The 72,089-nt window shown below is 42.8% G+C and overlaps 1 protein-coding gene across 1 annotated transcript; it reads left to right on the plus strand.

Moving 5' to 3' along the window:
* Positions 1-22,868: 22,868 nt before the first annotated feature.
* On the plus strand, positions 22,869-42,000 carry LOC123101961 (uncharacterized). The gene is made up of 12 exons (XM_044523211.1): positions 22,869-23,225; positions 23,298-23,453; positions 23,532-23,684; positions 23,825-23,988; positions 24,385-24,663; positions 24,756-24,886; positions 25,112-25,229; positions 25,335-25,427; positions 40,861-40,938; positions 41,042-41,129; positions 41,213-41,281; positions 41,544-42,000. Exons 1-11 carry the CDS (start codon positions 22,976-22,978, stop codon positions 41,263-41,265), a joined length of 1,563 nt encoding a protein of 520 aa, XP_044379146.1. The 5' UTR covers positions 22,869-22,975; the 3' UTR covers positions 41,266-41,281; positions 41,544-42,000.
* The last annotated feature ends 30,089 nt before the right edge of the window (positions 42,001-72,089 follow it).

Here is a 72,089-nt window from a genome sequence, read left to right on the forward strand (position 1 = left end):
CTTGTTGCCGAAACTCTCCATAACGGACATCAAGCAGCGACCAAGACGGTGGAAAAGAAGGGCTACCTGCGGTCATGGCCTCGAGTAGGAGCTCGGTCTGGGAGGGAAGGGAAGGGAAGGAGAGGTGTGGGAGGAGAAGAAAAAGAGGAAGGGAAAGGGCGGTGACAGAGGCCTGCCACACCAGTGAACGGCGGTTGGTGGCGAGCATAGGCACGCACATGGCGTGGGCGAGCTCTCCCCTGGGGGCGCTGATTTAGGACAAAGGGGATTGGGGAGACGAAGGGCCTGTTCGGCCCTCCTCCGATCCACACTCTCACTCCGGAAGCTGGCGGAGCAAAGTTAAAAATCCCGGAGCGAAGGAGTAGGTGCTCTGCAAATCCTCAAATTTGACGGAGCTAGTGGATCACCGAACAGCGCCGAAGTATGAGAGAACAAGATGACTCAGTTGGGATAAGGATAGCAGTGGGGTTGGGCTTCACTGGCACACGCCTCGTGTAGAAAAAAGCGATCGACAAAAACGAAAGGATCCGCCAGTGGATTCAACGTTTCCCTTCTTCCTGGCTATGTTCAAAGCTAATTACTCATGGCTCGGGACTGTTTTTTGCTATTTCCCTAAAAAGCATGTGAGTTCATGTAACCGCATTTTTATGGGTGAAGTCAATGCACTTTTGGCTCACCTTTGCAATGTTGATTAAGAAGTAAACTTTGGAAGAACAAACATTCAACACTCAGACAACTAATACCCTGGGGCGTGCTACGCATCCGCCGACTAATCTTTTAAAAAAACCGGCCAGGTCACGAACCATCAGATCGTGTGACATCGAGTGGGCGAGCGGTGTTCTTCAATTTTGCAACAGAGGCAATGTTTCTGAAATCTTTGCACCAGAGGCTATGCTGCAGTAATCTTTGCAATAGAGGTCATGTTATAGAAAACTTTTGCAACAAAGGTCATGTTGCAGAATATTTTTGTCTTCGACTTTTTGTAACATAAATGATGTTGCGGAAGAAACTTTTGCAGCATAGATGATGTTGCAGAAAATTTTGCAATGGAGATGATGATGCAGAAATGCCGCCCACCATTGCCGATGCATATTGCAACAACACCCCCTTCGTTCGTCGTCATCGCAATTGCAACACAGAGGCGGCCCATGATGATTGGGAACTGCATGGAGGAGGTCGGCGGGGTTGTGCCAAACTCGGGTGCTTCGCTGCGGCCAATGGCCCTGCAGCGGTCGACGGTCGTGGTGAAGGCAGTCGACGAGTTGGCGAACTGCGGCACCTCACTAGTGCATGCGACCTCTCCATGTTATGCATGCGACCTCTCCATGTTCGTGAGTTCCTGATAGAGAGAGCTCAGAGAGAAAAGAGGATTTGGAAGGGATAAAGAACGAGCAACTGAAGTGAGATAAGGGAGAAAGGATTAGTGCGGTGTACGGGCCCATAGGGGACATGTGTCATGCGCTAGTGGCGGCGGACAACCCGCGCTGAACGGCTGACCATAATTATTTCCCTAATATCCCTCACAAATGAAAATTAAATGTTCATTTTTTTTCATAAAATGTTCAAAATTTTGAAATGTTGGCGAGTTTTTAAAAAATGTATATAGCTTTCATTTTTTTTAAAAAATCACTTTTAAGAATTATTATTTTGAAAAAATGTTGAAATTTCTAAAAAAAATCTTCAAAAAAGTGAATGAAAAAAATAGTAGTAATAAACCGCTGGAATAGTAACCCGAGCGGCTACAATGCCCAATAAGCTGCAGTTCAGAAAATATGCGCGCACGAATTCCTACACATCATGATAACCCACGGGACACCTTAGCAGTTGTGACTCCTATGCTTCTTTTCTCTTCTTCAAATATAATGCTAAAATAATACAGTGGTTTCTTAGGTTTGGTTTATTTCCATTTTTTGTTTTGGCCGTGTTTTCTACTGGTTTTTCCTTTTTATTATTTTTAAAACGAAATATGTATATGGCAACCGTGTGGCAGATTGCGAAATTGCCACATATTTCTTTCCTTTCCCTCACGTCCTCCCCCGATTTATTTTCTTTCCCGCACATCCTCCCCTCCCCCGATTTGATTTTATCGAGTACACCCGCTCGTGCCTTCCTAATTTTCGTAATCATCATTTATGGCCCCACATGCCTTCTTGATTTTCAGCAAAAATAATGCTTGGACTAGGATTTGATCTCTGGTCTATAAGTAATTAACAAATGGAGCTAACCACCTCACCTATGACACTCATTGTTGAACATTCTAAGGGAAATACTGTTTTTGACATGTTTTTGCCTTTAATATGTTAGCATTTTTTTTGTTTCAAGCATTGTGGTAATTTTGATCATTGGGAATAAATTTGTTGAAGCCGCCCCCAGGTAATTTCTGTAAATAGCACGATAACATTCACGCCATAGACCTGATAATTTAGATACAAATGTCGTGGTAACTTTAACCATTGGGGAAGACAAATGCGAAAAGATATCCAAATAATTTATGTGTAAATAGATGGTAATATACGCAGCACACATCTGACAACTGAGGTAGAAGCACCATGGTAACTTTGACCATAGGGAATATTTTTTTTGAAAATATACTCCGGTATCTTCTGTGTAAATAGCACATTAGTATACCTCCCTCTCCTGGCATTTTTATGTGTAAATAGTATGAAAACATATGCACTGTGATAACTAAACATCATGATAAGTTTTTGACCCGTGAGGGGGGGGGGATTTGTTGCTGAAATATATCTCTAATAAATTTTGTGTAAATAACATGATATTTTAAGCACTACGGGCTTAATAGGTTACCTAGAACCACCATGATAACTTTTTGCCCTGAGAAAAAGTTGTTCAAAACATCCCCAATATTTTTTGCGTAAAAAACATGATAATATAAGCACCGCATAACCGATAAATTGCAATATAAACATGATGGTAACTTTTTTAACAAAGGAAAATAAGTTGTTAAAAACATACGCCCGCCTCTCGTGTGGGCCTCTTGGATGAACACAACACGTGGCGTGCCACGGGAAAGCCACATAATATTTAGTGTCATGAGGGGCACACATGCTATAGGCGTGATAAGTTACGCAAAAACATCATGGTAATTTTTTACCTATGGAAAAAGGTACCGAAACACACCCAGGTTTTTAGGTGCAAGTACCATGATAATATACAAACCGTAGACCCGATAACTCATGTACAATCCCCCATGGTAACTTTGACCGGGGGGGGGGGGGGGGGGGTTGATGTACATATACCATGATAACTTATGTGTAAGTACCACGGTATTTTATACATCGAAGACCTTATAACTTGTGTACAAAACACAGTGGTAACCTTGAAGGGGTGTAGTTGTTGAAGCATAGTACCTGATACGTTCTATGTAAATAGCACGGTAAGTTATGCAACACAGGCCTGATAACTTGCATACAAATATCATGGTAACTTTGTTACCATGATATTCGTATGCAAGTTATCGCAGAGTACTTGCTCATATATTTTGTGATCTTATTTAATGGAACACATAAAAACATGAAATGCGGTTGTGCAAGAGGTTTACAACACAGAGCATTACCAAAAAGTAAAAAAAATTGTATATTGCACCTCTCTCAAACATGAGCATTACCAAATTATTAGTTGAACTCCCTAGCAATTGTACATCTTTGGCATTCTTGATGGAGTCGAAGACGTTGAATTGCTTCTGAAAAAGGTTTGCAACCACCACAACCCAATGCCTCTTGTGGACAACTCGGAAGAAAAGTTGCAATGGAACAAGCAACAAAAATAAGACAAGAGCTTTAGCTCAGAAAAATGGGGAAAATGAAACCCAACAAAATAGAAGTTGGAAAAGTTAGAAGGAAAAATGGAGGAGTAAAAAGAGAAAGCTTTCTAGATCACATTTTGAGATATTATTCTTCTCACAAGCCTTCCTGAACTCTCTTTCGCACTTTTTGGGATCAAATACATCAGGCTCAGCAGCAAGTTATACCTGAAACTTTTTTCTTGTTGGTCTTCTTCACATGACTGCGACCCCACTTTAGCTGTAGTATCTTGCACAGTCACCAAAAAGAAAAAGGAAATGTTGCATGAGTATAGTTAGTCTTTGCCATATAAAAAAAGCTTGCAACAGGAGGGATGCTTGCCAAAAAGGTTATAAAAAATGAAAAAGCAAGGGTGAGACAAACCTGGAGATCTAACACAAAAAGGGGTTGCAACAACAATTGGAGATACATCATAAATGGCCTTTTGGATGTCAGTTGGCTTGGGAAGCTTTGGATCAGTATCGAAAAGAAGCCCAAGGATCTCGGTTGGCCTTGGAAGCTTTGAGGAATTGTCATTTTTTCGGACCAAGATGTGAGTTTGCCTTGCTATCTCTGGAGTGTCATCAATGGTAGGCCCTACTGAACCCGGTTGTTGCACAACAGAGAAGGTAGCAACTGAGTTTGGAGTGTGCAAATATTTAGATGGACTCTCATGTATGCTTTTAAATCACTCGTAGTCTGCACTTCCCTTTGGAAAAAGGTTGCTAGATGGGCCATGTTTGAAGGAAATATGCCCTAGAGGCAATAATAAAGTTATTATTTATTTCCTTATATCATGATAAATGTTTATTATTCAAGCTAGAATTGTATTAACCGGAAACATAATACATGTGTGAATACATAGACAAACAGAGTGTCACTAGTATGCCTCTACTTGACTAGCTCGTTAATCAAAGATGGTTATGTTTCCTAACCATGGACAAAGAGTTGTTATTTGATTAACGGGATCACATCATTAGGTGAATGATCTGATTGACATGACCCATTCCATTAGCTTAGCACCCGATCGTTTAGTATATTGCTATTGCTTTCTTCATGACTTATACATGTTCCTATGACTATGAGATTATGCAACTCCCGTTTGCCGGAGGAACACTTTGTGTGCTACCAAACGTCACAACGTAACTGGGTGATTATAAAGGAGCTCTACAGGTGTCTCCAAAGGTACATGTTGGATTGGCGTATTTCGAGATTAGGATTTGTCACTCCGATCGTCGGAGAGGTATCTCTGGGCCCTCTCGGTAATGCACATCACTTAAGCCTTGCAAGCATTGCAGCTAATGAGTTAGTTGCGGGATGATGTATTACGGAACGAGTAAAGAGACTTGCCGGTAACGAGATTGAACTAGGTATTGGATACCGACGATCGAATCTCGGGCAAGTAACATACCAATGACAAAGGGAACAACGTATGTTATTATGCGGTCTGACCGATAAAAGATCTTCGTAAAATATGTAGGAACCAATATGGGCATCCAGGTCCCGGTATTGGTTATTGACCGGAGACGTGTCTCGGTCATGTCTATATTGTTCTCGAACCCGTAGGGTCCGCATGCTTAAGGTTTCGATGACAGTTATATTATGAGTTTATGAGTTTTGATGTACCGAAGTAGTTCGGAGTCCTGGATGAGATCGGGGACATGACGAGGAGTCTCGAAATGGTCGAGACATAAAAATCGATATATTGGACGACTATATTCGGACATCGGAAAGGTTCCGAGTGATTCGAGTATTTTTCGGAGTACCGGAGAGTTACGGGAATTCGCCGGGAGAAGTATTGGGCCTTATTGGGCCATACGGGAAAGAGAGAGGGGCTGCCTAGGGCAGGCCGCGCGCCCCCCAAGGCCTAGTCCGAATTGGACTAGGGGGAGGGGCTGCGCCCCTTCCTTGTTTCCTACTCCTACTACATGGAAGGACTCCTAGTTGGACTAGGAAAGGGGGAATCCTACTCCCGGTGGGAGTAGGACTCCCCTAGGCGCGCCATAGAGAGGGCCGGCCCTCCCCTCCTCCACTCCTTTATATACGAGGGCAGGGGGCACCCCATAGAAACACAAGTTGATCCACGTGATCATATTCTTAGCCGTGTGCGGTGCCCCCTTCCACCATAGTCCTCGATAATATTGTAGCGGTGCTTAGGCGAAGCCCTGCGACAGTAGTACATCAAGATCGTCACCACGCCGTCGTGCTGACGGAACTCTTCCCCGACACTTTGCTGGATCGGAGTCCGGGGATCGTCATCGAGCTGAACGTGTGCTAGAACTCGGAGGTGCCGTAGTTTCGGTACTTGATCGGTCGGGCCGTGAAGACGTACGACTACATCAACCGCGTTATCATAACGCTTCCGCTTTCGGTCTACGAGGGTACGTAGACAACACTCTCCCCTCTTGTTGCTATGCATCACCATGATCTTGCGTGTGCGTAGGAAATTTTTTGAAATTACTACGTTCCCCAACAGTGGCATCCGAGCAGAACACAAGTGAGTTGTGGGCGATATAAGTCATACTGCTTACTAGCATGTCATACTTTGGTTCGGCGGTATTGTTGGACGAAGCGGCTCGGACCGACATTACGCGTACGCTTACGCAAGACCGGTTCTCCCAACGTGCTTTGCACATAGGTGGCTTACGGGTGACAGTTTCTCCAACTTTAGTTAAACCGAGTGTGGCTATGCCCGGTCTTTGCGAAGGTTAAAACAGCACCAACTTGACAAACTATCGTTGTGGTTTTGATGCGTCGGTAAGATTGGTTCTTGCTTAAAGCCCGTAGCAGCCACGTAAAACTTGCAACAACAAAGTAGAGGACGTCTAACTTGTTTTTGCAGGGCATGTTGTGATGTGATATGGTCAAGACATGATGATAAATTTTATTGTATGAGATGATCATGCTTTGTAACCGAGTTATCGGCAACTGGCAGGAGCCATATGGTTGTCGCTTTATTGTATGCAATGCAATCGCGCTGTAATGCTTTACTTTATCACTAAGCGGTAGTGATAGTTGTGGAAGCATAAGATTGGCGAGACGACAACGATGCTATGATGGAGATCAAGGTGTCGCGCCGGTGACGATGGTGATCACGACGGTGCTTCGGAGATGGAGATCACAAGCACGAGATGATGATGGCCATATCATATCACTTATATTGATTGCATGTGATGTTTATCTTTTATGCATCTTATATTGCTTTGATTGACGGTAGTATTTTAAGATGATCTCTCACTAATTATCAAGAAGTGTTATCCCTGAGTATGCACCGTTGTGAAAGTTCTTCGTGCTGAGACACCACGTGATGATCGGGTGTGATAGGCTCTACGTTCAAATACAACGGGTGCAAAACAGTTGCACACGCGGAATACTCAGGTTATACTTGACGAGCCAAGCATATACAGATATGGCCTCGGAACACGGAGACCGAAAGGTCGAGCGTGAATCATATAGTAGATATGATCAACATAGTGATGTTCACCAATGAAACTGGTCCATCTCACGTGATGATCGAACATGGTTTAGTTGATTTGGATCACGTGATCACTTAGAGGATTAGAGGGATGTCTATCTAAGTGGGAGTTCTTAAGTAATATGATTAATTGAACTTAAATTTATCATGAACTTAGTTCTGGTAGTATTTTGCAAATTATGTTGTAGATCAATAGCTCGCGTTGTTGCTTCCTTGTGTTTATTTTGATATGTTCCTAGAGAAAATTGTGTTGAAAGATATTAGTAGCAATGATGCGGATTGGATCCGTGATCTGAGGTTTATCCTCATTGCTGCATAGAAAAATTATGTCCTTGATGCACCACTAGGTGACAGACCTATTGCAGGAGCAGATGCAGACGTTATGAACGTTTGGCTAGCTCAATATGATGACTACTTGATAGTTTAGTGCACCATGCTTAACGGCTTAGAATCGGGACTTCAAAGATGTTTTGAACGTCATGGACCATATGAGATGTTCCAGGAGTTGAAGTTAATATTTCAAGCAAATACCCGAGTTGAGAGATATAAAGTCTCCAACAAGTTCTATAGCTAAAAGATGGAGGGGAATCGCTCAACTAGTGAGCATGTGCTTAGATTGTCTGGGTACTACAATCGCTTGAATCAAGTGGGAGTTAATCTTCCAGATAAGATAGTGATTGACAGAATTCTCTAGTCACCATCACCAAGTTAGTAGAACTTCGTGATGAACTATAGTATGCAAGGGATGACGAAAACGACTCCCGAGCTTTTCATGATGATGAAATCAATGAAGGTAAAAATCAAGAAAGAGCATCAAGTGTTGATGGTTAACAAGATCACTAGTTTCAAGAAAAGGGCAAAAGGAAAAAGGGGAACTTCAAGAAGAACAGCAAGCAAGTTGCTGCTCAAGTGAAGAAACCAAAGTCTGGTCCTAAGCCTGAGACTAAGTGCTTCTACTGCAAAGGGACTAGTCACTGGAAGCGAAACTACCCCAAGTGATTGGCGGATAAGAAGGATGTCAAAGTGAACATAAGTATATTTGATATACATGTTATTTATGTGTACTTTAGTAGTGTTTATAGCAACCCCTCAGTATTTGATACTAGTTCAGTTGCTGATTAGTAACTCGAAACGGGAGTTGCAGAATAAACAGAGACTAGTTAAGGGTGAAGTGACGATGTGTGTTGGAAGTAGTTCCAAGATTGATATGATCATCATCGCACACTCCCTATAATTTCGGGATTAGTGTTGAACCTAAATAAGTGTTATTTGGTGTTTGCGTTGAGCATGAATATGATTTGGTCATGTTTATTGTAATACGGTTATTTATTTAAGTAAGAGAATAAATTGTTGTTCTGCTTACATGAATAAAACCTTATATGGTTACACACCCAATGAAAATAGTTCGTTGGATCTTGATCATAGTGATACACATAATCATAATATTGAAACCAAAAGATGCAAAGTTAATAATGATAGTGCAACTTATTTGTGGCACTGCCGTTTAGGTCATATTGGTGTAAAGCGCATGAAGAAACTCCATGCTGATGGGTTTTTGAAATCACTTGATTATGAAGCAGTTAATGCTTGCGATCCATGCCTCATGGGCAAGATGACTAAGACTCTGTTCTTCAGAACAATGGAGCGAGCAACAGATTTGTTAGAAATCATACATACTGATGTATGTGGTCCGATGAATATTGAGGCTCGCGATAGGTATCATTATTTTCTGATCTTCACAGATGATTTGAGCAGATATGAGTATATCTACTTGATGAAATATAAGTCTGAAACATTTGAAAAGTTCAAAGAATTTCAGAGTGAAGTGAAAAATCATCGTAACAAGAAAATAAAGTTTCTACGATTTGATCGTAGAGAAGAGTATTTGAGTTACGAGTTTGGCCTTTAGTTAAAAACAATGTGAAATAATTTCACAAATTCATGCCACCTTGAACACTACAGCATAATGGTGTGTCCGAACGTCATAACCGTACTTTATTGGATATAGTGCAATCTATGATGTTTCTTACCGATTTACCACTATCGTTTTGGGGTTATGCATTAAAGACAGCTGCATTCACGTTTAAAAGGGCAACATCTAAGTTCGTTGAGACGACACAATCCGAACTATGATTTGGCAAGAAACCAAAGTTATCGTTTCTTAAAGTTTGGGATTGTGATGCTTATATGAAAAGGTTTCATCCTGATAAGCTCAAAACCAAAACGGAGAAATATGTCTTCATAGGATACCCAAAGGAAACAGTTGGGTACACCTTCTATCACAGATCCGAAGGCAAGACATTCGTTGCTAAGAATGGATCCTTTCTAGAGAAGGAGTTTCTCTCGAAAGAAGTGAGTGGGAGGAAAGTAGAAAACCTGATAAGGTAATTGTACCTTCTCCCTTATTGGAAAATAGTTCATCACAGAAATCTGTTCCTGTGACTACTACACCAATTAGTGAGGAAGCTAATGATGATGATCATGTAACTTCAGATCAAGTTACTACCGAATCTCGTAGGTAAACCAAAGTGAGATCCGCACCAGAGTGGTACGGTAATCCTGTTCTGGAGGTCATGGTACTTAACCATGACGAACCTACGAACTATGAGGAAGCGATGATGAGCCCAGATTCCGCGAAATGGTTTGAGGCCATGAAATCGAAGATATGATCCATGTATGAGAACAAAGTATGGACTTTGATGGATTTGCCTGATGATCGGCAAGCCATAGAAAATAAATGGATCTTCAAGAGGAAGACAGACGCTGATAGTAGTGTTACTATCTACAAAGCTAGAATTGTCGCAAAAGGTTTTCGACAAGTTCAAGGTGTTGATTACGACGAGAGTTTCTCACTCGTATCTATGCTTAAGTCTGTCCGAATCATGTTAGCAATTGCCGCATTTTATGAAATCCGGCAAATGGATAAACAAAACTGCATTCCTTAATGGATTTATTAAAGAAGAGTTGTATATGATGCGACTAGAAGGTTTTGTCGATCCTAAAGGTGTTAACAAAATATGCAAGCTCCAGCGATCCATCTATGAACTGGTGCAAGCATCTCGGAGTTGGAATATACGCTTTGATAAATTGATCAAAGCATATAGTTTTATACAGACTTGCGATGAAGCCTGTATTTACAAGAAAGTGAGTGGGAGCACTACAACATTTCTGATAAGTATATGTAAATGACATATTGTTGATCGAAAATAACATAGAATTATTGTGCAAAGCATAAAGGAGTATTTGAAAGGAGTTTTTTGAAGAAGGACCTCGGTGAAGCTGCTTACATATTGAGCATCAAGATCTATAGAGATAGATCAAAACGCTTGATAAGTTTTTTCAATGAGTACATACCTTGACAAGATTTTGAAGTAGTTCAAAATGGAACAGTCAAAGAAAGAGTTCTTGCCTGTGTAACAAGGTGTGAAATTGAGTAAGACTCAAAGCCCGACCACGGCAGAAGATAGAAAGAGAATGAAAGTCATTCCCTATGCCTCAGCCATAGGTTCTATAAAGTATGCCGTGCTATGTATCAGATCTATTGTATACCCTACACTGATTTTGGCAAGGGAGTACAATAATGATCTAGGAGTAGATCACTGGACAGCGGTCAAAATTATCCTTAGTGGAATAAGGATATGTTTCTCGATTATGGAGGTGACAAAAGGTTCATCGCAAAGGGTTACGTCGATGCAAGTTTTGACACTGATCCAGATGATTCTAAGTCTCAATCTGGATACATATTGAAAGTGGGAGCAATTAGCTAGAGTAGTTCCATGCAGAGCATTGTTGACATAGAAATTTGCAAAATACATGCGGATCTGAATGTGACAGACCCGTTGACTAAACTTCTCTCACAAGCAAAACATGATCACTTTTTGGGTCTTAATCACATAGCGATGTGAACTAGATTATTAAATCTAGTAAACCTTTTGGGTGTTAGTCACATAGAGATGTGAACCAATCACATAAAGATGTGAACTATTGATGTTAAATCACATGGCGATGTGATCTAGATTATTGACTCTAGTGCAAGTGGGAGACTGAAGGAAATATGCCCTAGAGGCAATAATAAAGTTATTATTTATTTCCTTATATCATGATAAATGTTTATTATTCATGCTAGAATTGTATTAACCGGAAACATAATACATGTGTGAATACATAGACAAACAGAGTGTCACTAGTATGCGTCTACTTGACTAGCTCGTTAATCAAAGATGGTTATGTTTCCTAACCATGGACAAAGAGTTGTTATTTGATTAACGGGATCACATCATTAGGTGAATGATCTGATTGACATGACCCATTCCATTAGCTTAGCACCCGATCGTTTAGTATGTTGCTATTGCTTTCTTCATGACTTATACATGTTCCTATGACTATGAGATTATGCAACTCCTGTTTGCCCGAGGAACACTTTGTGTGCTACCAAACGTCACAACGTAACTGGGTGATTATAAAGGAGCTCTACAGGTGTCTCCAAAGGTACATGTTGGGTTGGCGTATTTCGAGATTAGGATTTGTCACTCCGATCGTCGGAGAGGTATCTCTGGGCCCTCTCGGTAATGCACATCACTTAAGCCTTGCAAGCATTGCAGCTAATGAGTTAGTTGCGGGATGATGTATTACGAAACGAGTAAAGAGACTTGCCGGTAACGAGATTGAACTAGGTATTGGATACCGACGATCGAATCTCGGGCAAGTAACATACCGATGACAAAGGGAACAACGCATGTTGTTATGCGGTCTGACCGATAAAAGATCTTCGTAGAATATGTAGGAACCAATATGGGCATCCAGGTCCCGCTATTGGTTATTGACCGGAGACGTGTCTCGGTCATGTCTACATTGTTCTCGAACCCGTAGGGTCCGCATGCTTAAGGTTTCGATGACAGTTATATTATGAGTTTATGAGTTTTGATGTACCGAAGGAGTTCGGAGTCCGAGATGAGATCGGGGACATGATGAGGAGTCTCGAAATGGTCGAGACGTAAAAACCGATATATTGGATGACTATATTCGGACATCGGAAAGGTTCCGAGTGATTCGAATATTTTTCGGAGTACCGGAGAGTTACGGGAATTCGCCGGGAGAAGTATTGGGCCTTATTGGGCCATACGGGAAAGAGAGAGGGGCTGCCTAGGGCAGGCCGCGCGCCCCCCCAAGGCCTAGTCCGAATTGGACTAGGGGGAGGGGCTGCGCCCCTTCCTTGTTTCCTACTCCTACTACATGGAAGGACTCCTAGTTGGACTAGGAAAGGGGGAATCCTACTCCCGGTGGGAGTAGGACTCCCCTAGGCGCGCCATAGAGAGGGCCGGCCCTCCCCTCCTCCACTCCTTTATATACGGGGGCAGGGGGCACCCCATAGAAACACAAGTTGATCCACGTGATCATATTCTTAGCCGTGTGCGGTGCCCCCTTCCACCATAGTCCTTGATAATATTGTAGCGGTGCTTAGGCGAAGCCCTGCGACAGTAGTACATCAAGATCGTCACCACGCCGTCGTGCTGACGGAACTCTTCCCCGACACTTTGCTGGATCGGAGTCCGGGGATCGTCATCGAGCTGAACGTGTGCTAGAACTCGGAGGTGTCGTAGTTTCGGTACTTGATCGGTCGGGCCGTGAAGACGTACGACTATATCAACCGCGTTATCATAACGCTTCCGCTTTCGGTCTACGAGGGTACGTAGACAACACTCTCCCCTCTCGTTGCTATGCATCACCATGATCTTGCGTGTGCGTAGGAATTTTTTTGAAATTACTACGTTCCCCAACAATGTTCCCATTCCAAGGCAGCTCCCTACATTGCTTGCACTGTGCCCTGTGATAGAATCACCTTGCCGGCCTTGGTGGTGTCCTCCGAAACCTCCTTGATGCAACCAACATTTAATATTGCCTCTGCATCCTCATGTGTCGCATCCTACTATTCCACCTCCTCTTGTTGCACATCCTCCTATTTCAACTCCACATGTTCCTTTCTTACTTGATCGCAACTATGCCCATGTTTCAAACCAGTATCCCCATCACCTTGAGCATTGTTGATATTGGAACCAGTTGCAACTTGGCTGTCGAGTCCAGCTTATTTTGCTGAGCCACTTGTATCAGGCGCAACTATTGCGTTGCCTGCGGAGACAACAAACGTAACATCTCCTTCTTCACCCTCATGCTCCTTGCTACGTGTCTTTGGTGGAGTGAGCTTCAACCGAAAGCTCTCCCATCCGCTTACAGAAGATAGCATGTATAACCTGCCCAACCGAAGCCAAAGTGTTCTTCACCTCAACAACATACAATTTCTTATGCTTCTCATAAATATGTTGCATGTGCTTTGGGATCTGCTTCGAACAAAAAACACAGTGAGGACAAGAAAGGAAGTCACAAAAATCCGATATAGGATGATAGGAAAAATATATTTAAATATAGAACATGTCTACTGACATAAAAAACAAGGCAAAAAGGTACACATGTACCTCCAAGTCTAGGCTTGAAGGCAGTGGATGCAATCACTCGTCCAGATAGCCACAAACCTCGTCGCCTATCTTATTATCATCCGGAACTTGCACACTTGGTGCATCACATATGTTTGCTTCTGCCCCGTGTTGTTGGTTCTGGCCCTCAACTTCATTGCAGGCATCATGTGTTGCATATGGCGCCTTTGACAAAGGACGAAGCTGCAAACAACCAATAACATAAGCTGGACAACAACAAACAAACAAAAACAAGTAAGAATAAAATTACATTGAGCTTTCATCTTACATTCGGTTTCCCACAATCAATCTTGTGAAGTGTGAGCTTGTTCCTATCAATTTATGCAACTAGTTTGAAATTAGCATCACAAACGCAGCACACCCTGGGAAGCGTGTAGTTCAACATGTGCTCAGTAGCCAATGTCCTAGGAACATCCAAAAAGTCCATGTATATTACCTGTATTTTATTGATGAAAACAAAGGGAAGTCGACGGTATTAACATGGCTTGTTGCAACCAGAAAAATATGAACTTGAAAAAAGAAAATGAAATGGGCATACCGCAAACATCGGTAGACAACCGCCGATCTAGAAGACAGCTAACCCAGCCTCCCTCTTTTGTTGGTACTTCTTCACCTCTCTCATAGCAACAACCAGAATATGCTCGTCCCACGCAAACTGATTGAGTTCAGCCATGTCCTTCAGGCGAGCAAGATACTCTAGTGGTATCGTGTTGCTAGTGCTAGGGTTAGCACGAGGGCGAGGCATAGTAGGACCCAATTTATCTGTATGCTCACAACATCGGTGTTGCTCACCTCCTCAAGCATACTGATACAATGCTTGATGGGGGTCCTTGACCCTACTCGGTAGATGTCACACAGCTCGTGTGGTTCATTCCTCTTTGGTAGCTCCAACGTCCTTGTTTCGGATGGGACATTGAATTTTTTTGCACCATGTCGCTCGTAAAAAGCATATATAGTCTTCTTTTTATGACTGAAAAAGAATAAGCAGTAGCAAGACACATGTCATTGACTGGAAAAAAAAGATGATGAGCTATCTGACAAGAAAAGCAATGCAACAAACATATTTGCCAAGCATGGGGTATACCTGAACATGCTTCGATCGGGGTCAATTTTCATAATCACCCGGTCCATACGATCGCCTGGTACAAAGAATGAGGCGATATTCAATATCGATCTGAAGCTGCACTGGTTTATGACTGCCCACTTAACATCATCTACTTCCAGAAGTTTGTGCACGACCATATGCAACCCAGAGGCTAAAAATCGTGATGAGAAAGACCCATCAGTAGGATCCTCATCATCCATTGTCGAGTCTTTGCAAAAACAGAAAGAACAACACTCATGACATATTATACGGCTTTGTTATGAACCTATGCAACAATAGCAGTGGAAATAATTTGAAAATGAAAACACCACTACACACCATTGCGACACCAGTGAAGAAAAGAGATCAAGCAAATCATCGCAATATAAAACCTCAAAAGCAAAAGATAGTATGTATGTCAGTATGTGCTGCACTCAGTGTTTCATGTTAGTCAACTGAAAATGCGCATTGGCCAACATGTAATTCCTAGTCCATACCTACGACTAATTACTGAAAATGGCCATGTTAAAACAAGACCTGTCAGTGTTCTACAAACTAGACAAATTCCACGACAGAACATAGCAGCCGTGCCAATGACATGACCTCTAGTGGATTCATGGGAAGATGCAAATTTTATTAAACATGTTTTCCCCGTCCTTTTCTCATTCTATTCTACTGCGCAAGCATCCCAATGAAGCCCCTCAAGAACAAGTTGAATTTCAAGAGAGGGGCATTGTCAAGCCTTAAGATGTTATATACAGAAGAGTGCAGAGCCTACCTCTTCAATTATTGTATGACTATCAATCCTCCAATCGACCGTTCAATGTTTCGCGGAAGAATTAGTTCTATTGAGTACTTTAAATCCAAAGTTACAGTTCCTACGATGTTTACTAGCCTTATGTACTCCAGCTGCGCCTGGGCTTTCCTTCATTACTCAATTTGCTTTGCTATCTGTATCAAAACACAAACCCTAGATATGCTACTTGAACACTATGTATACTAGTGGAATGCCCGTGCGTTGCAACGAGCAAAAGCCGAATGTCCATGTGTTGTCACATAATAATAAAAAACATAGAAACATTGATCAAATTATTCTTTTAATTCAGAAATATGTGTTAAGAAAGGTGGGCATCTGATTTCCATCATACATCGACAAATAAAGACTCTCTTCCACTTGTTTTTTTCTCGGTAGTCATTGTGTCTCCTTAACCAACCAAATCGTTCGCTAACTGGATATATGTCGTCAACGATTAAGTAGTATTAATATTACTCAACTTCACGCATCCATGGGTGCCACTATTATAAGGTACACAAAGCTTGACAATTCCTCAGACTTCTAGTGCGCCTCTTAATTTCAGCAATAATAGCACAAGAAGATATATCCAATTTTGTGAGATTGTTCTTCATCGATAGCATGGATGTTTCATTCTCCATAGCAATAATCAGCCTGACAATGACACTACAAATGGTTCAAGTCCGTGTCAAATATTAAGCCGAAGCTATTAACTGCGGCAATTTTTCAACCAACAACACATCACCCTTGGTAAGTATATAGTGCACCATGGCTTGTACCGCACCTGAATTCGGCTTGTACATACAAATATGTTTTTTAAACTGAGAAAAAGTCTACAAATGGGCACAACATGAACCGATAATTTTTACAAAAATCAAGTACCTTTTGAATCTCAACTAATGTCAATTACCTTTTGAATCTCAACAGATGTGCACTAAGTGGATATCTCTATCCATGTAGAACCATCTATGTGATCAATCTTACTGAAACTACAAAAAGTATGCAAATGGCACATCGATAGCATCAAATGTCAATTACCTTTCAGCAATAATAGCACAAGAAGATATATCCAATTTTGTGAGATTGTTCTTCATCGATAGCATGGATGTTTCATTCTCCATAGCAATAATCAGCCTGACAATAACACTACAAATGGTTCAAGTCCGTGTCAAATATTAAGCCGAAGCTATTAACTGCGGCAATTTTTCAACCAACAACACATCACCCTTGGTAAGTATATAGTGCACCATGGCTTGTACCGCACCTGAATTCGGCTTGTACATACAAATATGTTTTTTAAACTGAGAAAAAGTCTACAAATGGGCACAACATGAACCGATAATTTTTACAAAAATCAAGTACCTTTTGAATCTCAACTAATGTCAATTACCTTTTGAATCTCAACAGATGTGCACTAAGTGGATATCTCTATCCATGTAGAACCATCTATGTGATCAATCTTACTGAAACTACAAAAAGTATGCAAAAGACAACACGTTATATCAGTGAACACCGGAAGATTGCATTCTTAAGTAAATGAATTTTAAGAAATTTATAAGCTCCAAAACACGGCAGATTAGGATTAGACCAAATATGCTTTGACATGTAGGACATCCCCTAATTCCCAAGGAGAAGTGACACAAAAATCTAAACTATGCCAAAAGTACATGGAAGGAAGCTTTTAGATAAACACTCTTATATTTTTTTTACGGAGGGAGTAGTAAACAGCCACCCGAACGTTTCTGAGATGTGTGCAGACTATAGAACATACAGTGTGCACACATAAAAGCTAATAATTTGATGTTGCAGACTGCAGAATATATAATGTGCACACATAAAAGCTAATAATTTGATGTGTATTGGAGTAGACATGCAATTTAAATTCTAATAATTGGTGTGAGCTCCTCTACACAATCTGAAGAGAGGTGACTCTGCAGATATACACTGGCGCATATAATCCATTGGCAAGAACAGTAAAACGCATTCCTGCTCCCGATGCAATAAAATATAGCCATCAATTGCTCATGGATGCACGTTGTGCTTTGCCACGGGCCAACAAATGTGGACCATGTATAGGCCTACAGATGTGTGCTTGTGGTGCGAGATGGGTGAGACCACATACGAACCACACACATGTGTGCGCGCGCGTGCGTGCGTGTGTGCGTGTGTGTGTGTCGCATCATCCTGTTTCACACCATGAACTTATTCTAACTCCAAAATTTGTGGAATAAGGTATCTTGTGCTCCTCGTCTCAGATACCCGATTCACCTAAGTGACCTTATGCTCCACACGGTCAGTTTCCAACAAATATAACAAATTATCAAGTCGTCAATTTATGTTGTATGTTTAACTTTCATAAAATAATCATGCATAGCAATGCCTTCACTAAAGGTGGATTTCTGATAATTTAAGAATCTCAAAAATATGGAGATAGCATACTACTCCCTCTGTAAACTAATAGAAGACTTTTTAGATCACTACTTTAGTGATCTAAAAAGTCTTATATTAGTTTACAAAGGGAGTAGAATATAAGAGTAATGCATTATCTATTTTTTGCAAATGCATGTACTTCTATACTTCGGTTGGCATCACAAATAACTCTTTGTGTCGGGTTATATTCTGGATATCACAAATAACTTGGTTGGAATCCATGATGGTCTCGATAAGTTGGATGGTCGGCAATTGCTTGAACCATTTCGGCCTTCTAAATCTCTCACGGTCCACACAGGAGGAGCCTTGCCCAATAAGTTGCCTGAACCATTTCGGCCTTCTAAATCTCTCGATAAGTTGGATGGTCGACAATTGCCTGAACCATTTCGGCCTTCTAAATCTCTCGCGGTCCACACAGGAGGAGCCTTGCCCAATGCCTGAAGAAAACATGGAAAAGTGAACAACACAAGTGCATAAATTTTCTGTAATTACAGACCTAGAAATTGAAGTCCACTACTCTTTCAACCCAAGGGAAATTTCCAATAATTTAATTTCATAATATAGGTCCAAACAAAGCTTTTTACCATCCTCAATATGTGTTTAACTCCTTGTTGAGAAAGTATATACGGTTGGCATACCTTATATTATGAAAAACAATAATAGTTCAATATATTCCTTTCACCATGCTAAATCCCTTCCTATTCTCAAGTTTTCACCGCCACATAGTCAATAAACACACATCTTACCAAGTGGTCCGATCCGCTTGGTAAGCTACCAACAAAAAAAATTAAAAAATAACACACATCTTGCGAACAGTTAATCATCAGGTAGAAACAAAAATAGAATTCCCCAAACATTCATAATCATGTCAACCCTCAAAAAAATATTGTTACTATCTTGCTATTACTAAGCTTGCGGTTGCACTTGAGAAAACCATGGCGGTAAGGGCTGAGGAAACAACACATGAACTGAACACATGAACCTCGCTGCAGTATAGAAGGATCCGGCAATATCAGACAGTGTCATCCTAACTCATGGTCACTAACACATATTAATCAACACCAAACCTCCCTCCAAGGTCCTCAAGTACTAACCAAACAACTTGGAAGTAATCAATCGAGTATGTCTACTGACCCATTATCCACCACATGGGACAAACCATAACAAACTCCAAATTAAGTCCCTCGATGTAGCTATTTTTATCTCATATATTAGCCATATAATTACATCATCAATGCATCAATCAAACTGCCATACATATTTCGTTTTCTGAAATTTCAAGCGCACCAATTATTGTGGTAAGACAAGCAAATGATAAGAGTATCCATTTTTCGCGGTGAAAATATGCCATTTACCTTTATTTGTACTTGTTCAACTCATATCTTGTTATGACCCAAGGAATATCGCCCACCATTAGCAGCTCTCCCATAAGGAAACATTAGTCTGCAAGAGGTAAGAGAAGATATCAGTTAAAACGAAGAGAACAAAGTACAAACCAAAACAATTCGACACCACAGGAGAATCTGAACAGCCTAATCGCGCGTAGTGGCTTGCTTGTGAATGCAACACCTATCTACCTGTGTGAGATAGGCTGCAGGAAATGCATTGATTGTTTCAGGCTTAATAATTTACAACAAAGCAATATAATAGGTCCATGGTTGGACAGAAACAGGCATCTACCTGAGTAGAAAATATTGCTACTAAAGCGAGTTAGTACTTATAGCACTAAAATATGAGGAAAACTACAACACCAAAGTCAGTTTTACTACAAACAGATCAGGGAGATACATATATAAAGAACATGTATACATTTCTTTCTTAATCAAAACAAATTATACACTTATGTATATGAAAAGAGAAACCAGATTTGTCAATATGATGTTGGACTGTCACTACATGCAAAACTGGGCTTTCTTCTCTCTAGTAATTTCTTCCTTAAAAGATGATAAATTAACTCATGTCTGCCAAAATACAAACATGTGGATCAATAGATAATTTCTTCATGAAAAGATGTTAAACTCAGAACCTTTACTGGATGGTTGGTGCACGGGGCAGCACGAAAGAACCGGGGAGTGCGCTGGGAGCGGACGGTCGATCTGGCTCTTCATTGAGTCGTGCTACAGTCCTCTCATCCAAATAAGTACATGTTCTTGCAGGACAAGAGATTTAATTGATAGCTAACAAGTACCCGATGCTTGCAATTAGCCTGATTTACGGGTCTGATTTTATTAAAACTGGTGGGTAGGTCCAGCTCCTCATATTGATGGCCATCAAGATGCGCTTTGTGCTGGCATATGGTCTCCTCCAGCCTCTCCAACCTCTGTATCACGATTTGCATCATTGTTCAGTTCACAGTAAACAATTTTGTTTAGGTTAGAACATATGCAACAGTGCAAAACATATGTTGGTGTGTGGCCATGCATGGCTAGAGTTACCGTACATACCTTTCATAATGTTCCTCTATAGCTGAATGTTTGCCATGCTTCTTATATCCACCACCATGCCCATGTCCTCGTTCGGCCCAAGCAGGTCATTTTGCTAGGTTCAGAAGGAGTGAAAACAAGAGATGGCTTCAGTATTAGTCAAATAGGTTCAGAATTCACAAACTGCTTTCAGAAAAATATGCAGACCGACCATTGAAACTTGGCACATAGAAACTACAAAGAGAAGCTTCCTTGGCAAGTGCCCCGGAGCCCCTCAGCTCTTCCATGATGTGGAGGCTCGCCCGCCATCTTCCTTGAAAACTGGAGGTCCGGCCACATCCGACACTCCTCGGCATGGCATCCTTCTGCTGGTGTGTGGCTTGAACCCACAAATTGTTACTACTTACCAAGTTACCCCCAATGCGAAACCTAACGTTAGTGTATATTACTTCTAATCATTTTTTATCACACCCTCATGCATCATTAGAACCAAAAGAACATCAGCTAAAAAATAGAATCAGTGAACATGTACTTGTGAAAGAGAAAAAAAGCAAGATGAAACCAATATACAGTTTTTGAAGCCTTCCCAAGCCAACCAAGGCCATGCTGACGTTGATTGTTCCGTCTGCATCGCCATGGAAGTCGCATAGCCATCCTGCATTGCTACCCAACCCAATGCCTGGAACACACACAGGCCATCGTCGTGATCCTCCCAGCAGCTGGCATGTGATCTCCACACCAACCATAACTTCCGTCGTCTCCACTCCACCACATCTTGCGCCTGGTCTCTCGCCAACCAAGTTAACTTACTGACAGTCTCATCCCCTTCCAAGCGAGGGCCAGCACGCCCTTGCAAGCATCCGCACTGGAGTGTCCGACCATCCTGCGTTTCATTGGATCGAGCCCCTGGCAACCACCAGTATCGTGACTTCAGGGAGAGATAGGAGACGATGGTGCGGCGCCGGATCGGGAAGAGATGGGAAACGGGGCGGCGGTGCCGGGAGAGCTCCATGAACGGGATATGAGCCCACCCTCGCCGCAGCCACCGTGGACTGCCCTCGGATACGCCAACCCCGGCGCCGGGGGTGGCCCCTCCCCGTCGCTGATGTCACCGCCCAGCCGTCCGCCCCTAGCCCGGATTCCCGTCCTCGCACTCCTGAACATCCTCTCGATAACCGCACTGCTCCAGCATGGTCTCGAGCGTCCTCCGCCGTAGCTGCAGCTCCAGGGCCTCTGAGGCCGCCCTTCGCATATTCGCCGACGACATGGAGGCCGCAGGCTCCATCGAGAACCCTAGGCGCACGCGATGGATGGCGGCCGGCTGGCTTCAATTCGCGGCTGGGGAGGAAGAGGGACATAGGTTCGTAGGTTTCAGTCACGCTGGTTTTTCTTGCTTGTTTCTTTTGTGCGTGCAGAATCGTGGGGAATCCTCGGGGATTGTGCGATCGAGGTTTGGGAGTAGGAAGCGAAGATACCACCTACCAACTGAGTAGAGATCAGAAAAGGTAAGAATCAACGTGTTAGGAAAGTTAGGATTTGAATTGATTTCCATGAAAATGGGTTTTATTGTTTGTAACGTGATATCAATACCTGCCCGTTTGTGACATGCCTACCAACTGAGTAGAGATTAGAAAAGGTAAGAATCAATGTGTTAGGAAATTAGGATTTGAATTGATTTCCATGAAAACGGGTTTTATTGTTTGTAACATGATATCAATACCTGCCCGTTTGTGACATGCATGGTTAGGAAAGTTTGCAATTGTTAAGAAAGTTTTTAATGGGAGAGTGAAAAAAATCACCGTGAGGATATAATAATGGAAGGTGAGACAAAAATAAACCAGACGAAAAAACGACGAAAAAAAATCTACGAAGGTTAACCTACGAAAAAAACCGGACGAAAGTGGTGGGACGAAAATTGACTGGTGGAGACTACCAACTGCTTCATTAGGAATAGAGATTCGATGTTTCTTTATTAATGAACTAGTCAATGTGTACTTGCAATGCATATTAATTAGGAAGTAAATCAATTGCATGAGGTTATTAAGTACACTATTATCTGTAGGATTAAATCAAGATAACAACGCTAAACGTGTTGAATACTCGTTACTGAAACAGTTTAGGTCGTTGGATTGACTTGGTTTGACGACCGAAGGTAGTTGAATCTATATATTTGATTTTTTTTATGTCGGTATGGATATAGATGTAGATAATTAGTGTTCAATTATTATTTGTCGGGTTAGATCGAGATTAGAGAGTTTCTTAAAGAAAAAAGATCGAGATTAGAGCAGGTCCTCTTCCAGGACTGACATGGTCGCCACATATGCGCGTCCTTAAAAAAAGACTTCTTCGATCAAAAAAAGGGGAAAATAGGTGGAAAAAAGAGACGCGGACCCACACACTCGACGCGGACGCGAGTCCATCGATCCCCAAACCGTCTGCCGGCCTCCCCGGTGCAGAGGCGGCGGCGCACGAGGCGAGAAAGATGCCGAGGGCCGTCAGGATCCGCGGCGACGAGCCGGAGACGGAGCGGAGAGCGAAGAGGCGAAACGTGGCAGGGGAGGAGGAGGAGGAAGGGACAGCTCTCCGCTCCACGAGCCCTAGATCTCCCGGCGACCGCGTGGATCGGAGGAGGAGGAGGAGGAGGAGGAGGAAGGGAGCTGTTCGGACTTCCCACCCAGAGATGCTCTTCGCGGTCTTCGAGCCTGACAAAGATCAATCAGAAGGAAAACAAGGTGATTTTCCCTCCACGTTCCAACATCTTATCCTCCTCGTCACGATGCTTACTCGTTCGTTGTCTTCTGTAGATCGTGTGTACGATGTGGACGAGTCGGTGACGGAGGAATCCTCCGATCCACCCAGCCCTCCGATCTACGAACCCTACATCCCCGACGAGCTGGTTGATGATCCGGACATACTCGCTGCCTTCGACTACGCCAAGGCCAATTACGAAGCAGAAAAGTGTAAAATCCCCATCCTTTTCTCTTCTTCTCATCGCTAATTTCCAGCCTGATGTTAACTTAATTGTCTTCTTTTGGTAGCTCGTCGAGCTAACCTCTTCACTATGGATCACTACGGTTATGAAGCACCTTCTTGCTTGTTCGATGACCATCGCTTTCTACCTATTCGTGAACGGGCAACGGGTGCAGTACTTCTTGCTGCTAAATCCGTCGTTTTACTGTCATCATTTCTAGGTGTGTATGTAACATCATAATTGCTTCTAAATTAGTACTTCCTCTGTTGAGTTAGTACAAAGTTGAGACACTTATTTTGGGACGGAGGGAGTACTATATGCTAGTCGACCAAATGTGTGTGACTTTTGGTTGCTTTGCAGGGAGTCAGCCACTCAACAAGTGTTGTGGTTTGTGGTTTCAAAGGAACGACAGAAGCAAAACCGCCCATGTTTTGACGTCTGCGCATCTCATTCGTGAAAAGAATCCCTCCGTGAAGAACCATTGGAAATCGCAGTGGATAGGAAAATATCATCGTGGCGCTGAGGTGACCTTCTTAACAACATTCACTAGTTGGCGTGTAGGAGCCTTGCACTTCTATACAAGGAAAACTAATAATTCAGCAGTCTATTTATTTACCCGCACGGCTCACTATTGATTGTTTTCATTTGTTTGTTTGTTTGTTTGTTTGTTCTCTCTATGATTAAATTATTTGTAATGCATCTGTTGCTAAACCGTAGACTAGTTACAAAGTAAGTGTGTCATCATCTTCAACTTTCCCAAAAGAGAAACTGGACTAGTATTTATTTATACACTCTGTGTACTAACAAAAGATTTTATTCTGCTGCTTGACTTTCATGATAGTTGACTTCTAAAAAATATTTTCGTCAATATAAGATCTCTAAAAAATGTAGCATCATAACTTTTACCGCCGTTGTTTTAGGTCAATGTTCACTTCCTCGACAAAAGAGTTGTACCAGGCCAACTCGTCTATCTTCAGGAGCATTATGAACTTGCTCTTTATGAGGTTAAAGTGAATAAACCAGTTCACCTGCCCACTTTTAATGACTGTGTGCGTTCTGGTAAAGATGTTTTTCGACTTGGAAGAGATGAAAATCTAGATCTGAAGATAACACATGGTATGGCAGCCTATGAGGTTCCATCTTGGTATGAAAGATGCCACTACATGTATTTTTGTCGTGATGCATCTAGTCGCAAACTGGTGCGTTATATCTCAAATTTATGTTTTTCTATTTCGATCTTGCTATCTTATTACTACAATCATAATATTTTATTACTCTTACTATGCTATAGCTTGCTGATGATGGAGGACCGATCATTGACTTAGAAGGGAAGGTTGTGGGTTTAGTTAATAATCATATCAATGAGACATTCATACCTTCGTCCATATTGCATAAGTGCTTCGATTTTTGGAGAAGATTCGAGTATGTATTTTCCTCATTTTCTCATAATTCTTTGTTACTACTTTTTTGTGATATACTTCGTCCGTTCCAAAATAAGTCGTGATTTTAGTTCAAATTTGAACTAAAACCACGACACTTATTTTGGAATGAAGAAAGAAGTACTAATGTCTTGTAAGAGTAATCGTGTTATGATCTTTTTCTTAAATTTGTGTGATACTTATTTAGCCTTTGTTTTATTTCTTACAGTTGTATGCCTCGCCTTCATCTTGGAATGACGTTCACTTCAATCAAGCATTTAGATCCTATCTCTATTGAGAGAATGACTCGAGATCATAACATCGAGTCCGGTCTTATTGTTGAACAGGTATATATTGTGGTGCTTATTTTATTTTTTTCTTTCACTTTTCTAATAGTTTCTTCTAAAACCATTTCTCATATGCATATTATGTTGTAATAATGCTAAAAATAGGTGTCTAAAGGATCGCATGCTGAGAAAATTGGAATTCGTGAGGGTGATGTTATTGAAAGCTTTAATGGAAAGTACATTTCTACTACAATCGAGGTATGTGTATTGTGTATTTATTGAATTTCACTTTTTTCTGCATCTAGGCTTAGTTACACTCTAATCCACCTTAGATTAATCTCCCGTGTCCTATAATCGGTACCAAGTAATTTTGTATTCTTAATCAAATAATGACGTGCTCTTCAGAGTATCACCAAAGAACTAGAGGTCAGGGTAGACCGAATTTGACATGGGAGGAGTTCGTAAAGAGAGATCTGAAGGATTGGAGTATCACCAAAGAACTAGCTATGGACAGGGGTGCGTGGAAGCTTGCTATCCATGTGCCCGGACCATGAGTTGGTCGTGAGATCTTATGGGTTTCACCTCTAACCTATCCCAACTTGTTTGGGACTAAAGGCCTTGTAATGACGTGCTCTTTAGAGCACCTTCTTGATTCTTGGTTGGATAGGTCAACTTTCTGCACGGATGGTTGTTCTCATTAGTTGGATCAGGCCACACCCATTGGTCAACCTCAAAGTAACCTCATGGCGCTTGTCATCTTAGTATTGAGCTTTCCCGGACTAAATTCCACTACAAAGTGCAAGTAGCTTGCTGACCCAATGATGTTGAGGGATGTAGACAAGCCTTGGTCCAAGAAATACTCGTGGTTTGTTTGCACTCAAAACGCGTGCCCTAGAGATATGGGTGCCAATGGCGCACTAGATGGACGATGTGAATCAACTCTCATCCTTATGCAGCGACTTTGACGTGGCACGAGGCTATAAGGCGGCTGAAGAAGGCTGCAACTCGATCCGCCTTGGTGTAACACAAACCCCAAACTTAAGGTGTCGCGGTCAACGATGAATTGCTTTCAGAAATTCTTCATGTGTTGTACTGGTGTCATCGTGAGTGTTGCTTCAGTTTGTCAAAGTCAGTTGTCGCTTGAGCCGACGAACGATGCCCCTCTTTTTTTAAGAGCGCCATTAGGGGTTATAGCCCTGAAGTCGCAAATGAACTTGCGGTAGTAGCCCACCAGTCCAAGGAATACATGCAAGACGATAATGGTTCATGGTGCCGGTCAATCCCTCACACTCTGAACCTTGGCAGGATCCATAGCTGCCCCCTTTGCTGAGATGATGTGGCTTAACATGCCATTGTTTCATCCCAAAAAATGCACTTGGGCCGTTTAAGCGCCATCTGATGCTACTACATCAACTGGAATACATCATGCACATGGCGTAGGTGGTCAACCCAAGATTTGCTACAAATCAAGATATATTAAGAAACACGGGGACAAATCTTTGTAAGAAGGGCCAAAGGACGACATTCATCAAGTCTTGAAATGTCAATGTAGCGTTTGTCAAGCCGAAAGGCATGGCTAGAAACTCAGCCTCCCATGGGTGCAGGATGCTGTCTTGCGGGTGTCATTGACGTGCATTATGATTTGGTGGTATCCCGAGCGCAAGTCAAACTTAGTGAAATAGCAAGCGACCTTGAGTCCGTTGAGAAACTCGTCCACCAATGGGATGGGGAACTTGTCCTTGGGGGCGTGCTTATTGAGGGCTTAGTAGTTGATGCAGAAACTCCATGAGTCATCTTACTTCCTGACCAAAAGGATTGGGACTAAAATTCATAATGGCTCCTTCAAATCAATTCCTGATCTAGCATATTGGGGCATTGCTGCTCAATCTCGTCCTTTTGAGGTGTGATAGCGATATGGACGGACCACCGACGACGGTACTGAAAACCGTTAGTAGTCCCAATAGGGCAGAGCGCGTGACCGGAAGTACTAGAAGGGATCGCACATGGGGGTACCTAAGGTTCGGACCCTTGTCTTGGAGATAATACCCTACTCCTGCTTTTGCTTTGATTGATGTGGGGAAAACGCCTCGTGTGAGGGGGTTACAATATGCATGGAGATGTTGCTATTGAGACTATGACTAGATGTCAGATGGCTCAAACTACCCCTAGGAGTCGCCTTATAAAGGGAGACGAGTCCTTGAGTTACACGGTTTGCTTACCAACCTAGAGCCCCAATCGGATGGATAGTCTCTGACTTGCATCAAAGGTTCGGATCTTCTGGAAACAAGGGGGGGCGCTTGGTGAGAGCCCCATGGGGTGGGCACCACCATATCGTGCACCGTCGGGTATGAGCCATCGGTGTTGTACACCGTCAACCAGCATTGGAGCCACCCTTGTAAGGCACTACTAGGGAAAAGGCTAGCAGTAGCGCGGGTTTTAGGTATATCAGTAGCGCGGGTTTTAGGTATATCAGTAGTGCGGGGACCGGCGCTACTAATAAGGCGCTACACCTAACACGTACCAGTAGCGCGTGCTCACCAGCGCTACTGCTACACAAGTGTAGCAGCAGCGCGCTTCATGAAAGCTCGCTACTGCTAATAGCTCTAGTGCTCTTTGCCTGGACGCGCTACTGCTATCGTGGTGTTGTTGCTAACTTTTCTCCACTCGCTACTGCTAATTTTAGTAGTTTTTATTTTTTTCTGCATATTTGTTTTGTATTTGAACAGGCTTTATAGAAGAACCTTTAGCAGATACAAATGTCATCATGATACACATACCAATGGCTGCGAGACAACAAACGTAATCATAGCATAAACATACAAATAGTCTCATCATAATCATCATCCAACACAAAGTGGTATCTCGTCATCATCTCGAAAATAGCGATACATGCAAGTCTCGAATACTTGCAACTACAACGTCATCCATCTAAACAATGGTATATGCGAGAAGAGCTATCACTATGAGTGAGAACGGAACTATGCAGTACATGAGGCGGCGGTTACGAGTCCTCTCTCGCGCTAGCGTGAACCTCAAGTAACTAGCTTCTCCTTCTTGTCTACATCCTCAACGACATAGCACCGCCATCTCGCCATCAAGAAACTAGGTACCTGTTAGAGATGCATGTTCATCAAGAGGATGTACAATCATATGCAACAAAATATATTAGAGCAACACGAAAAAGAAAGGGTTAATTAGCAACTAGATGCAACATACAGTACGCAAACTAATTAACTAGAGGTGCGCAGGTCGTCGTACCCAAACAAACAAAGCAGTGTTATGCAAGTTCGGCAGGGACCGTGGACATCGCAAAGTTTCATCGCTATAGAAAGTATACAAGTTCAACCGACACGTATCATCATCATCGGCATCGTAAATCACTAGAAGTTCCATCCTTCCATATCATCGAGGATGGACCCTAGCTTCTTGAACGACGTGAGGTCTTGACGTTGCATGCCTATGCGAGTTCGGACGTCAGCTCGTGATATTGGGCCGTGGTGGAACATCCCCTTCTCATCGATGACTTCTTTCATGATGATCGCCGCAATGTCCCTTTGGATGCGAAAGAAGTCATCTCTAAGTTTATAATCCGCTTCTTCATGAGAGTCTAGCCACTTGTGGATATGTTCATCATTTCTGCTTGTCATGCAAAGCTTTTGGTGATCCGTGTTGAACTCAATCATGAGATGGAGGATGTAGAATCCATCCTTCTTGCTTGGTTTTGGGACATGGATGCAGCAGAAGTTAGTTTTATGCGCAAAACCGATCTTCTTGTTCCTTTGTTTCCTGATCTGCATGTGGCCACCTCTAATACTGAAGCCTTGAAGAGCATCATCTAGAATATTCATTATGTGGGTGTAGTCCTTCTCGTAGTCTCTGGAAGGGTCGAAATACATGGCGTGGGAGACTCGCTGGTAAAGAACAATAAGGACGGCGCGCCCGTTGCTGCGGGGAGAAGATACCTCAAATTATTCTTCATATGAGCAGAAGGAATGATTGAAATGTACGCAAGGGTTGTCTGGAACTGACTTACTTTTGATGATAAGGCAGGAGGACAATTTCCTGGTCCTTATTCTGTACCATGAAGTTTTGGAGGTAGTCCCTAGCAGTTTCACGCTCAAAGACACCGAGACTCAAGAAAGACTCGTGCATGTAGTACGGATCCGCCACACAGATTTGCGAGACTTCTTCTCTCTTCATGACGGAGCTCATATGTAGCGCAAAAAGGCGGACGATTATAAAATCGAGACGCCTTGTCAGAAACATCTAAAAAATATAGTCAAACCACAGGAAGAACACCTCCGTGGGCTGTGTGTCGACGTAGCACTTCCCCTCAGGCACACGAGCCGCGTATGTCGGATATCCTGGATCCTTCGAGGCTACTAGGCTTTTCTCAGTCGACAACACAAGGTTGTGCAGTCCCTGAGATCCCCTGATAGTGCCTCCAGCGGTTTGACGGTAGCATCGGCTCGCCCCTGAGATGGAACATGGCCGCACCTTTCACGGGTACATGCTCTTCAGAATCCATCATCTGGCTGCTATGTGCTCTGACTTGTTTGGAGGCAGCTATCTTCCTCCATCTCTTCCTCTCCTTTTTCTTGGGCACACCTTCCAGACCCTTCCTTAACCCCTGCCCCAGTGTTCCCGGGCTAAGCACTGTACGGCCCTCGGCTAGTTGAGCCTGTGTTGAGGCGGCATCTTCAGGCGTGTCCTGTGAGGATTTCATGAAGAGAGACTTTTTGCAATCCCTGCTACGACCTTCCTGCCTGGGTAGATCATCCATATCCTCATTAGCATGCTGATAGCCCAATTCGTCATATGGTTGACTCATCATATCTATGTCACAGTCATACGTGTTTGTATTGAGGAAACCCATTGGGTCGACCTCCGTCTCTTCATCCATTATATGTTCTACATGACCGATTACATCAGCCAGTACTATTGCACCCCCTTCATCACGTCGTCCGCCGCTCTCACCCGACACTACAAGAGCTGGTAATTGCGTAGGCGGGGTGGTGGTCTCTGCACATGGTTGTTGATGTGTGGTTATTGGTGTGCTCTCGGCCGGCTCCAGACGAATAAGATTCTTCGGCCATAGCAGCACCCAACCCTTGCAGTTTCCAATCCGCGGCGGGGTCTCGTCGTCCTCTCCCACAGGATATACTGGAGGAGGCAAATGCTCGTGCCCTGATTTCACACTGGACAAGCTAACCCTGAAGTGCCCAACGGGGATCGGTTGGTTGTGGAACGTGGGTTGCAAGGGGTTCATTATCATCCCCTTTCCCACGTCCACCTTCTGGCCTTTGATCAAGTAGAGTATGGTGCATGGGGTTTCTTCGGCCTGCAAACACATATGTCTATGGCGTAAAACATCCGAAAGGCAACGAAAATGGAATATTCTATGTTGGTGCGACATGTAATTACCGTGATGGCATCGAGCTCAGCCAAAGACGAAGGCCCACCTAGCACGCCAGAGACTGAGGACGGGCTGCTATGAGCGGGAGCGACTGCGAGAGGAGGCCCGGTTGCGTGAGCAAGTGATGGTGCGGTGGTGTTGTTGTTCACGGAGTTGCTCCCGACGAAACTGGGCAACGGGAAATCATGTACCGTCTTGTCTGGATTTTCCTTGGTCTAGTTGATGATAGCTGGAACCAAGTTAGTAGCAAAATCATTTTTGCAGGCAGTTACAGCTGCATTGACTGCTTGCAGTAACAACTCATTTTTCTCCTCAGCTGCTTTTTTGTCGACCGCAAGCTTCACCTTCTCGTCGATGTCCGCCTGACTAAACTTCTTTTTCTGCTTCTTGGCCTCCAGGCCCTCGTTGTAATACACCTTCCATGTGGCGCCGTCTCCAGCGCCGTGCACACGACCATATTGCGGCCGTTGGCTAAAGGGAGTCCCTTAAGTTCGTTCAAGGCCCGGTTGAGAGGGGTGTCCCACTTGGGCCTCATCGGAGAAGTAGGGCTTTCGGCTGCAAGCTGGTGTTGCTTCTCCTGCGGATCAACGCTCTCCACTGGCTTCCATCCTTGACGTGTCTCAGCTTCGGATCATCTCCATTGTCGGGCTTCTTCCTCTTCGTGTGCCAGCGCATTAGCTTTGCTTCCTTGGGATCTACTGTATGAAATACCGCTGGAGACGGGGAGTGATCGGTAAGTACCATACAACTTTCTAGGGACATTTCTTCCCGGCCTTCTTGTATCGAGAAGCATTGCACACCGGAAGGCTTGTTTTTTCCGCGTGCTCCTTCTGATAAATTATGCAATCATTGATGCATGCATGGTATCTAACATACGGCGGATCAAGAGGGCACACAATCTTCTTGGCCTCATGAACACTACTAGCTAGGACATAGATTTCCCGCGGGAAGAACATCCTTTAGGTACTTGAGATGCTCATCGAGGCTAGTGTCGGTCCATTTGTTTTTAGCCTTCGTCTTCAGGAGTTGGAGCGTGAAACTCAAGCGGGTCACCTCAGGATTGCAACCATCATACAATGGAGTGTTCGAGTCTACCACCAGTTGCTCCAGCTTAGCCTCCTCTCTAGAAGCAGCTCTCTCAGTACTCGTCTCCTTGCGAAGTAGTGCTTGAACATGAGGGTCCCGCACGATTGAACTTAGTACTGACAAACTCTGCTGCGTGGAGTCCACGTTCTCTCCGCCGACATGTCCAGCCCCTTCTCCTCCGCCATGTTCGGCCCCTTCTCTGCCGCCATGTTCGGCCTATTCTCCGCCGCCATTATCGATCATCTCTTCGTCTTGCCCACTGTCGTCATTGGCTGCCCCGTCGGCGTCCTCAACATCATCATCCTCATCTTTAATTATCCACCGAGTATAGCCATCCATGAAACCGGTCATGAGCAGGTGCGCTTCGACATGACCTTCGTCATAGGGGTCGAGCCAAACTATTCCTTTGCATCTTCGACATGGACATAAAACCTTTGTCAGGTTATTTTCTTTCATGGCCTGCACCGCCGACCGCAACCACCTGTCCACCATTGTTCCACTGACCATCATGAACACCTGCACGGTAGTAATAAACAAATTGATTATAAAAATGCGTGCATGCATCAAAGTCATACAAAAATTGGCATGACCTTCCCTAAAAATAGGACATATATAGATCTAGAGTTTGCCTGGAATTCGCCGAAACGGAAATAAATCGACATTTCGGCAAAACATAGGCAACTCAAAAGCATAATTCAGCGTCAACTCATGCCACACACACAATTTCCATCATATTTCCCAATTATCATATCACACACACACATACACATATTTCCATTTTGCAAAAGCATGAAAATTTAATCACCTCTAGCTACGAGATCGAGCACACGGTGTGGATGATGATGTAGGGAGATCAAAAGTGCACAAAGCTCTTCTTGACAAAGAAAGATCTAGTTAGGGGGCAAATAGGTCACTTAACTAAATGCTACATCTACCTAGCTAGCTAATTTGGGAGGATACAACTTCAACTAGTGGAGGGGGAAGGAAAAAAAGAAAGGAGATGCACTAATGGAGGTGGTGTAGTTAGCTAGGAGTAATGAAGAGAGAGAAAGGTAGGTAGAAGAGGGAGAGTAATGGGGGGAGAAGTATTGAGGAAGATGAAGAGTGAGAGAGGGAGGATGTGGGAGGTAGGGGAAAGGGGGGAGAGGGGATGGGAGGGGGAGGTGGAAAAAGGTGGTGGGTGGTGCCTCTTAGCAGCAGCGCGGGAGCAAAAACGCGCTACTGCTATGATCGTAGCAGCAGCGCGCTTTCCTATCACGCGCTACTGCTAAACGGGCCAACCGTGTGGACAATTTCAAAATTAGCAGCAACGGCGTGACTAAAAAGCGCGCTACTACTATGGCATTAGCAGTAGCGCGCTTCTTGATGCCGCGCTGCTGGTAAAGTTAGGTCGTTGTGTACTGTCGGTGGATTTTTGTAGCAGCGCGGTTTAAACATCACACGCTACTGCTAAATTTACATCAGTAGCGCGCTTTCCCTAACCACGCTGCTACTAATTAGCAGCATCGCCTCTTTTTGTGTCGCCCTACTGCTAAGATTCTGTGTATAAGGTTTTCCCTAGTAGTGAAGAGGTAATGGGGCTATCACATCACCATGCTAAAGGTAATGTGCGCGGCTTGATGAACATGCCCTCAAAATCCTCTAGCGAGGTTGTTAGGAGGTCCTGCCCCTCACAAACAAGGGAACGAACGCCCAGGGTCGCCTCCCTGTGCAACGTGACTGCATGGTCATGATGCCAAAAGGACATGGTGAGCTTGGTGAGTCCCAACGAGCCCCTAGCCATTGCATGCCGAGCACCGTGTCGTAACTCTACAAAGGAAGGGTGTAGGAGTCGATGGTGAATGGTTGTGTGCCCACCAAGACTTCAAGGCTACAACAGATCCTACGACTGATGAGCTTGTTGCCATTGGCCACATGCTTGCGTGTTGGGAAAGCTCCATGTTGGTGCGCATGGTTGCCTGGTCTGATAGGAAATTGTGGGTGGAGCTAGAGTCAACAACAGCGATGAGGATGATTTCACGGATGACAACTGCCAACTACATCGTCGAGCTTTTGCGAATACCTGTGAGTGCGTGAAGGGAGACCTCTACATCCGCATCCTTCTCGATAGAGTCACCATCGTCCCTCTTAGGCACCCAGATAAAAAATTTCTTACAGTAGTGACAAGGTGTGAATTTGTTGGTCACCGTTGAAGCAAAGTTTGGCACGACGGTCGTTCATCTCTGTAGTCGTGAGGCGCTTGAAGGGCCTTCTACCTAGTGTGGCCCGCGTGATTCCTGAGGTTTCTATTTGTGCAGCCTTTGTAGGAGCAGTAAGGGCCGGGGTAGACGAGCGAGTGGGTTGAGAGGGTGGGTGTTCGGCAGTAGCCGATGGACCCTAGTCCTCGTCCTCTGTCTTGTCACAGTCTCACATGCCTGGGCTTGGTGCATTGTGTCTCTTGTGTCGCCTTATAAAGGGAGAAGAGTCCTAGGGTCACAAACTCTCCCAGGTAGCATGCTTTTTCTTAGACTTACGGGTGCATTAAATTGTGAAGCCTCTACTGGTTCACGGTGAACACACCTACTATTAGATTTGCCTGCCATCACTTGTGTACGACCATGGTTCAATCATGAAGTACAAAAACTGGATTATAAGTAAATTCAACCATGATTCAAATTACTTATCATATCAAGATATCTCAAAATCTGGGACACCCATATGACCAGAATTGCAATTAGATGGCTTAGATTAGTGTTTCTGTAGGATCAATGAGAGGGCTTGAAAGGCGCCTCATAACATTATCATCCAACATATTAATTTCCCAACTTGTATTATTTCCTAAGTTCATTTATTGGGACTATATACTGCTTTTGTGTTAATCACTAAGATATACTAAAAATTGAGTTGACTGGATCTGAATGTTTCAGTAATCTTATTAACCTTGTAAGTAAATTGCACTGTATACAAATGAAAGAAAATATGAGCTGCACTTTACTATTTAAAATGAGCTACAACTTAAAAAATTATCAGTTTTACGTAGATAGATATGAATGAAAAGTTTGGATCTTACAATACAATACGTAAGGTGAAATATTAGACCATAATGTCTATGGCTAAAACAAAACTAAAAGCTATATGTATCCTAAACTGAACCTTTACATTCACGAATTTGCAAGGCCATCAACTTTGAATTCGTAACTTTCATAAAAACACAGATTTTCCTAATTGAAGTCAGCTGAAGCTAATAACCTTCTCAACCATCTGAAAGAATTGTTTCATTTGTCCCATCCAGTTGAAAGAGGGGTGATACAATCGATCACTAACAGGTGAACAAATAAGGAGAATAGGTTGAGGCGATAAAAACTACAATGCAAATAAAAATTAGCATACCAAATCTATCAGTAACAAAATGGAGCGGCAATATAAGAAGAGTCAATCACATAAAAATGTCGGTCAGTTAAATAAAAATGCTGCGAAGTGAGAAACATTACTGCTAAAAAAATTGGAAGACGCATGCAAAGATCAGCTTGAGTGGTACTTCAAGGAAAACAATAAATAGTTACACTCATGAATTCGTGATGCGGGACTCCAAATGAGAATGAAAGCAAACAACAAAATAAGTTCACGCTCTGAAAACATAGGTGAAGGTTGGCACTGTAGTAGATAAATGTTTCTAGATTAATAAGTGGAATAAATCATTTCATCAACCGTTGAACAAAGGGGTCGTTATGTGCATAACTTTCATGTAGCTAATGGCGAATAAGATGGCAGGCGAACAACCATCTGAAAAAAATATCCACACATTATTCTTACCATATTTTTAATAACAATTTATCGATGTCAGAAGCCACAGGTATCTATACATTTCTCTGGCAGTTGGAAGAGAAACTGAGATCCACCAAGAGAGATATCATCCATACCTGTGAAAATCAGCAAATATGACCATCATGTACAATAATCGTGGGCTTTTTTTTAGAGAAAAAGGGCTTTCGGCCCCGGCTCCATTTTGTATTACCAAAATGAAACCACAACATTCAGACATCCTGTTACAAGCACGCGGGGGGGATCCAGCAACACACGCTGCCCCAGCAAGATAGAAGTTCTAGCCTCCACAGTAAAGTGCCAAATAACAGCTATCAGCGATAGAGACTAAGCTCCAGCAAAACATAAAAGAACAAACATCTCGAAGGGAGAGGGAGAAAACTACAAAAGCGCTCGCCCAGATCTTATGCATTGCCGCAATCGAACAGCAACTCCGAGCACTTCAGGAGTCCTAGCCAGGGTCTGGCCACATCAGGAGGGGGGGTGCACGCGCTTCCTGCTCCATCTTTCTCACCAAGTACATCCCTCTTTCTTTTGCACCGTCTGAGCATCGGACCATCCAGCTGCTTAATATAGCAGCAGTTTTCCTCCTCAACACCTGCATCCCAAGCCAGGGAACATGTTTGAAGCAAATGTCATTGCGATGATTCCACAGAGCCCAAAGGGCAGCAGAGTGTAACATGCAGTCTGCTGAGAGATTTTTGTGATTAAACCACCAAGCTAGCATGTTCTCAATGGACATACCAACTTGTTTTTTAGATATGTCAAAAATCCCTCTCCATAGCTCTATCGCAACAATGCAGCCAAAAAATAAATGATCAATAGATTCAGATTCTCCACAAAAAAGGCAGGTAGCGTCATCTACATGCTGTCTTTTTTGCAGATTGTCTCTTGTTAAAAGTTTGTTTTTGGCCACGAGCCAGAGAAATATCTGGACCCTAAGGGGAATGTTAATTTTCCAAATAATTGTAAGGTTGGCCGGATCAATTCCCCTAAAGTTGATAAAGTTGTAAAAAGATTTGACAGTAAAGACACCTTTGGCTTCAAAATTCCAGCGCACGGTGTCTTCAACGTCATTTAATTTTACATTAGCCACTCGGCTGAACAAATCGTCCCACTCTGCTAGAAGCTTATGGGTGAAACACCTTCTAAAAGTAATTTTTAGATTGGTGCCATCCCAGACCTCACTAACAGAAACATTGTGGTCGTTGGCAATAGAGTATAGCTCCCAATACTGGGTTTCTAGGGTAGTATGTCCCAGCCACTGGTCTTCCCAAAATCTAATATTCTTGCCATTCCCCACTATCCAGGAATATCCTACATTGGCAGCTTTAGCAGCCCGTAGTATTCCTTTCCAAAATGGGGAGGCACCATTTTCCGGGCAAGTAAAAATATTAGGGCTGTGAGTCTTATACTTGGCATCAATAATTTGTTTCCAAATTTTGCCCTCATCCAGGAAATATCTCCTGATCCAAGAGGCTAAAAGACATAAATTCATATCAGCAATATTAGGAATACCCATACCCCCATGCTGCTTTTGTAAGGTTACATTACCCCAGGCAGCAAGATGATATTTAAAATGACCCTCATAATCGTCCCAAAAGCAGTGAGCTAGTTGAGAATTAATCAAATTGATGGCCCATTTTCAGAATTTAATAATCCCCATAAGATAACTAGGGATAGTGGATAAGCAAGTTTTCACTAATGTGAGTCTTTTGCCCGAAGACAGAAGTCTCGCCCTCCATCCAGCCCCTCTCTTGATAATCTTATCAACAGTAGGTTGAAGCTCACTTTTCTTAAGCTTCCTGTGATGAAGAGGAGCACCTAAATATTTAATAGGGAACTCACTCAATTTGCAACCAAGTATTTGTGCAAAGATATTGGCATCATCCTCATTGATATTAATGGGAACCAGGTCACATTTATGAAAATTAATCCGCATGCCAGATAGATGTTCAAAGCAGGAAAGTAACCACTTAAGGTTTTTCGCATGGGATTTATTATTGCTGAGGAAAAGTAATGTGTCATCCGCATATTGCATACTAATGATGCCAGCAGGATTGGAACTAGGGAAGAGGCCTTCCAGGATATTATTTCTGGAGGCTTTAATAAGAATTTTTGTAAAAACATCAGCTACTAGGTTGAAAAGCGAAGGGGAATAGGGGTCCCCTTGCCTCACTCCTTTGCCCGCAATAAAAAAATCACTATTCCTATTATTGATAGTGACCCCAACAGAACCTTTGTATAAGAGAGATTTAACTTTCCTCATCCAGTTAGTACTAAACCCTCTCTTATACATCATGTCTATCAGGAACTCTCTGTTAATCATGTCGTAAGCTTTCTCGTAGTCTAGTTTAAACACAAAACCAGTCTGCTTGCTAGAGTGAACAGAAGCTATATACCTGCCTTTTATAAAGGCTGTCTGATTCACAGAAATTAAATCTTTGCAAATGTGTCCAAATTTATTCGCGGCACACTTGGCAAAGATCTTGAAACTACAATTAATCATAGCAAGAGGCCTAAATTTCTCCATCTTAGTGGCATCAGCCTCTTTAGGTACTAGAGTAAGTAAAGAGAAATTGAGCCTATATAGGTCTAGCTCACCTTTCTCCCAATCATCAAATAAAGCAAATAGATCACCTTTAATAAGGTCCCAAAATTGTTGATAAAATAAAAAAGGAAAGCCATCTGGCCCAGGAGCTCCTTCAGCATATGAGCCAAAGACAACATCCTTTATCTCCTTTTCTGAGAAGGGGGTATCCAAAATGCAATTATGTGCATCAGTCACCCTCTCTCCATCTTCCCAAAAATCATTTTTCAGGTTAATGTTGATTTTATCTTGGTAGCCAAAAAGAGTTTTGTAGAAGTTCACAGCATAATCGTGGGCTTCTATGTCAGTAAAATAATTCTGAATTTTGAAAACAGCAAATATGACCATCAGCAAATAGGATCACCGCAGCAATCTTCTTTGTTGATTCTGAATTTTGAATTGTAACTAAAGAATACACAACATGTAGAATGGGGAGGTTCCGGTTGGTGAATATAAATGTTCAAATTGCACTATTTTCCACATGGTCATCTGGCGACCTTTTTTACAGCTCCATGTAGGGAACCTGGTCGTAACTCGTAAGCAGGCACAGATTGATACTACATGTACTCTTCTCTAAAACAAACCCTACAACTTTAAGCATGAGAAATTAGGATGTACGTATGCAAAAAGAAAAAGAAAAAGAGTTCTTGTCAGTGGGTTGCTTTATGATCTGAATTTCTAATCAAACAAAAGTTCATTGCAGTTTCTACAGAGATTTGTTTTTACCATTAACCGGTATGTGCCAAATGGAAAGCTCTAGCACATATTACGATTCCGAGTCGTTACAGAAGTGCCAGAAAATCATAGCTATAAGAAAAAAGTGCATTGCCTATACATATACTGAATTGTGAATAAATTATTGTCTTATTTAATATTTACACGTAAATGCAGATGTTATATTTTTGGCTAGTGTAATAGATTTCTTGCACAATTAATGTCATACCCAAAAGGAAGTTAACAAAATATCTGATACTACAAAAGTTTTGACTGATGTGAGCAATTATTCTTTACAGAAACTGTGACTATTACCTTCTAGGTACAAAAGTAGGAGATGTATCATTAGGTTGAAAAGAATAAACTTACCTACATAACCAGCCATTGACACTACCAGATACAAAAAATGCTCACCAAAGAAAACAGAAGTGAGGATATTCTAAATTGCATTTAACGCAAACCAACTGGCATACTGTTTAGAAGGGAGTGAAAAGATGTGTTTTAGGTACCCAGAGTTGATGTTCAAAAAAAATATCAGGTTATTAGATAATTTTATCCATATCTTAGGTACTAATCCTTTATATATCTTTGAGTCCAGGATATATTAGCATGCAAGAGAAAGAAACCTGAGCTTCTAAAATGCTAAATGAGGATTGCTCCTTCAGATCATTACATTTGTCAGCAGAAAAAGTTGGAAGAACAAATACTAAATGGATAATCCATGAGATTCTCCAAGTAAATATGCGACAACATTACACCTTATGACAATACACTTGTATTAAATAATCAATAACAAGAACTCAAGCTCACCAAAATAAGTAAAAATATACTGCTCCTGCAGTGAACACAGATGGAATACCTGATTAATTATCATGGCTGGTGTAGAACCTATGCACCGAAGTCTACTCTTGTAGTTCAATTGCCGAAAGAGGCAAAATTACAACACTATTTTATTAAAGGAGAATATGTTAAAATTATTATCACAACCAGAAAATATAATAGGACAGTGGAAAGATAGAAAATGCATGTACTGTGAGAAGACACTCACAGAAGCTAAGATAGGAGTGACACTGAGCTGTCAAATATTGACATTCTTTTTATTCAGCATTTCATGCTATGCTTTCTAGGTTCGTGGTACAGTTATATGAAGAAAGTTCCTTGCTTAATCAAGGGACCATACATTCTCATGTTGTGCATGTTCTCACCAACCTGAAAGCAATCAAGCATCATGTGCGCAGAGCTCGCTGCTCCCCTTGTCACCTTCACTGTCACCTTGCCAACAGGGTTGTTCTCCTTGTTCCGTGGATTGTATGCAAGAGCAGGAGCCTATCTACATTTGAGGCACGTGTTCTTTCCAACCATCAGCTACCTCTGATGCTCAGACCTCACCTTGAGCACCGGCTGTCATAATTCTCCGTAGGCTGCGTGCTGCTCCCTTGAGTTCTTGGTGTGCTTCAGTTTATTAGAGATTGAAAAGTAGATCTGCTCCCTTGTGTTTTCTGTTGCGTGCTGTCTGTTGTAGTGTCGTGTAGCTGTGCCTCCTATAACCCCAAACTCTGTTATCTTTGCATAATAAAGTTTCAGCTGGGGCAGAGCCGCACCCTTGATCTGCTCGAAAAAGAGGCATAATTAATTTTATTTCCATCTACTGAAACGTATTCCTGGGAACCATAGAACGCACATGAAGCATGAAATTCTCACGATCCAAACTGGCATCCAACAATTCGATCCAATCATCAATAAATCCTCAAATATGGAGTATGTTCTTTCAAAGGAAGTATATAATATTTGTTCATTTGATATTACAGAGTTTGTAATATGGATCATGGAGTATGCTAGTTTAGTGGAGGTGCTTTTGATATGAAATATCTTTAGAGTTGTAGACATTATATATTTCAAAAATCACACAACAAGGATCTTTATGAAATATCTTTAGAGTTGTAGCCATCTTGTATTTAAAAAATCACAGAACAAGAAAGAATCTCGTGTGAGGGAGAGGGAGAGGTGCGAGGGTCAGTACACTTGGTTGTAGGGTATATTCTCTATATTTTTAATGTGACACTCGACTTTTGCAATTTCGCCAGTTGGAGCAGATGTTGATAGACATATGCTGGGAACATTTTGATCAAGGAAAAGATTTATATGCTGAAAAAGATGTTTCGGTAAGTTATTTCTATATTGTAACTATGAATAACTTAATTCATGCCGACCATAGCACTACGAAAAAGATGTTTCGGTATGTTAATTCTATGGATTACTTTATAGGTGAAAATATTTGATGCCATCAAACATCGCCGGAGAACTAGAAACTTGACTGTAATTGTATCGGATCTTGGAGAAGACATTGTGAAAGGTAAACATGTCTCTATTATAAGTCATATTTCACAGGAGCCAAAGATACATCTACTCTAATTGTGATGTTTTTATTTGTTGTAGGCACTTACCCTATCATGGGTAAAGAAGCCATGCCAGTCTCTTATGATTCTTGAGCTTGGCCTGAGAGAGGTAAACATCTTCCTTTTTAACATAGTTTAGATTCAACATGTTTGAACTCAAATTCTAAGGTTGTAGAGGAGATTGTTCTGTGCGGTAAACAACTTCATGAAGAAATCATTTGTTATTTCTCTTATCTCATTCTGTTTGCATTGGAAAAACACACACTATTTTGATCAATCTTTAGCTGGCAATTTAACCACTGATCGCTAGCGAAGCATGCTCTTCAAAGTTGTGTCTAACCGAACCTTGATGCTTTTTTTTGTTTGTGTAGGTGCTTGCCTGCTGCTGGCCTTCATGGACGAGTCATTGGAAAAAAAACTTTGCCTGCCAATTGCAAATTCAAGTTCGACATAATCTTTGTGTGTCTGTGTTCCCAGACAAAAACTTCAAATTGTGCATGCCTTTGGAACGGTAGAAGCAGCTTAGTTTAGAGCATAACCTGCATGCTAGAGCAGGTTAGAACCTGTATATTACTGGCTACTACTTATTTTGAGTCTTGTGAAACTCACATCCTATCCTTATGCAAGTGAAGCTGCTGTGGATGATGAATTGAACCCGGTAATTATGCTAGTGTAATGTTTAGACTGCAGAAGCAGAATAGCTTAGGGATTACTGGCTACTACTCAGTAATTGTTTTCAGTTCGGTGAGACTCACATCCTGTCTCTACACTGGATGATGAATTGAAGCTGGAAGTTGGTGACAATGCTATAGCGAAATGTTTGCTACATTGCGAATCCATTCCCGTTGTGTGTATGTGCACCCTTGCTGCGCAGGGTAAAACAGAGCAAGAGTCTCTAATTTCACCAAGCTCCCTAATTCTGGAACCCTCTCATTTAACCGAGGTCTTCAATTTGAGATTGCGTGCACAATTTCAACTGCGGCGAATGATTACCGAGGAGGGACCTCAGCAGCCTGCAGGCAACGATGTAAGAGGACCTGCGCTTGCACCCACCAGGACCTTTACTCCTCCTACACTAGTCCACGGTTGACGGATATGACATATTCGCCAAAACATGTATCCCTAAAGTTAGTATAAAGTTGGGTTATCTATTTTGTAAATGGTTGGGCCATTGGGAGAGAAGACATGATTTCATGCCGGAGAGGTTTTCCTACCACAAGGTCAATATTTTAAGTACTTGCCATTTGGATCCGGACAAAGGATGGGCCCCAGGCAAATTTGGCGCTCGCTACAATGGAGATTATGCTAGTAAATCTCATGTACCATTTCGACTGGGAGAGTCCCAATGGGAAAGAGGGAGTAAAATGCATAGAAACGCCAGTCATGTCACGATAGCCGAAAAACATCCCTTTACGATTCGTGGTATTGTGCACCAAATCGAATTTCTGACAATGGCAAAAACACTGACCTACTTTTTGAGCACGTTTTGACTGGCTGATCCCTCTCAGGCCGACAATGGTGACGGTGTGGCGCTAACGGCCGTTGAGTGCTCTGTCGGAAGCAGCTAGGTCGGAACGAACCTGAGCTCTCTCTCTCTCTCTCACACACACACACACACACACACACACACACACGCACACGCGCACGCGCGCACGCACGCCCGCGCCCGCCCGCCCGCCCGCCCGCCCGCACGCACACACACATGAATGTTGCTGTCCTGTTTGAGTGAAGTGAATTTATTGAATTTTGCTGTCCTGTTTGACTGAATTTAGGGTTTTGAAACTAGGGATTAAGTCTATCTAATTTGTAGTTTGTGAATGATGCTTTGAAATGAGTACTCATTTAGAAATGTTGATGCAATATTGATCTTCAATTGCTAACTGAAGTTTATACTTTTCATTTGTAGTTTGGAACATGCTAGCGTTTGGAATTTGACGTTCCAATTCTATGATAGGGATATGATGTCTACTACACAACTTATTCTTGTAGACTCGTGTTAGGCCTCCAAGCGTAGAGTTTTATAGGACAGTAGCATTTTTCTCTCAAGTGGATGACCAAAGGATTATCAATTCGTGGAAGGCGTAGGATGAAGATGGTCTCTCTCAAACAACCCTGCAATCAAATACAAGAAATCTCGTGTGTCCCCAACACATCCAATACAATGGCAAATTGTATAGGTGCACTAGTTCGGCGAAGAGATGGTGATACAAGTGTAGTATGGGTAGTAGATATAGGTTTTTATAATATGAAAAATATAAAAACAACAAGGTAGGAAGTGATAAAATGGAGCACAAACAGTATTGCAATGTTCGAAAACAAGGCCTAGGGTTCATACTTTCACTAGTGCAATATCTCAACAGTGTTAACATAATTGAATCATATAACCATCCCTCGACGTGCGATAAAGAATCACTCCAAAGTTCTTATCTAGCGGAGAACCTAAGAGGAAATTGTTTGTAGGGTACAAAACCACCTCAAAGTTATCATTTCCGATCAATCTATTGAGGTATTCCTATAAGTGTCACGAATATCCCTAGAGTTCGTACTAAAATAACACCATATGATACACATCAACCAACTCTAATGTCACCCAGATAATCCAGTGTCACCATAAGTATCCATGAGTCAATTATACGATACGCATCAAGCAATTTCAGATTCATAATATTGAATCCAACACAAAGAACTTCCAAGAGTGCCCCAAGATTTCTACCGGAGAAAGTAGGACGAAAACGTGCATCAAGCCTTATGCATAGATTACCCCAATGTCATCTCAGGAATCCGCGAGTTGAGTGCCAAAACATATATCAAGTGAATCAATATAATACCCCATTGTCACCATGGGTGTTCATATGCAAGACATACATCAAGTGTTCTCAAATCCATAAAAGTATTCAATCCTGTAAGTGCATCTAGTGCCATCCCTAGTTGGTTTTGGAGTATTGACGATAAACTTGGTTGAGAGACTAATGTGTTTGTGAGAATTGCAGGTAACACAGGTAGTAGTCCCATATTGATTCGGTTTACCTACCAGAGATGACCCCTAAAAATGTGTGAAGACATTGAAGACAATGGTGGTCTGTGAAAACATTCACATTCAGGACTATGTCATGAGAAGACATCGTATGAAGACTATGGAGTACGAAGACATAGTTGTTTTGTACTTTCCTTTTCTTCTTTGTTGAGTCATAGGAACCACCGTATTGTTAAGTGGGGTCCAAGTGAACAAAGTCAGAGTGACTGATGTGATGCTCAACCAAATCCTATGTCTTCGAGCGAAGACAATGCGAGCAAATCTTATCCAGAGCTGGATAAGTCAGCTTAACTTGTAGCCCAAGTCAAGTTGTCGCGTGTGTTTGAAATCTGACCGTTGGACATGTGTCAGTTCCTTAGTGACCCATGGTCATTTCAGACAAATCAGGTCGGGTTGCCTCCTGGCTATAAATAGCCCACCCCCTACACCATAAATTGGTGGCTGCTCAGAGTTAGTGCACGGCTTTTGTCGTTTGAGAGCAACCCACCTCCAAAGCATTTGAGAGAGAGATCCTTGCGAGGACAAAGCCCAAAACACCCAGAGCCAAAGAGTGTATCACTGAAGTCTTTCTGTCTGCGTGACCTGAAGACTTGTTACACTTGAGGACTGTGAATCCTCCAGCCGGTTAGGCGTCATGTTCTGAGCGTCCAAAAGTCATTGTGGATCGCCGGTGAACGAAGTCTGTGAAGATTTGGAAGTCTACCTTGAAGACTTACTAGAGTAATTGGGTGAGGACTGTGTGTCCTTAGCTCAAGGGGAATAAGGTGAAGATGCGGTCTTCTGAGTTGAATCTCAGCCTCCCTAACCAGACGTATAGTTGTCACAGCAACTGGAACTGGTCTACGAAATCCTTGTCTTCATCAAGATACTGGTTCTATCCTTCACTTCTCTTTACTTTACAGTTTGTCTTCGTGAAGTCATTGCATGCCTGTATGATCTGATTGACTTCATTGAGTGAAGACTCTTTACTGTTTGGCTTCATACTATCTTCCAGCCTGATCCATACTACCTAGCTGCTGATAGTCTTCGTGTTTTCACTTCATTGCTTAGTTGACTATGGCTTGTCTAGTGTAGTCTACCTTCCGCTGCATATCAATAGGTTCAATCCTTCTGTTTGTCTTCAAAGCCTCCGTGTTTTGAAGACTTCCATAAAAATCGCCTATTCACCCCCCTCTAGTCGATAACTAGCACTTTCAATTGGTATCAGAGAAAGGTGCTCCCTTATTCTGTGTGATTCGGTTTAACCACCTGGAGTTTTAGCTATGTCGACTACAGGGATGATCATAGTCTCCACTGTGTGCCCTGTCTTCGATGGCACTGATTACCCCTACTGGAAGAATAAGGTGTGCATGCATCTTGAAGCCATTGACGTCGACCTCTGGTATGTCGTCAAGAACGGCATTCCCAAGGTCGGTGAAGGTGTCACTGCTGCTAATGTCAAGAGGTTCATTCAACTGGACTCGACTGCCAAGAACATCATCTGTGGTCATTTGACCAAAGGGCAGTATGGTCGTGTGAGTGCTCTGGAAACTGCGAAGCTAGTCTGGGACTGGCTCTCCAAGGTCAACAAAGGTGTCTCAACCCAGAGAGACTCAAGGATCAGTGTTCTTCGCAACCTCTTCAACCGCTTCAATAGAAATGACAATGAGAATGTCCAGCTCACATTTGATCGCCTCACTGATATCACAGATGAGCTTCATGCACTCGGCGCCATTGAGATCACCAAGAACGAAATTGTCAAGACGATTCTGAGATCGCTTGACAGCTCATTCGACACCCTGCCCTGATGATTCAAGAACGCCCTGACTTCAAGACTCTCGATCCGTCTCACATACTTGAGAGACTCAACACACATGAGTTCCAGCAATCTAAGAAAAGAGATATCTACGGTCCTAACTATGGCCGAACTCGTGCTTTGAAGGCAAAAGCTGTTTCCTCATCTGAAGAAGAATCTGACTGCAGTTCTGAGGATCCTGAAGACATTGGAAAGGAGCTTGCTATGCTTGTGAAGAAGTTCCAGAGGTTCACCAAGAAGAAATACTTCAGAAAGTCTTCAAGATCCAACTCAAGAAACGATGAAGCTTCCTCTCGTGACTATAAGAAGAGAACATGCCACGAGTGCAAGAAACCTGGTCACTACATCTTTGAGTGTCCACAATGGGACAATGAGACCAAGAAGAAGAAGAAAAGCAAGGAATATGATTCTGATGACAAGAAGAAGAAGAAATCCTCAAAGTCTTCTTCCAAGTCTTCGTCGAAGTCTTCATCACACAGGAATAGCTCATCTAGCATGGCTCGTGCGTTTGTTGGCAAGGAGATGGATTCAGAGGAGTCTGCATCTGAGGAGGCAGAGGTGGAGTCTGAAGAGGAATCTAATTCAGGTGTGGCAAGCCTGGCTCTAGCTTCAGCGTATGTCGCCAAGTCCATCTTCGACACTGAAGACGATGGCTTCGTCACCAACACTGATGCTAATGATGAGGATGACTATGCTCCCACCTACTGCTTCATGGCCCGTGGTGCCAAGGTAAACTCATGATGCTTACTTTAAAACTTCAAGTGAAGATGACTCTGAATGTGAATCTAAACCTAGTTACAAAACACTTGCTAAAATTGCAACAGAACAACAAAATGCTATGGAACATATTCAAAAGTTGCTAGACAAAAGCGATGACCTGTTGGACGCGGAAATGACTCGAACTCAGTCCTTAATTGAAGACAGTAAAAATCTTCACGTTAAGTACGAGGAACTTGAAAGTCATCATGATACGCTCTCAACTACTCATGAAAAGCTCTCCTACAATTATCTTCGAAGGAAGCAAGAGCTTGAGAACTTGAGATCGGATCATGAAGATCTTCAAAAAGAGAACGAGTCACTCCGTGCTCAATAGATCAGTTCCGCTAAGGAAGACTTTGAGCCAACATGTTTAAAATGTCTTGAGCATGATAATGCTGCTTCTGTGCTGGATGTTCTACTGCTACTACTGTTGCTATGTCTTCAACTGCTGATGTGGAAAATAACCCCTCTTCTGAGGATACCACTACTATTGCTGATGAGAATGCCAGCTTGAAGACATTGCTTCAAACAGGGATGTACAAAAGCCTCAAAGGGCATCAGACACTGTGCGATGTCCTCAAGAAACGGATTCTGAACCGAAACCCTAGAAAAGAGGGTGTTGGGTTCGAGAGGAAAATGAATGTTGATGGTTCCTACTGGAAGCCTAGCAGTACCCCAAAACCACATGGGTTGCTGCAAAGGGACCTTCAGTGGATCCATCTACCTTATCTGGCTTCACTTGTGCTAACCCTATTATCATTGATGAATCCTTTGATGCAAACTATAAATTGTTTAAGAATCAGAATGGTGAAGTGTTTGCTAGGTATATTGGTACTAACTGCAGGAATGGACCCCCTTTGAAGAAGACCTGGGTGCCCAAGAGTTGTCTTGAAAATCTTTAGGTGAATGTTATCATGACACCACCTGGGAAGAAGACAAACCCCAGACCACAGGCTTCATATGGTCCAAAGGCTTCATACAGACAGAGGACTCACTAGAGTCACCCTAACGCCAATGTTTTGCAGGGAAACCATACTCGGACTTATGAATATGAGCGTGTTTCATCAAACCGCTATGTTCATAAGACCAAGAACTATTCTGCTTATTCTTATGAGTATTATTCACCCCCTACAAGGCTATTTGCTAGGGCTCCAAAGCCAAAATTCTCAGATGCTGCACTTAGACTCATTGCTTCTAAGCCACCCTTGAAGATGCGGGTGGTTATGAAAAATTAACTCTCTTTGGCACGGAAAGGTATCCAACCGGAAATCAAAGGCGTCTGATGCTCATGCTGGGGACCTAAAACATCTTGTGGGACGCAAGATAAAATGTCCAAATGGTCTTATTATGTATTTCGTCCCAGCATTTCTTGACAAACATCCTACTTATCCTAACCGAGACCTGAACTTTCATAATGCGCTTGTTCGTCAAATGTTTATGCTTCACATTTCCCTTGGTGAAGCCTATCCCCCTAACTGCACTGTAGGGTACGATACCAAAGGCTTCTGAGTGGATTATGGACAGTGGGTGCACTAACCACATGACTGGTGATCGAAGTCTTCTCATGGACTCAACCTTATGTCCATCTGACAAGAGTCACATCACATTTGCTGACACTGGTAAAAGCAAGGTATTGGGTCCAGGTAGAGTTGCAATCTCAAAGGATCAGCACATTGATAAAGTGATGCTTGTTGAATCCCTTGGTTTCAACTTAATGTCTGTCTCAATGCTTTGTGATCTGAACATGGTTGTGATATTTGGAAAATATCGTTGTCTTGTGCTTATGGAATCTGACAAATCTCTAGTCTTTGAAGGGTACCGAAAAGATGATCTGTAGATGGTAGATTTCTCAGCAGGACCACAGTTGGCCGTATGTCTTCTAGCAAAAGCTTGAGAGTGTTGGCTCTGGCATCGGAGGCTAGGGCATGCTGGCATGAGGAACTTGTACACTCTCGCGAAGAAGAAGCATGTCATAGGCATCGAGGGCGTCAAGTTCAAGAAAGATCATCTGTGTGGTGCCTGCGAAGCTGGAAAGATGACTAGGGCCAAGCATCCCTCGAAGACATCCATGACTACATCACGTCCCTTCGAGCTGCTTCACATGGACTTATTTGGCCCTACTCACTACTAGACTCTTACTACCACTGCTTGCCTCTATGGCTTCGTCATTGTTGATGATTACTCAAGATATACATGGGTGCATATAATCCTCTATAAGAATGAAGTGCGGGATGTCTTCAGACGATTCGCCAATCGTGCCATGATGAACTATGGCATCAAGATCAAATGGATGTACCAAATGGATGTGAAGAGTGCTTTTCTCAATGGCAAGACTGAAGAAGAAGTGTATGTTGCACAACCACCTGGCTTTGAAGACCCAAAACATCCTGACATGGTATACAAGATCAACAAGGCACTGTATGGCCTCAAACAAGCCCCTCGCGCTTGGTATGCACACTCAAAGACTTCCGGAAGAGCAAAGGCTTCAAACCTCGTTCACTCGATCCTACACTTTTCACGAAGACATATGATGGAGAATTGTTTGTGTGCCAAATCTATGTGGATGACATTATCTTCGGCTGCACCAACAAGAGATACAGTGATGAGTTTGGACACATGATGCAAGAGCAATATCAGATGTCCATGATGGGTAAGCTAAAATTCTTCCCAGGTCTTCAAATCCGTCAGCAGAGCAACGCCATCTTCATATCACAAGAGAAATACCTCAAAGATTGCCTGAAGAAGTTTGGAATGCAAGACTGCACAGGATACACGACGCCAATGCCAACCAAAAGTCATCTGGGCCGCGACGACAATGGTAAAGAGTTCGATCAAAAGGTATACCGCTCCATGATTGGTTCTTTACTCTATTTATGTGCATCTAGGCCAGATATAATGCTTAGTGTTTGCATGTGTGCTTGATTCCAAGCGGCACCAAAGGAGCCGCATCACTTAGCTGTGAAGCGAATTCTTCGGTATTTAGCTTACACCCCAACACTAGGATTGTGGTATCCAAAGGGCTCAGAGTTTGACCTAGTAGGATTCTTAGATGCTGATTATGCTGGTGACAAGGTTGATTGCAAGTCCACATCAGGCACATGTCACTTTCTTAGATGATCTCTTGTCTGTTGGTCTTCAAAGAAGCAGAACTGTGTATCTCTCTCCACTGCTGAATCTGAATACATTGCTGCTGGATCTTGCTGTGCTCTGTGGATGAAGCAAACTCTCAAGGACTATGGCATCCACCTGAAGCATCTGCCACTCTACTGCGACAATGAAAGCACCATCAAGATTGCCAATAACCCAGTTTAGCACTCGAAGACAAAGCACATTCAGATCCGTCATCATTTTCTCAGAGATCATGTCATGAAGGAAGATATTGATATCATTCACATCAACACTGAAGAGAAATTGGCAGATATCTTCACAAAGCCCTTTGATGAGAAAAGGTTTTGCAAGTTGCAGTGTGAGCTAAATATCTTAGAATCCTCGAATGTCCCGTAATTGGACACACATCCTAATGCTTATGCATGTTGACGACTTAGATGTGCAACACAAAAAGTAACGTATATCTTCAATCAATGAAGACATACACTCTAAGTGTGAATACATTAACGCAGAATTTGACTTCGGAGCGCCATGATAATTGTGCGTCGTCTCTGGGTCTAATACTTCCTACACGGTGGGTAACGCCACCACCAAAATCCTTTTGAAGTGTTTCATTTGGCATCATAATCGCATAGTCTTCGCATTTTATTTGTCTTCACTTCAACATTGATTTGACTTCAAGGTTTATCTTCGGAATGTTGAGTTGGTCTGATATATATATATATATATATATATATATATATATTCATGTTTTGTCCTCTACAACATTCACTTATAGTTATGTCTTCATGCTTGAATCTTTTCTTGATCTAAGTGAATGTGATCGGACCCTAACCCCCTCTACGCTTCTATCTCAAACTCTATCTGTCCAAATCATATGCATTCTATTGAAACCTATCGATTGTCTTCTCTGAGTCCTTGTCAGCAGAAGACATAGATACAAACATTTAAATCTGGTTTAATTGCCATATCCTTTTGCCAGAATACCGGAGAAGCCGGAACGACCACCCGACAATCCAGGCATGCGTGGGAACATGGATCAACTCCCAATGAGTTGCAAACAAGCCACATGTCCTCAATATGTGAACCGCCAGGGGCACTTGCGTAATTACGCTGTGTTGTCCCTATCCCTATAAATACACAACTCACCACGGTCATTATCTCTTCTTCCACCTCTCAGCCTCGCACAAACCCTAGCGCCTCTGCTAGCTCGCTTCGACGCCGGAGACGAAGCGCTTAGCTGCCGCGACCTCTTCGATGCCGTCCTCACACCGGCCGCGGACCTCATCCTCTCCGCCGCTGCCGTAGGTATTTTCCACTGCCAAGTTAGGGCATGGGAGATTGAACTGCTCGGCCTCTCTCTTCACCTCGTCTAGCAGTTCATCAAGCGGTAATCAAATCTTACTTTTTACTGCCTTTTTGATTCCTCACTTCAAAATATGGATCCATCCTTTGTTGGGGAACGTAGTAATTTCAAAAAATTTCCTACGCGCACACAAGATCATGGTGATGCATAGCAACGAGAGGGAAGAGTGTAATCTACGTACCCTTATAGATCGACAGCGGAAGCGTTATGACAACGCGGTTGATGTAGTCGTACGTCTTCACGGCCCGACCGATCAAGCACCGAAACTATGGCACCTCCGAGTTTTAGCACACGTTCAGCTCGATGACGATCCCCGGACTCCGATCCAACAAAGTGTCGGGGAAGTGTTCCGTCAACACAACGGCGTGGTGACGATCTTGATGTACTACTGTCGCAGGGCTTTGCCTAAGCACCGCTACAATATTATCGAGGACTATGGTGGCAGGGGGCGCCGCACACGGCTAAGAATATGATCATGTGGATCAACTTGTGTGTTTCTGGGGTGCCCCTGCCTCCGTATATAAAGGTTCAAGATAGGAGGAGGCCGGCCGGCCCCTATGGCGCGCCAAGGAGGAGTCCTCCTCCTAGTAGGAGTAGGACTCCTACTAGGAGGGGGAAATAAGTGGGGAGGGAGAAGGAAAGGGGGGCGCCCCCCCCCCTCTCCTAGTCCAATTCGGACCAGGGGGGAGGAGGCGCGCGGCCCACCTTTGGCTGCCCCTATCTCTCTCCACTAAGGCCCATATGGCCCATTACTTCTCCCGGGGGGGTTCCGGTAACCCTCCGGCTTTCCGGTTTTCTCCGAAATCACCCGGAACACTTCCGGTGTCCGAATATAGCCGTCCAATATATCAATATTTATGTCTCGACCATTTCGAGACTCCTCGTTATGTTCGTGATCACATCCGGGACTCCGAACAACCTTCGGTACATCAAAACATATAAACTAATAATATAACTGTCATCGAAACCTTAAGCGTGCGGACCCTACAGGTTCGAGAAGAATGTAGACATGACCGAGACATGTCTCCGGTCAATAACCAATAGCGGGACCTGGATGTCCATATTGGCTCCTACATATTGTACGAAGATCTTTATCGGTCAGACCGCATAACAACATACGTTGTTCCCTTTGTCATCGGTATGTTACTTGCCCGAGATTCGATCGTCGGTATCCAATACCTAGTTCAATCTCGTTACCGGCAAGTCTCTTTACTCGTTTTGTAATACATCATCTCGCAACTAACTCATTAGTTGCATTGCTTGCAAGGCTTAAGTGATGTGTATTACCGAGAGGGCCCAGAGATACCTCTCCGACGATCGGAGTGACAAATCCTAATCTCGAAATACGTCAACCCAACATGTACCTTTGGAGACACCTGTAGAGTACCTTTATAATCACCCAGTTACGTTGTGACATTTGGTAGCACACAAAGTGTTCCTCTGGCACACGGGAGTTACATAATCTCATAGTCATAGGAACATGTATAAGTCATGAAGAAAGCAATAGCAACATACTAAACGATCTGATGCTAAGCTAATGGAATGGGTCATGTCAATCAGATCATTCAACTAATGATGTGATCCCGTTAATCAAATGACAACTCTTTGTCAATGGTTAGGAAACATAACCATCTTTGATTAACGAGCTAGTCAAGTAGAGGCATACTAGTGACACTCTGTTTGTCTATGTATTCACACATGTATTATGTTTCCGGTTAATACAATTCTAGCATGAATAATAAACTTTTATCATGATATAAGGAAATAAATAATAACTTTATTATTGCCTCTAGGGCATATTTCCTTCAGTCTCCCACTTGCACTAGAGTCAATAATCTAGATCACATCGCCATGTGATTTAACATCAATAGTTCACATCTTTATGTGATTGGTTCACATCTCCATGTGACTAACACCCAAAGGGTTTACTAGATTCAATAATCTAGTTCACATCGCTATGTGATTAAGACCCAAAAAGTGATCATGTTTTGCTTGTGAGAGAAGTTTAGTCAACGGGTCTGCCACATTCAGATCCGCATGTATTTTGCAAATTTCTATGTCAACAATGCTCTGCATGGAGCTACTCTAGCTAATTTCTCCCACTTTCAATATGTATCCAGATTGAGACTTAGAGTCATCTGGATCAGTGTCAAAACTTGCATCGACGTAACCCTTTACGACGAACCTTTTGTCACCTCCGTAATAGAGAAACATATCCTTATTCCAGTAAGGTTAATTTTGACTGCTGTCCATTGATCTACTCCTAGATCACTATTGTACTCCCTCTCTTAACACAATGTATGGTATACAATAGATCTGGTACACAGCATGGCATACTTTATAGAACCTATGACTGAGGCATAGGGAATGACTTTCATTCTCTTTCTATCTTCTGCCGTGGTCGGGCTTTGAGTCTTACTCAACTTCACACCTTGTAACAAAGGCAAGAAACTTTTTCTTTGACTGTTCCATTTTGAACTACTTCAAAATCTTGTCAAGGTATGTACTCATTGAAAAAACTTATCAAGCATCTTGATCTATCTCTATAGATCTTGATACTCAGTATGTAAGCAGCTTCACCGAGGTCTTTCTTTGAAAAACTCCTTTCAAACACTCCTTTATGCTTTGTAGAATAATTCTACATTATTTTCGATCAACAATATGTCATTCACATATACTTATCAGAAATGTTGTAGTGCTCCCACTCACTTTCTTGTAAATACAGGCTTCACCGCAAGTCTGTATAAAACTATATGCTTTGATCAACTTATCAAAGCGTATATTCCAACTCCGAGATGCTTGCACCAGTCCATAAATGGATCGCTGGAGCTTGCATATTTTGTTAGCACCTTTAGGATTGACAAAACCATCTTGTTGCATCACATACAACTCTTCTTTAATAAATCCATTAAGGAATGCAGTTTTGTTTATCCATTTACCAGATTTCATAAAATGCGGCAATTGCTAACATGATTCGGACAGACTTAAGCATAGATACGGGTGAGAAACTCTCATCGTAGTCAACACCTTGAACTTGTCGAAAACCTTTTGCGACAATTCTAGCTTTGTAGATAGTAACACTACTATCCGTGTCCGTCTTCCTCTTGAAGATCCATTTATTATCAATGGCTTGCCGATCCTCGGGCAAGTCCACCAAAGTCATGTATCGGAATCTGGGCTCATCATCGCTTCCTCATAGTTCGTAGGTTCGTCATGGTCAAGTAACATGACCTCCAGAACAGGATTACCGTACCACTCTGGTGCGGATCTTATTATGGTTGACCTACGAGGTTCGGTAGTAACTTGATCCAAAGTTTCATGATCATCATCATTAACTTCCTCACTAATCGGTGTAGGCATCACTGGAATTGATTTCTGTGATGAACTACTTTCCAATTCGGGAGAAGGTACAATTACCTTATCAAGTTCTACTTTCCTCCCACTCACTTCTTTCGAGAGAAACTTCTTCTCTAGAAAGTATCCATTCTCAGCAACGAATGTCTTGCCTTCGGATCTGTGATAGAAGGTGTACCCAACTGTCTCCTTTGGGTATCCTATGAAGACACATTTCTCCGATTTGGGTTTGAGCTTATCATGATGAAACTTTTTCTTATAAGCATCGCAACCCCAAACTTTAGGAAACGACAACTTTGGTTTCTTGCCAAACCATAGTTCATATTGTGTCGTCTCAACGGACTAAGATGGTGCCCCTTTTTAATGTGAATGCAGCTGTCTCTAATGCATGATCCCAAAACGATATTGGTAAATATGTAAGAAACATCATAGATTGTACTATATCCAATAAAGTACCGTTATGACGTTCGGACACACCAGTATGCTGTGGTGTTCCAGATGGCATGAGTTTGTGAAACTATTCCACATTGTTTTAATTGAAGGCCAAACTCGTAACTCAAATATTCTCTTCCACGATCAGATCGTAGAAACTTTATTTTCTTGTTACGATGATTTTCCACTTCACTCTGAAATTCTTTGAACTTTTCAAATGTTTCAGACTTATGTTTCATCAAGTAGATATACCCATATCTGCTCAAATCATCTGTGAAGTTCTGAAAATAATGATACTTGCCGCGAGCCTTAATACTCATCGGACCGCATACATCAGTATGTTTTATTTCCAATAAGTTTGTTGCTCGCTCCATTATTTCAGAGAACGGAGTCTTAGTCATCTTGCCCATGAGGCATGGTTCACAAGCATCAACTGATTTGTAATCAAGTGATTCCAAAATCCCATCAGCATGGAGTTTCTTCATGCGCTTTACACCAATATGACCTAAACGGCAGTGCCACAAATAAGTTGCACTATCATCTTTTGGTTTCAATATTATGAATATGTGTATCAATGCGATCGAGATCCAATGAACTTGTTTCATTGGGTGTATGACCATCGAAGGTTTTATTCATGTAAATAGAACAACAATTATTCTCTGACTTTAATGAATAACCGTATTCCAATAAACATGATCAAATCATATTCATGCTCAACGCAAAAACCAAATAACACTTATTTAGGTTCAACACTAATCCCGAAAGTATAGGGGAGTATGCGATGATGATCATATCAATCTTGGAACTACTTCCAACACACATCGTCACTTCACCCTTAACTAGTCTTTGTTTATTATGCAACTCCTGTTTCGAGTTACTACTCTTAGCAACTGATCCAGTATCAAATACTGAGGGGTTTCTATAAACACTAGTAAAGTACACATCAATAAGATGTATATCAAATATACTTTTGTTCACTTTGCCATCCTTCTTATCCGCCAAATACTTGGGGCAGTTCCGCTTCTAGTGACCAGTCCCTTTTGCAGTAGAAGCACTTAGTCTCAGGCTTAGGACCAGACTTGGGCTTCTTCACTTGAGCAGCAACTTGCTTGCCGTTCTTCTTCAAGTTCCCCTTCTTCCCTTTTGCCCTTTTCTTGAAACTAGTGGTCTTGTCAACACTTGATGTTTTTCTCGATTTCTACCTTCGTCAATTTCAGCATTACGAAGAGCTTGGGAATCGTTTCCGTTATCCCTTGCATATTATAGTTCATCACGAAGTTCTACTAACTTGGTGATGGTGACTAGAGAATTCTGTCAATCACTATTTTATCTGGAAGATTAACTCCCACTTGATTCAAGTGATTGTAGTACCCAGGCAATCTGAGCACATGCTCACTAGTTGAGCGATTCTCCTCCATCTTTTAGCTATAGAACTTGTTGGAGACTTCATATCTCTCAACTCGGGTATTTGCTTGAAATATTAACTTCCACTCCTGGAACATCTCATATGGTCCATGACGTTCAAAACGCCTTTGAAGTCCCGATTCTAAGCTGTTAAGCATGGTGCACTAAACTATCAAGTAGTCATCATATTGAGCTAGCCAAACGTTCATAATGTCTGCGTCTGCTCATGCAATAGGTCTGTCACCTAGCGGTGCATTACGGACATAATTCTTTTGTGCAGCAATGAGGATAAACCTCAGATCACGGATCCAATCCGCATCATTGCTACTAACATCTTTCAACACAATTTTCTCTAGGAACATATCAAAATAAACACAGGGAAGCAACAACTTGAGCTATTGATCTACAACATGATTTGCAAAATACTACCGGGACTAAGTTCATGATAAATTTAAGTTCAATTAATCATATTACTTAAGAACTCCCACTTAGATAGACATCCCTCTAATCCTCCAGGTGATTACGTGATCCAAATCAACTAAACCATGTCCGATCATCACGTGAGATGGAGTAGTTTCATTGGTGAACATCACTATGTTGATCATATCTACTATATGATTCACGCTCGACCTTTCGGTCTCCGTGTTCCGAGGCCATACATGTATATGCTTGGCTCGTCAAGTATAACCTGAGTATTCCGCATGTGCAACTGTTTTGCACCCGTTGTATTTGAACGTAGAGCCTATCACACCCGATCATCACGTGGTGTCTCAGCACGAAGAACTTTTGCAACGGTGCATACTCAGGGAGAACACTTCTTGATAATTTAGTGAGAGATCATCTTATAATGCTACCGTCAATCAAAGCAAGATAAGATGCATAAAAGATAAACATCACATGCAATCAATATAAGTGATATGATATGGCCATCATCATCTTGTGCCTGTGATCTCCATCTCCGAAGCACCTTCATGATCACCATCGTCACCGGCGCTACACCTTGATCTCCATCGTAGCATCGTTGTCGTCTCGCCAATCTTATGCTTCCACGACTATCGCTACCGCTTAGTGATAAAGTAAAGCATTACATCGCGATTGTATTGCATACAATAAAGCGACAACCATATGGCTCCTGCCAGTTGCCGATAACTCGGTTACAAAACATGATCATCTCATACAATAAAATCAGCATCATGTCTTGACCATATCACATCACAACATGCCCTGCAAAAACAAGTTAGACGTCCTCTACTTTGTTTGTTGCAAGTTTTACGTGGCTGCTATGGGCTTAAGCAAGAACCAATCTTACCTACGCATCAAAACCACAATGATAGTTTGTCAAGTTGGTGCCGTTTTAACCTTCGCAAGGACCGGGCGTAGCCACACTTGGTTCAACTAAAGTTGGAGAAACAGTCACCCGCAAGCCACCTATGTGCAAAGCACGTCGGGAGAACCGGTCTCGCGTAAGCGTACGCATAATGTCGGTCCGGGCCGCTTCATCCAACAATATCGCCGAACCAAAGTATGACATGCTGGTAGGCAGTATGACTTATATCGCCCACAACTCACTTGTGTTCTACTCGTGCATATAACATCAAACAATAAAACCTAGGCTCAGATGCCACTGTTGGGGAACGTAGTAATTTCAAAAAATTTCCTACGCACACGCAAGATCATGGTGATACATAGCAACGAGAGGGGAGAGTGTAATCTACGTACCCTTGTAGATCGACAGCGGAAGCGTTATGGCAACGCGGTTGATGTAATCGTACGTCTTCACGGCCCGACCGATCAAGCACCGAAACTACGGCACCTCCGAGTTTTAGCACACGTTCAGCTCGATGACGATCCCCGGACTCCGATCCAGCAAAGTGTCGGGGAAGAGTTCCGTCAGCACGACGGCGTGGTGACGATCTTGATGTACTACTGTCGCAGGGCTTCGCCTAAGCACCGCTACAATATTATCGAGGACTATGGTGGCAGGGGGCGCCGCACACGGCTAAGAATATGATCATGTGGATCAACTTGTGTGTTTCTGGGGTGCCCCTGCCTCCGTATATAAAGGTTCAAGAGAGGAGGAGGTCGGCCGGCCCCTATGGCGCGCCAAGGAGTCCTCCTCCTCCTAGTAGGAGTAGGACTCCTACTAGGAGGGGGAAAGAAGTGGGGAGGGAGAAGGAAAGGGGGGCGCCGCCCCCCTCTCCTAGTCCAATTCGGACCAGGGGGGAGGAGGCGCGCGGCCCACCTTTGGCTGCCCCTCTCTCTCTCCACTAAGGCCCTTATGGCCCATTACTTCTCCCGGGGGGGTTCCGGTAACCCTCCGGCTTTCCGGTTTTCTCCAAAATCACCTGAAACACTTCCGGTGTCCGAATATAGCCGTCCAATATATCAATCTTTATGTCTCGACCATTTCGAGACTCCTCGTTATGTCCGTGATCACATCCGGGACTCCGAACAACCTTCGGTACATCAAAATGTATAAACTCATAATATAACTGTCATCGAAACCTTAAGCGTGCGGACCCTACGGGTTCGAGAACAATGTAGACATGACCGAGACATGTCTCCGGTCAATAACCAATAGCGGGACCTGGATGCCCATATTGGCTCCTGCATATTCTACGAAGATCTTTATCGGTCAGACTGCATAACAACATACGTTGTTCCCTTTGTCATCGGTATGTTACTTGCCCGAGATTCGATCGTCGGTATCCAATACCTAGTTCAATCTCATTACCGGCAAGTCTCTTTACTCGTTCTGTAATACATCATCTTGCAACTAACTCATTAGTTGCATTGCTTGCAAGGCTTAAGTGATGTGTATTACCGAGAGGGCCCAGAGATACCTCTCCGACGATCGGAGTGACAAATCCTAATCTCGAAATACGTTAACCCAACATGTACCTTTGGAGACACCTGTGGAGTACCTTTATAATCACCCAGTTACATTGTGACGTTTAGTAGCACACAAAGTGTTCCTTCGGCACATGGGAGTTACATAATCTCATAGTCATGGGAACATGTATAAGTCATGAAGAAAGCAATAGCAACATACTAAACGATCGGATGCTAAGCTAATGGAATGGGTCATGTCAATCTGATCATTCAACTAATGATGTGATCCCGTTAATCAAATGACAACTCTTTGTCAATGGTTAGGAAACATAACCATCTTTGATTAACGAGCTAGTCAAGTAGAGGCATACTAGTGACACTCTGTTTGTCTATGTATTCACACATGTATTATGTTTCCGGTTAATACAATTCTAGCATGAATAATAAACTTTTATCATGATATATGGAAATAAATAATAACTTTATTATTGCCTCTAGGGCATATTTCCTTCATCCTTATCTTCATCTCATATCATGCCAAGTATATTCACTTATGCTTCATAACTAGTTAGATTCCTCACTTGTACTTATTCATGGATTCGTACAAATTTGGAACCGACTCTCTTCAAATAAGTGAATGTCTTCGCGCTATGAGGTCAATGTCTTCAAACTGATTTATCTTCAAAATCTTCTGAGAATGCATATGACCTCTTCCCCTTCCCTCGCATCTCTAATGCTGTCATAGGTACATGTCCGTGGGAGAATCCCTTGGTTCTCATAGTCTGCATTCATTTGGAGAATTCTTACAGCATCATATTCACTCACCTGAAGCCAGTTCCTATCTGACCAGCAAGAGCAAGCCATTCACTATCTTGAAGCCTTTTAATCTGAATACAATGGCAACACAGAAATCAGCTAGAAAGGGCGGCAGGCAGCGCCGTGGAGATACAACCAAGGATTTGCTTCCAGATCTGTTTGACCTATACAAGTCAGATCCCGAGGAGAGCTATGGCGAGCGCAAGACCCGAATCCAATGGATTCAAAGATATTGGGCAGAGTAATGGTTCATGTACAGATTTGTGACTGCTGAATATGCTAAAAAGAACGCCATCAAGGGCCCCTGGGGAGATATTCTATACATAAATCTGCAGCCCAAGTCCAAGTCTAAAGCCATTGCTCAAGGCTTCTACCCTTGCATGTTCCGAGGTCCACAACCAGAGAATGCTGACCCATCATCACTGTTATGGTGTCGCGAAGACAATATCTTCAAGCGCAATTATCAATTTGCCAAGGAGTCTGCTGTCAAGAACAAGAAGGACCTGGGACTTGACTTCAACCCTGGTCCATCTGCTCCCAGGGCTGATGGCACCCGTGATGCCAATTCAAATGTCATCGGACCCTTCTACAACCTTTATGGCCTTCTCACTCACATAGTTGTACAGGGGGCTACGATGGAGCACTCTGCTGATGACACAGACTCGGAAGATGCGCCAGCACCACCAAAGCCGCAGAAGAAGAAGAAATCAAAGGCTTCAAAGCCCCCTGCCTGACCAAAAGCTTCGCGTGTGAAGCCATTGGCCACTGCACCTCATGAAGCCAGTGTGCAGTCGGAAGACTTGTCTCGTGTCTCCAAAAAGGCCGAGAAGAGAAAGAAACCCAAGAAGCCCAAGAAGATTTCCGGGCATGAATTGACTCCAGCTGCTGTTCCCAGGAACGAAGAAGACACCATTGATCTGTCAAGTGACGAAGATCTTGGTGATGACGCCCTTGAGAAACTTATCAAGAGCAAACAAGAGGACGAGATCTTCAACAATCTACCCCTCTTTGACGTGGATATTCTGAACAACTTCATTGATGAGTGGTTCGACGACCAGAGCATAAGCATCGATGATCTTCAGCTTCCTGTGGATATCAGCATCACCTTCCACGGAGCTATTGCAAATGAGTTGGCCATGGCTCAGAAAATTGTTGAGCTGAAGAACAAAATTAACTATGAGAAGGCTCACTTCAAGAAGAACATGGCGAAGCTCACAATGAGGCTGAGAAGCGCAAAGCTCTTGGCCGTCCTGGCATTGACCCAAGAATGGCTGCCAAGCCAACAAAGAAGTCTGCTGTGGTCCGAACTGAAGCACAAAGGCAGGAAGAACCTTGCATTGTCTTCCCTGCCAGCATGACATGCTCGAAGCCTAAGGTCCCCTCAGCAGCTTTAGAACTGAAGAAGACCAGGGCAACTGAAGTTGATGCCAGGAAGCGCAAGCACAAGAACACCGCTGATGAAGCCCCATCCAAGAAGAAGCTGAAGACAAAGTCTTCAAAGAAAGAGTGTGCTGCATCCTCTGAGCCCCTTGTGGTTGAGCCCATTTCTGTTGCTCGACCAGCCTCCACCAACCAAGAGAGTCGCCTAGTGATTCACGAGCCTGCTTTCACATAGGCTCCTGAAGATGAAAAAGTTCCAGCTATTGACCCCACCACAGCTGAAGACATTGATCGTGAAGACAATGTTGAAGATGATGAAGTCCTTACTCAACTCGAGCATCAAGTGGTATCATCGCCTATTCTTACGAACAGCGAACTCATCAGCATTGGTTGTCCATTGACACCAATTGCTCGGGATGATTCATGGGCAGATCGCCCTCCAGAAGACACCCCCATTCATGAAGACACACCCAGAACTCCAACACCTCAAGTCATCACTCTGATGCTTGACGATGATAACTACATGGTACAGAACTCTTTGTCACCACAGGCATCGCCCGCTTTCCACAGGCTTCGCAAAGGCCCCAGGCCCCAGGTCACCATGTCGAGCATTCCATAAGGGGAGGTGCAACAAAGCTCAATAGCACGTCAAGTGTTTCCTGAAGCCACCCGAACTGTGAATGTCTCCGAGTCTGAAGCTAAAGCTGCTGAAGACATTCCGGCTACATCAGCCGATGAAGAAAAAGAAGAACCAAGAGAAGAAGAAAGAGTTGCTACACCCCTCCTACTGAACCAGTCATTCTTGGGGAGAATGAGTCTGTGCCCGGCCCTCTTGTTACAGAACAAGCAGAGGTTGAAACTACTGAGGCGACCACAAACAATTATGCTGAAGGCAATGACATTGTCATGGCTGAAGATAATGTGGCGCCTGAAGCTAATGTGGCGTCCGAAGACAATATGGCGCCTGAAGCCACTTTGGATACTGAAGCCCCAGTTCCCCCTCCAAGGCCTCACACCATTGAACAGACCTGTAATCATGGTGAACTTGTCACAGTTTGATGGCCCATTATGGTGCCTCCCACTGCTCCCGGACCTCAATATGACTATCATGTGGAGCAGAGGCCACAAGTTCAGAAGCCAAAGCCCAGGCTACCAAGGCTTCCAGGTGCTGCCACATCCCCAGGATCGTTCAACGTGAACAGCTTCAGGGCACACAATACCTTCTTCGATAGCGCCAAGAATCCATACTCGAAGCCAAAGATCTCATTTGATCGATTCTGGAACTATCAGCAGTGCAACTACTACTCCTGCATTCTGTACAATCAGGGACGAATCTTTCCGCACATGCGTCTCGATTGTGAAGCCATTGCTGGGCTGCCCTGTCTTGAAGAAGCCCTTGAATGTTCTGGGGAGGTTGGTCTTCTCCCATTCATCACTGACAAGGAGCACTAGAATGAAGAGCTTCTGCTGCAGTTCTATGCCACTCTTCACATTCGTGGCTACAACAGGGATTCGAAGAGATGGATCCTTGAGTGGATGTCAGGAGATGTACATCATGAAGCCAAAGCACAAGACATCATTGAGCTTACTTCCCTTCCCACTCCAGGCGAGTTCTATGAACCTGGTTATCAGCGTCATCGCGATGAACTGCAGAGTGTCTTCCAAAAGCCTAAACCCAATATGAGTGAGATGTTGAGTATGACGAAAAGCCATTGCCTTCTAATGCTGAATATCCCAAGGAATTCTTCGTCAAGGACCTCGAGTACTTGCCCCGCATAGTCTATCACATTCTGAGGCGTACTCTATGGCCAATCAAGGGATATACTGCTGAAGCCAAACTTGAAGGAGCCATGAAGACTTTGGTGTTTTACATCATCAATGGCATCAGATTCAACACCCAGGATTTCTTCATGAGACAACTTGCTGCATCTGGGATTGATCTATTTGGCCTGAAGTTTTATGCTCCATGGGTGATGCGCCTGATCAAGCTCCACTCTTCTATTGACTATCAGCCCTCAGCGCGCAACCATGTTGTCTTTCTTCCTGAGGTTGATTTGTCCATCGAAGCCATCTACCCAGAGCCTGCCAAGGAGCCGCTATATCTTCATAAGTTGATCATCAAAGCTTCACGCAGCCCATAGAAGGTATTCATGTCCCGAATGCTGCAACTCCTGCTTATCCTCTGGCTGGCAATATACGTGTGCCTCATCGTGCCAACACCGAAGTCACTGACAGTATAATAGCTCAAAGTCCTCAGAAGCGTTCTCATGTTCTCAATGATTGAGAGCTTCTTGTGGCCTTACATTAGAAGCAGGATAAGCATCACGACTAGCTCAAGCGTCAGATGCAGAGCATCTTGGTGGATGTCAATCACATCAAAAATTTGGCCACCAAGAACTCGTTCGTTGCCCATGAAGCCTGTCGGCGGTCTTGGAAGAGTCTCACACTACTTTTCCCCGAAGAAGATCTTCGCGAAGATGGCTTCGTTGAGGGCTTTAAATTTGGCTCCAGACCTCCATGCAATGCAAGTTGGTGCCACAATCCATCAATAGAAGATTCTGATTACTCGTCTTCGGCTGCAACTGTTGTTGCGAGAGTCGTCGATGAAGAAGACAATGCCAATTGACCAACCATGGCTTCACTACATCTCGACACTGCACCAGGCCCTTCTGCTCCACCAAACTTCAATGTCGACCCTGCACCTACATCTACGCCTGATGGGAACGAGTAGATACTCTATGTCTTCAAACCTTTTTGGTCATTACTGACAAAAGGGGGAGAAGCATATGAGTTGATAGTCTTCAAGCGGGTCCTTATGGGTGGTTGCACTATTTTTGCCAAGTGTTTACAACTCTCGTTTTTTGATACATTTGGTTCTTTGGGTTGTAACACTTAAACTCGATGGTCGTCTGCTACTTTTTCTGCTACTCTGTGATGTGATGATAAATTTCGCATGAAGTCATTTCGCAGACATCCATTTTTCATTATGCATGTCATTATCTTTGTTATATATTTATATGCATGATGAATTGTCTTTATAAGTTGAAGATGATCTCCACAAAGTAAAACCTGCCATGTGCATTTGCATTCAAAAGCAAACTACTTATATACACATCTTCAGGGGAGCCTTTTTGCTACTTATGAAGACAATACCGTAATTCTCAACTTTCACATACTTTTATCCCCGTTGAAAACTTCAACCAATTTGTCATTAATCAGCATAAAGGGGGAGATTGTAAGTGCATCTAGTGCCATCCCTAGTTGGTTTTGGAGTATTGACGACATACTTGGTTGAGAGACTAATGTGTTTGTGAGAATTGCAGGTAACACAGGTAGTAGTCCCATATTGATTCGGTTTACCTACCAGAGATGACCCCTAAGAATGTGTGAAGACATTGAAGACAATGGTGGTCTGTGAAAACATTCACATTCAAGACTATGACATGGGAAGACATCGTATGAAGACTATGGAGTACGAAGACATAGTTGTTTTGTAGTTTCCTTTTCTTCTTTGTTGAGTCATAGGAACCACCGTACTATTAAGTGGGGTCCAAGTGAACAAAGTCAGAGTGACTGATGTGATGCTCAACCAAATCCTATGTCTTCGAGCGAAGACAATGAGAGCAAATCTTATCCAGAGCTGGATAAGTCAGCTTAACTTGTAGCCCAAGTCAAGCTGCCACGTTTGTTTGAAATCTGACCGTTGTACACATGGCAGTTCCTTAGCGACCCAGGGTCATTGATACGTCTCCGTCATATCTATAATTTTTGATTGTTCCATGCCAATATTGTACAACTTTCATATACTTTTGACAACTTTTTATACCATTTTTTGGGACTAACATATTGATCCAGTGCCCAGTGCCAGTTCGTGTTTGTTGAATGTTTTTTGTTTCGCAGAAAATCCATATCAAACAGAGTCCAAATGGGATAAAAACTGACGGAGATTTTTTTGGAATATATGTGATTTTTGGGAAGAAGAATCAATGCGAGACGATGCCCGAGGAGGCCACGAGGCAGGGGGGCGCGCCCTGGGCCCCCATGGCCATCCCGTAAGGCGGTTGGTGCCCTTCTTTCACCGCAAGAAAGCTAATATCCAGATAAAAATTTTGTCCAAATTTCAGCCTAATCGTAGTTACGGATCTCCGGGAATATAAGAAACGGTGAAAGGGCAGAATCTGGAACGCAGAAACAGAGAGAGACAGATCCAATCTCGGAGGGGCTCTCGCCCCTCTGCCGCCATGGAAGCCATGGACCAGAGGTGAAACCCTTCTCCCATCTAGGGAGAAGGTCGAGGAAGAAGAAGAAGAAGGGGGGCCCTCTCCCCCTCTCTTCCGATGGCACCGAAACGCCGCCGGGGCCATCATCATCACCGCGATCTACACCAACACCTTCATCATCTTCACCAACATCTTCATCACCTTCCCCCATCTATCTACAGTGGTCCACTCTCCCGCAACCCGCTGTTCCCTCTATTAGGACATGTTGCTTTATGCTTCATATTATTATCCAATGATGTGTTGCCATCCTATGATGTCTGAGTAGATTTTCGTTGTCCTATCGGTAATTGGTGAATTGCTATGACTGGTTTAAATTGCTTGTGGTTATGTTGCTGTCCTTTGGTTCCCATCATATGAGCGCGCGCGTGGATCACACCATAGGGTTAGTTGTATTAGAGGGCAAGAGTGACAGAAGCTTCAACCTAGCATAGAAATTGATGCATATGGGATTAAAGGGGGACCAATATATCTTAATGCTATGGTTGATTTTTACCTTAATGAACGTTAGTAGTTGTGGATGCTTGCTAATATTTCCAATCATAAGTGCATAGAATTCCAAGTCAGGGATGACATGCTAGCAGTGGCCTCTCCCACATAAAACTTGCTATTGGTCTAGTAACGTAGTCAATTGCTTAGGGACAATTTCGCAACTCCTACCACCACTTTTCCACACTCTGTATACTAAGTTTATTTCTTCTTTACCTAAAACAGCCCCTAGTTTTTATTTACGTGCTCTTTATTATCTTGCAAACCTATCCCGTTACACCTACAAAGTACTTCTAGTTTCATACTTGTTCTAGGTAAAGCGACGTTAAGTGTGCGTAGAGTTGTATTGGTGGTCAATAGAACTTGAGGGAATATTTGTTCTACCTTTAGCTCCTCGTTGGGTTCGACACTCTTACTTATCGAAAGAGGCTACAATTGATCCCCTATACTTGTGGGTTATCAAGACCTTTTTCTGGCGCCGTTGCCAGGGAGTTATAGCGTGGGGTGAATATTCTCATGTGTGGTTGTTTGCTTTATCACTAAGTAGTTTTTATTTTGTGCTCTTGTTTTCTATCTTTAGTTATGGGTAGGAAACGCAAAATACCAAAAAAATTAGTTGTACCTACTACACCAATGGTTGAAGAACCACTCAAAATCTATCACACTCCTGAAGCCTTTTACTTGGATCATCTTCGATCCCTATGTGCTCGTGCTGAAACCCCGACTAGCTTAGTTGAGGGAAAATCTTTAGATGAGCATGCTTGTTATGTGCAACACCGCTTATCTCAAAAAGGGAAACTTTTACTGGATCAAATTCATCGTTTGCAGTGCTATGCTTGGAATATATATGAAATATATGATTGTACTTGTTGTTCTAAAGACCCTAAGAAACACCTTCCTTACCAATGTGAGTTTAGTGATAATGGAATCATATCTTCGTATACTAAGGGTGTTTATAATTACTATGATGTTCAACAAATTGAAGAAATTTGTTGCTTTTAGGGGTACTTGTGAAATTGCTTCTTTTATTGAAGAGTGTGATACTACTCTCTACAAATCTGAAAATTTGGCCATACTTAAATATTGCTATGATAATTATGCTTCTAATCCTTATACAAAACCATATATTGAGGACTCCTCCGCTGTCCAATAAGAGACTAATATTTTGCAGGAGTCTATGGAAGAAGAAATTAATGACATTGTGAGCTCATTGGATGAAAAAGATGAGGAGGAGAGCGAAGAACAAAAGGAGGAAGATCGGGTTGATCACCCGTTCCCACCATCTAATGAGAGTAACTCTTTATCCCATACATTGTTTAATTTCCCTTCTAATTTACCGAAGGATGAATGCTATGATGATTGTTATGATCCCGTTGATTCTTTTGAAATATCCCTTTTTTGATTATGCTTGCTATGCTTGTGGCCAAGATGCCAATATGAATTAGGCTTATGGAGATGAACTTGCTATAGTTCCTTATGTTAAACATGAAATTGTTTCTATTGCACCCACGCATGATAGTCCTATTATGTTTTTGAATTCTCCCGACTACACTATATCGGAGAAGTTTGCACTTATTAAGGATTATATTGATGGGTTGCCTTTTACCGTTGCACATGATAATTTTGATGACTATAATATGCATGTGCTTGCTGCTCCTACTTGCAATTATTATGAGAGAGGAACTACATCTCCGCCTCTTTATGTTTCCAACACGATAGAATTGCAAGAAACTGCTTATGCTATGTATTGGCCTTTACTATGTGTGCATGAATTGTTCTTTTATGACATGCCGATGCATAGGAAGAGAGTTAGACTTCGTTGTTGCATGATATATGTTACTTTGTTCCCACTACTAAATCACAAATCATTGTTAATTAAAATTGGCTTTGATATACCTTGGGATCCGGGTGGATCCATTACTTGAGCACTAAATGCCTAGCTTAATGGCTTTAAAGAAAGCGTTGCCAGAGGGACAACCTGGAAGTTTTAGAGAGCCATTTATTTCTGTCGCGTGCTTTTATAAAGTTTAAAAATAAAAATAATGTGCCAATATTTTCCTTTAGGATGTTTACATTGCTTGTTGGTTTGTGCGGTGCAAGACAGAAACTTTGGCTGCAGTGCGTGATTTTACCTTTTTTACTGGAATGTCAAACGGTTCTGAAACTTTTTGCACTGTCTTTCTATACAAATTTTTTATTTTTCCTAATTATTTGAGAATTTTTGGAGTAACAGAAGTATGTTGAATGTTCAGATTACTACAGACTGTCCTGTTTAAGAGAGATTCTATTTTTGATGCATAGTTTGCTTGTTTTGATGAAACTATCGATTTCTATCAGTGGATTAAGCCATGGAAAAGTTATATTACAGTAGCTACAATGCAAAAACAAAATATGAATTGGTTTGCAACAGTACTTAGAGTAGTGATTTGCTTTATTATACTAACGGATCTTACTGAGCTTTCTGTTGAGTTTTGTGTGGATGAAGTGTTCAAAGATCGAGGAGGTATCGATGTGAGGAGAAGGAGGAGAGGCAAGAGCTCAAGCTTGGGGATGCCCAAGCCACCCCAAGTAAATATTGAAGGAGACTCAAGCGTCTAAGCTTGGGGATGCCCCGGAAGGCATCCCATCTTTCTTCAACAAGTATCGGTATGTTTTCGGATTTGTTTCGTTCATGTGATATGTGCAAATCTTGGAGCGTCTTTTGCATTTAGTTTTGATTTTTCTTTTATGCACCATGCTGGTATGAGATAGTCCATGGTTGATTTATAGAATTCTCATTGCAATTCACTTATATCTTTTGAGTATGGCTTTATAGAATGCTTCATGTGCTTTACTTATATCTTTTGAAGTTTGGATTGCCTGTTTCTCTTCGCATAGAAAACCGTCATTTGTAGAATGCTCTTTTGCTTCACTTATATTTGTTAGAGGGTGGGCATATCTTTTATAGAAAGAATTAAACTCTCTTGCTTCACTTATATCTATTTAGAGACATGACAGGAACTGGTCATTCACATGGTTAGTCATAAAATCCTACATAAAACTTGTAGATCACTGAATGTGATATGTTTGATTCCTTGCAATAGTTTTGCAATATAAAGATGGTGATATTAGAGTCATGCTAGTGGGTAGTTGTGGATTGTAGAAATACTTGTGTTGAAGTTTGTGATTCTCGTAGCATGCACGTATGGTGAACCGTTATGTGATGAAGTCGGAGCATGATTTATTTATTGATTGTCTTCCTTATGAGTGGCGGTCGGGGACGAGCAATGGTCTTTTCCTACCAATCTATCCCCCTAGGAGCATGCTTGTAGTACTTTGTTTCGATAGCTAATAGACTTTTGCAATAAGTATGTAAGTTCTTTATGACTAATGTTTGAGTCCATGGATTATACGCACTCTCACCCTTCCATCATTGCTAACCTCTTCGGTACTGTGCATTGCTCTTTCTCACCTCGAGAGTTGGTGCAAACTTCGCCGGTGCATCCAAACCCCATGATATGATACGCTCTGTCACACGTAAGCCTCCTTATTGCTACCTCTTGAGCACTGCCACTACTAGGGAAAAGGCTAGCAGCAGCGCAGGTTTTAGGTGTATCAGTAGCGCGGGGACCGGCGCTACTAATAAGGCGCTACAGCTAACGTATAGCAGTAGCGCTTGTTGTCCCACACTATTGCTATACATGAATAGCTGTAGCGCTCTTTAGAAAAGGGCGCTGCTGATATTATCTGCAGCGCTGTTTACTAGGAAGCGCTGCTGGTAAGGCGGCGCTACTGCTAAGTTTTACCCCCTCGCTACTACTAGTTTTATTATTATTTTCCCTGCATATTTGTTTTGTATTTGTTTTGTATTTGAATAGGCTTTATACAATAATCTTTAGCATATCATACACATACAAATGTAATCATAGCATATACAAACAATTAGTCTCGTCAAATCATGTCATCATCATAATCATCATCCAACACAAAGTGGTCTCTTGTCATCATCTCAAAAATAGCGATACAAGTCTCGATTACTTGCAAATACATCGTCATCCATCTAAGCAATGATATATGCGAGAAGAGCTGTCACTTTGAGTACATGAGTTTGTGTCCCTCTCTCGCATTAGGTGAACCTAAACTAACTACTGCCTGTCGCTCGGAAACCGGAAACTGGTACACCTGGGCCTGACACTCCGGCCACTTGTCGTATATATACTCCTAGTGTAGCACTTCTTCGCCATCTATGATCTATGCACCTGCATCGTCACATGAGTCGATGATATGCAACATATATAGTTGAGCAACAGAAAGAGACAGACTTGGAAAAAATAGAAACAACATATCATAAGCATAAATAACAAAGTTCATCGTACCCCAAAATGCCCTAACTAGAGTGATTTTCGCTAGTCGAGGAGGAGGACGGTTTAATTACATCACAAATAAAGTTTCACCATTCATAAGTCAAAGTTTTGTCATGCAGAAAGTATGGACTAAACGGACACATTGTCATATATCGACAATCACTCCAACATGTCGTTCCATCCATCCAAGTCAGGGAGATAGTCCCCGAGCCTAGTGAAAGGCTTTAGGTCGAGACGCTGAGAGGCTATCCATGTTCGGACGTCTTCTCGCGACATTTGTCCTTCTCCGTAGAACATCCCTGTTTTTCCGACGACCTCCTTCATGATGATTTGGGCAAGTTCGCGCTGGATGTTATAGAACTCAGCTCGAAGTCGATGATCCTCGATATCTCCTATGTCCTTTGCCCATTGCAGAATATGGGCATCACCGGATCTAGGTGTCATGCGAAGGTTCTGGTGATCCCTTCTGTACTCCAGCATGTGGTGTAGGACATAGAATCCATCATTAAGAGAATCGTTCGGTTGCTGGATGCACCAGAAGTCGGTCTTATGGCCGAAGGCGACCCTGTCGCCCCTTCTCTTCTTGTCCCTGACCTCTCCACCCATTAATTGGTAGTAAAACATAGCACTGTCGAGAACATCCTTGATGTGGGTGTAATCCTTTTTGTGAATGTTCTTCGACGAGTCCAAGTAAAGAGCGTCGGTCTCGATGCCGGTCTGAGTCTGAGTGCCGGTCTTAGTCTCCGCACCGGTCTGCGTGTCGGTCGCAGTTCCCGATGCCACCGGTGGGCCCACCAACAACATCGGTTGATCGTCGTCAAGGCTAAAAAATTCGTTTGCCGCCCGGTAGACATCATCGCAATCACCAGAACCCTGTCCTTCATCGTTGCTAGCCATGTTTCCTATGATTAAATATAGTCAATTAATTCTAGACCTAATAAAATGAATAATGACATAAAAAAGGCCTATTGTTTTGCAGGAACGTTGACTCCTTCCTCGTGCGGCAAATCCCGGGCACTCGATATGTCCTAGTTTGTAGCACAAGTCATGCTGAAATTCACGGAAAATTTCGGCATGACCTTTGCTAAAAAGTGGACAAATCGGGAACCTGAAATTTGCTGGAACGGAAATGAATCAACATTCCGGCAAAACATATATAGGCCACTCAGCTTCATTGAAACAACAAAGCCACTTGGGCACAAACAACATGACCACTTCAATGAAAAGATATAATCAACAATAAAAGTCTAGGAAGGGATCATCTTTAAAATAAAACTTGCCTAAATAACCTAGATAATTAACCTAATTAAACTAGTTAACCTGACTAGTTCTCTATCAAAGCCCTAACTAAATTTTTGCACTATCCTAGGGAATTAACCTAATTAAACTAGTTAACCTAACTACTTCTCTGTCAAAGCCCTAACTAAATTTTCGCCCTAACCTAGATAATTAACATAATTAAACTAGCTAACCTATGCATGAGAGAGAGAGGAGGGGTGGGGGCTTACAGAGGATGGCTCCGGTGGTG

The sequence above is a fragment of the Triticum aestivum genome, chromosome 5A (assembly GCF_018294505.1).
Source record: "Triticum aestivum cultivar Chinese Spring chromosome 5A, IWGSC CS RefSeq v2.1, whole genome shotgun sequence".
In the NCBI taxonomy this organism is placed as follows: Eukaryota; Viridiplantae; Streptophyta; class Magnoliopsida; order Poales; family Poaceae; genus Triticum; species Triticum aestivum.

Coding starts and splice junctions, on each gene's coding strand:
- LOC123101961 (XM_044523211.1), top strand. CDS start 22,976: ATGCCGAGGGCCGTCAGGATCCGCGGCGACGAGCCGGAGACGGAGCGG. Junction 23,989..24,384: donor AATATCATCGTGGCGCTGAG/GTGACCTTCTTA, acceptor CCGTTGTTTTAG/GTCAATGTTCACTTCCTCGA. Junction 24,664..24,755: donor ATGCATCTAGTCGCAAACTG/GTGCGTTATATC, acceptor ACTATGCTATAG/CTTGCTGATGATGGAGGACC.